We start from the raw sequence: 72089 nt of genomic DNA, 5'->3' as shown, positions 1-72089 counted from the left end.
TATATCAATAAGGGTTTCCATTCAGTATCCCAGACTAGGCATTGACTTAGCTGTAGTGCTGGATTGAATCCTCTTACAAAGTGGGGGCTTGAGCCGGACGTCTGGGTTAGATTTATCATTTGTGCAGATTAATACAGTGTGCCAGCTGACCAGATACACATATCCGGTCGGATCACCACGCTGTGTTACGCTGTAAAGGACTCCTCAAAGGAACGCTCTAAGGAAATGTCTGTTTTGCAAAAATAAAATACAAACTTCTTTAAGTCAGGAAGGAACTCAAATTCCAGAATGACGACCTTGGTAGATATGAAAATAGCCAGAGAACACTTCTTGCATAAGCTATTTGTGAGAGGTGAGTGGACTCATCAGGACCAAACGGTCTGGTTGCAGGCAATCGCGCAACAGGTCACTGAAACAGGGTCAGATATATGGGGAGATCAGGGTCCCCTGCATGTGGCCCTGAGTGAATATATATGGCCCCTAAGGCCAAGGATGAGCACCACAAGATTGCCATGGTAGCGGCATATTTATATTTACATATGGGAGCCATGCAGGACAAATGTTGCGAGTAGGCAACTGGTGGCACTACAGAAGGCCCAATCTGATCTGGACTCTTCTGAGCAGAGGCTGCTCAGGAGCCAGGAGTCAGAAAATGACAGCAGACAGTACATCACTAAAATAAAGGAGGATATGGATGTGCTGCAACAGGAAAAGGCGGACCAGGATACCAGATTTCTGGCCTTGCAGAAGGAGTACCAAGAAGGTTTGGACTCCCTACTGCAGAGCCAGAAAAAGCTGGAGCAACAGTTAGACTTCAATAGGGCATGTGCTGAGCAGGTAGTCACCCTGCAAAGCCACCTAGATAGGGAGAAGGCAGAGAGCAATAAACTGATTTTGAAAGACTGGTGCCTTCCAAAGGCAAAGGGACGACCTGGCGGCACAGATGCAGGCTCTTAGTCAGGAAAGGGATACCTTAGGCCAGGAAGTCTGCCACTTAAAAAGGAAAATGGAAGAAAATCACCTGGCCCTCCAGGGACTGGGTGACCTTCAAAAAGAACACCAGAACTTGTTAGAGCACACCAGGAGGGTGGAGGATGCTCTGGCAAGAAAGGAGCAGGCCAATAGGGACACAGCTCAGGAGGTAACCCTCCTGCAGCAGAGACTGGCCCAGTACTCCAGGACCAATCAGGAGGCACAGAGAGAAAATGAGGCTCTCTGTCAGCACAATGATACGCTCCAACAACAGGTAGTGATGCAGGAGCGACTAATAGAGTCTAGTAAGGCCTTAACTGAGGAACTGAAAGCGCAGGCTCTTGCATTGCAACAGGGAGCAGGGGCGGATAGAGACCAGGTTCGCTGGGAAAGGGAAACTCCTGAGCATAACCTCAGGAGCCCTAGTACCAGAGGCCTTTATCTCTCTCAGTCCCTGGACTCTTCCACCCCCATGTCCCCTGGCGCACATGAGCACAGGGCCACAGGGATGGCAGATTACTATCCAGCCAGAAGCATGGGGCTCATAGGCCAGTACCTCCCAGAAATGGATGGGCGGGCATCCGGGTATGGGCACCCAAGCACAGTGCAATTTAGTGGGGAACCCCAGGAGAATAGGCCCATTAAGGGAATCCTGAAAACTTCTGCCCTGTTAGGTCAGTGGGGGGGTACCCATCAAATCCTGGCAGCAAGGAGGAATCTGAAGACTCCTCTGAACGGCGCAGGACACAGGAGACCAGGTCCCCACATTCTGCCAGCCAATCCCAGGCTCGCAGAATCCGGGAAAACCTGGAAGATCAGACAGGAACCTCTGGGAGCAGTGCCTCTGAGTCAGAGGATGAATGGACAGGGTTACCCGAACCAAAAGGGCCAATAAGGCAAAAAGGGCCTTGCTTAAGGACCCATTGAAGCAAATAAAGGCAATAAGGAGTGTCATCACCCCTTATCACAAGAACGCCAAGTATTCTGTTTGGGAACACTTGGAGCTTTACGAGCAAATGATGAATACTTTCCATTTGAAGGACAGCCAAAGCTGTATTCAATATGTAAAGTGGACCTTCTCACCAGAATACTCCAGTTTCTTTGCGGGGCTGGAGGACCAAAATCATTTAAGATGGTCCACCTATAAGGCGGCCATCTTGAAACATTTTTCTGTTCACAGAAATCCTCAAGAGGCTCGCAAGGCAGCCTACAATTTGCAATGTGGGGAGGATCAGGCCCCACAAGAATTCGTGCAAGAACTGAAACGTGCCTTTGTGCAGACCACCAGAAGGGTGCGCACAGACAGCAGAGAATTTGTCAATACATTCTTCCATGCCTTGCTCAAATATATAATGACCCAGCTCGTGAGAGATTTTCATGAGAAAAGATCTTTAGACTGGGTCATTGAACAGGCTACCCGGATCTATGAGGTCCAGAAGCCCATAGAAAATAAAAGCAATACCCAGAAGAATCCCAAAACCAACAGCACCCCTGCTGCTGCCAAGGTGGCAGAGGTAAAGGTCACCCCCGTTTTGGATTTGGAGATGGGGGGGCCTAAAAACCTACCTGCACCTAATAATTCACAGCCCAGAAGGCCCTCGGGCCAGTCACAGACAGGGAGTCGAGGAGGTAGTCCCACAAATGGGGTCCCCCTCTCCCCTGACTATGTAAGTCCCCGCTATAAGGGAAACCGACCAATACTGGGTTATGTGTGGACTCCTCCAGCCCAAGGGGGGGGATCCAGCCAAGCACCTGACCCGGGGAACTTCCCTCCTAACTTTCCCCAGGAGGGCAGAAATTCTCCAATTCCTGGGCAGAACTTTTTCCCCAGGTATCCACCCAATTTGCAACCCCAAAATCATGCATCCTTCTTTCCCCAATTCCCTGAGCCCAGACAACCTAATCCGGGAGAGGGGAGGCCAAGGGTGGAGGGGTACCCGAATTTTCCCAACCAGGGGTACTACCAGAGAAGGGATAGCTACCCTTCCTGGGATCAGCCCAGGGGAGAAAACAGAACCCCGTACCAGCCTGAGCGGGTTTCACAACTTGAGCGCCAGGTTCAGAACATGGCACGGGATCTGGGTCACATGCTAAGGGCTCAGCAGAACCATCAGATGGGCATGCCGGCACAGAATGCACCAAACTCTGGGCCTGGTGCTCCAGAGCAACGACGGGGCAGCACCCCGATAACCCACCGGTTCCCAGGGAGGATGCACAAGGGGAAGGGGGGTGTAAAGCCTTGGAGGAAGCTTCCTTCCCCGCTTGTAAACAGCCCCTGGAAACCCAGGAACCGGAAAATAAATCCCCTGCCCCTGAAAGTCTGCCTCCAAAGGAGCAGGGGGGGGGTAGGAGAAACAAAGTACCCAAACAGACCCGTTTTGTGGAAGAAATACAGGTCTTCCAATTTGAGGGAGAAGGATCCTCAGAGGATCCTGGGAAAAGGATCTTCTCCTTCAGAGATGGGGGAACTCCTCCCAAAGAAAAATGGGTCCCAAAGGATTCCAATCCAGACTGGGGAGATATGGAGACTGAGCTACCGCCGCCCATCATCTCATCCCAGAACCAACAGAAAGAAAATCCCCTGGTTCAAACCCATCCTGGTGACTGCCTCCAAAAAGGCGGGGGGGGGCAGAACTGGAACCAGGGGAACCCACAATGGCTCTGATCTCCAGTTGCCAAATTTTTCTTTCAGATTCCCAAGGCTCTCCACAGAATTCTGCCCAAATTTCTTCTCTTGCAATGTCCAAAACCAGAAAGTTAGCCCACCAGTTGTCCAAAAATGTGCATTATCTGTGCCCCCTTGAGGAGAAGGAGGGAAGATATTATGCCCCGGTACAAGTACAGGGGCAGGGTACGATTTCAGCGCTGTTGGACACGGGATCTCAAGCTACCCTTCTGTCCAGAAGGGCCTTTGATGAACTGAATGCAGGAAGGGGAGGGAATTACCAAATTCCTCTCACCTCTCTTCCTGGACAACTGCAGAACTTTGACAGGAAGGAAATTCCCGTTGAGGGGACTGCAGACTTGGACATTAAAATTGGGCGACACAAGGTGAGACACCGGGTCATAGTAGTGATTCCAGAGCGCACCCCTTGTTTACTAGGGAATGACCTCCTGAGAAGGTTGTCACCCCTAATAGATTGTGTAAAGAAGGTCCTATGGACCCCGACTAGCCGAACGATAAAATTAAAACAGAGTGTCAACCATGTTAGTTTAAACGGCACCTGCCACATGGTTGAACAAAAATCTGACCAAGTACAATTTCACTTCCAGAACAACCAAATTCCAGACGTGACAGTAATAGCAGTAGGACAACAGACTGGTGATGGGGGGGTCCTCTCTATTTCTGAAAATCAACCTTCCTTCCAGTTTAAAGTGGTATTCCACACTGGAAGGAAACACCCTGAAATTCTTTACTAATCCACAATCAGAAACTCCTACTCCTAAAGTCCAGAAAGATGTGAAATCAGCTCAGAGCCTGGCTGATATTCAGCAAATTGGAGAGCAGTTGTTCATCCCTGTTCAGTTAAATGATGGGAAGGACTCTGTTCTCGCTCGAGTGTGCGTGAACAACGGTAAGAGCTTCATCAGCGAAGCCATGTTCCGCCAACTCCCAAAAGATCCAGCCATTCCCACATTCAAACTGATAGACAAATGGGAAATGGACCTGGAAACACCTAATTCCAAACAGCTCCTGCCAAGCAGGTGTATGCTCAAAATCTCCATTGGCAACCAGAGCATAGTCCATAATTGTTGGGTCGTGCGAGACATCACTGCCGCCTTTTACTTAGGCAGTGACATTCTCAATCGCTTTGCCATTAGTTTGGACCTAATAAACTTCAAAGCTTGGTCCCGATTAGTGGATAATCCCATGGGCTTTGATGATCCAGAAAAAGCATTTAGGTCAGCTGAATTGCTACCTTATGCAGTTGAAATTCAGATTAAAGAGGAAGTCACCATCTCAGAAAGGACCCGACAATTCTCCCTGGAAGTGAAAGTTAAAAGAGGACAACATTTGAAAAACCCTGATGCTTACATACATCTAAACGCTTCTCTCCAACAGAAAGGGTTGGGGGTAAACCCAACTCCATTAGTCAACATAGAACATGACACCATTCTAATAGAGGTGGATAACAGCGACCTAAAGAGTATTACTCTAGCCGCAGGCACCATTATTGGAATGGCGGTTGATGACCGACATTTTTCCATCGATTTAGGAAATGAACTGTTAGGACCAATCCCCAAGGACTGTTTTGACAGTGACAGTGAGGACAATACAACACCAGACAGGATGTTTATCCGGCATGGGGGGAACTTCCTGGTGTACACTTCCTGCCCTTATGGTAAGGAGGATGTGACTTGTGACTTCAGAAGGGATGAGGTGATTTTCCAGGTTCATGAAGGCTGCCTTTCCCACCTGGGGGCTCCAGTCCAAATCAGCGCTCTGACCAGGGACTCTCCACCCAGCTGGAGGAGGCCGCTGAGATAGCCAAACCAGAAGTCTTTGCAGGCTTCAGGCAGATGGTGGAAGAGAGAGTTAACCTAGCTGATGCCTGAGTGACTCTGGAACAAAAGCAAAAGTTGAAACAAGTTTTCTTGGATTTCCAAGATCTCTTTGCAGTAGACTCATATGACTGTGGCTGCACCGACATCCACACAACAACAATCCCCACGGACCCTGGAATGACTCCAGTGTTTGTGAAGCAATAGCGCTTGCCTCTTGCATCCATGGAGTCCCTTACTGAAATAATTAAGAACCTAGAGTCCCGGGGAATAATCCGTCCAGTCCACAGCACTTTCAATAATCCGGTGCTGGGAATATTGAAGCCAAACGGCCAGTGGAGACTCTGCGCCGACCTTAGGGAGCTCAACAAATGGGTCCATACTTCCCGATGGCCTCTGTCCTACATTGACCAAGGGCTGGCCCATATTCAGGGGTCACAGGTATTCATTGCAATAGACCTGAGCAATGGATACTGGACTGTGCCTGTCAGTAGGGAGGACCAATACAAGCTGGCTTTTACCTTTGGGGGCCAGCAGTACACATGGACCCGGACTCCCTTCGGATACCTCAACTCCGGCAATGAATTCAACATTTTCCTACACAAGGCCATGCCCGACCTGGGTGCAAGGGGTAACCTGGCTTATGTAGATGATGTCCTCATCAAAAGTTCATCTGTGGAGGAACACATAGCGGAGATCTGTTATGTTCTGACCCAGTTGAGGGCCGCCGGAGCAAAACTTTCCTTTCAGAAAGTACAGTGGTGTAGAACACGTGTTAATTTCTTGGGGCATGAGATTACTCCTCAGGGCCTCTGTCCCCAGGAAAAGAAAGTGGAAGCACTTCAGAAACTGAAAGACCCCACAACTCTGCGGGAACTAAGGAGCCTCCTTGGACTGACTAATTACAGCAGAAAGTTCATTGAGGGCTACGCAGAGATCACCAGACCCCGGATTCATCTCCTGAAGGGGGGGTCAAGTGGGAATGGGGTCCTGAACAAGCCGAGGCGGTAAAACAACTCAAAAGAAGCCTCTCACAAGCGCCTTGCCTAGCTTACCCTGTCAGAAAGAAGGAGTTCTTCCTGGAGACGGGGTTCACTAATACGTGCTTGACAGCAGTATTATATCAAAAGCATGACAAGGTCAATAAAGTAATCTCCTATGCGAGCAAAACTTTATCCTCTGTGGAGGAAAAATTCAACGAGTGTGAGAAGGCACTCCTGGCAACGGTGTGGGCATTGAAGAATTACCACCCGTTCATCCAGGGGGAACACATCATCGTGGAGACTCCACACCAGCCTCTTCAATATCTCCAAAGTGGTAGAATCCGGGCCGGAAATGTGAGTAATTCCCGAATTACTTCCTGGATTCTGTCAATGCAAGGCTTTCCTGTGGAGGTCAGATATGGCCAAAACAATAAGAGTCCCCTCGCGCAAGGTCTGGCTGACTTGCATGATTGTGCCAGAGAAAACTGTCTCGAGGACGAAAGTCTAAAAATCAAGGACAACATGGAGGCATACCTTAATTCCCCACACAAAGTCTTTGAAGAGGACAAGTGTGAGGGAATGCCCACTGTCTATGTGGATGGATGCTCTTACCATGTTGACAACAACGGGGAGAAAGAACTGGTGGCCGGCGTAGGGAATGCATGGGTGAATGAGTCCCCAGAACCCTCCGCTGGATACAAAATTGGTCCCCGAAGTAGTCAGGTGGCAGAATTGATGGCTGTGCATCAGGCCATCCTCACTGCTGTCGAGCATCAACTCCACGAACTGGTCATAATCACAGATTCTGATTATGTACGGAACGGGTTCGTGGAGCACCTGGTTAATTGGAAAACCAGAGGCATGTTATGTGCTAACAACAAACCCTTGAAACATGGGAAGTTGATCCAAAACATTGATGATCTGGTCACATCGAATGGGATGAACATCTACTGGAAAAAGATCAAGGGTCATTCCAAAGTAGAGGGACCAGGCAAAACTGGAAATGACTTAGCTGATCAGCTGGCCAAAACCGGGGCCATCCAAGGGGATCTAATTGAGATTGAGTCCCTGTTGGGGGAAATCCAGGTCACTGCTATCACTAGGTCCCAGACAAATGCTCACAATGATCTTTCAACTGCCCAATGGAGCCAGGAGACCCCTGATGCTGATTTGATTACAGCTCAGAAGGGGGATCCAATTATTGGTAAGTTTTACCAACACCTTGAGGACCCTGAGAACCTTCCCCTGACGGATACCGATTACATTGGGAAAGAGGACCTAAGAGTGTTAATGAAATGTCCAAAAATGTTCCGAATCCAAGACGGTTTGCTGGTAAGGAAATCCTAAGCCGGCCACGATCAGTGGGTGGTTCCTACCTCATTCCGAAGTCTGATGTTAAGTCACGCCCATGATGCGGCCATCGCCGGTCATAGGGGGTTTCACACAACACTGGAAATCTTAAGAGAGGTTGCATACTGGCCACACATGGGGCAGGACCTTGACCAATACTTGAAGGGGTGTCTTGTGTGTGCACAATTTCAGCCATCATCCCTCATGCACCGTGCACCCCTCCAAAAGAGGGGGATGACACTGCCATGGTCAGATTTGCAAATCGACTTTGTAGGTCCTGTGAATCGCTCGTCTAGAGGAAACAAGTACATGTTGACTGTTACATGCTTGTTTACCAAGTGGGTGGAAAGTCTCCCAGCCCCAAATTGCAAGGCAGAAACAGCAGCTGCCCTGATGATTAACCACATCTTTTCCCGTTTTGGTCTACCTCAAAGGATTGAGTCAGACAGGGGTAGCCACTTCACCAGTGAAGTAATGACAAAGATGTGGGAGATACTGGGGGTCAAGAGAAAGCTACACATTGCTTACAGGCCAGCTTCTTCTGGGGCAGTAGAGAGATATAACCGAACCATTGTGAGCATATTAAAGAAGTTTGTGGCAGATTCTGGGCCAAGTTGGGATATCCGATTACCTCTGATCCTAATGGCCATCAGATCTACCCCTTCATCTGCAACCAAAATGTCACCATTCGAGTTGATTACTGGATGCAAGATGGTGCTTCCGCAGCATTTGCTCTACAGGACCCAAGAGCAGACACTAATAAATGCCTCCACAACTCATGAGTATGTGGAGAATTTAAGGAAACACCTTCAACATGCTTTTGCCTAGGCTCAGCGGAATCTAGAAAGATCAGCTGAGAGTATGAAGACCCACTATGACCTGAAAACTTCCCGGAAGGAATATCAGGTGGGGGACCGGGTCTATTTATACAATTTCCAAAGGAACCAGGCCAAACAGCGAACATTTTTGCCTACATGGAAGGGACCATTTGAGATTATAGACAAGATCTCCCCTGTGGCCTACAAGATCCACATCCCCAAAGGCAGTTTGGCAGAGGGGGAAGACAAGTGGGTCCACATCAACCAGTTGAAGTGTTGCCATCCCAGGCACACTCTGCAACAACTGGAGGAGTCCTCTGCAATCCCAGAGGGTACCGCTCCAGAGTAATTCAATTCCAACCCTAATAGATCCTACATATAGCCTATAAAATTCTGTGTTTCTCAAGTTTATGTGTTCCTGTCTCTTAATTTAAAAAAAATGTGCATGTTCATATCTGTTGAGTTCTAAAATATATATGCCACCCCAATATATCAATGGTGGGGGAGAAATGTCCATGAATAGGTATTGCCGCTCTTCCTTTGTCGTCCTAGGAGAAAGAAAACGTGGAGACTGCCCAACGAGGACGATCCGGAGACCGGGAGCAGAGACACAAGGGGACCAGGGTACCGCCCAATATTCCCATGAGGACCGGCGAGGAGAACCGATCGATCAATACCGGATGGAGGAAAAGATGCTGAACTGTGCCATTTGCAGAATTGGAAGAAGACTATGCGGACATACCAGTGCGTGGGTCATCACCTTTTGTGCACCCGAATCCCCATCGACTCAAATTAAAGTGCAGTCGGGTGGGGGGCTTTGTTGGGTGTCCTGACCCACGTTTGAGCTATCATGCTGCAACATTTGGTGCTGTGGGCTTAGAAAATCCAAGATGGCCAAAAAGCCCACATGTGCGCCAGAATCCAGGAGAACCACGCAGTTTGTGCGCACACCAAAATGGTTACCTAACTTGCCACCCACCAGTGTAAAGAAAGATCTTTGTTAACAAAATCCACTGTTACGGATGTCAAAAAGTTGCTGAAATCGTGGCTCATCAGACCACTTTAAAGATTCAACCCTTTTGTGGGGTTCCACATAACCATTTTACTGTAAGGAGCCCCATCAAAACAATGTTAAGCAAGGATTATTTACTACCATGTAAGAACCATTCCTGTTTGGAATGCATGAATCCAAGAAAGATCCCAAAAATGCATGCAGTACCCGCTTTTGACTGTGGGCGGCGCTAGCGGTCTAAACTCTGACAGGGAAACTGCATGTCAGGAGTTGAAGGAGAAGCCTTTACATCAAAGGCTGGGAGTTAATTAAAATCTTAACCACATGCTGTTCCCAGAAGAAAATCTGATTTAATTAACAGGCCAAAGGCTGGGAAACCTCTCACCTCCAGAGATTCACACCAGGAGTTAGAATCTCACAAGACCTCTTGATTGATAGAAGGCAGACTGGCTGGGAGCCTCCTGGAGACCACACAATAGGCTCTTGCAATTGAATAGAATATGTTGATTTTGACTGTTTCCTGTCAACAAAGGCTTGCCTGCCAGAGGACACATGTGATCACTGACCCACCCAAGTCCTGGAGGCGGACTCCAACACTCTGAGAACTGAATTGAAAGCAAAATATATATTTTACAGAAACACTGATAACTCTTTGTAATCAAATGACAGGAATGTATAACTTTGAGAGCCTTCATTTAAAAAATGTACCTTTGATTCAAGCCCGAACTCCAATTTGTGTGATGTTCTGGGGCAAAACCCTGCTATTTATGTATACTACAGACTCTGTGTTTAAGCTAGAGACATGGGAATTTACTGGAGTATGTATGGACAGGCCGTGTATATGTGTATAACTTTTAATGAAGAACCAAGGTTGCATAACCCACTAAAATCGAAAATAAGTTGCCATTTTTGAATGCAAGCCCTTAGGAAGAGCAGAGTTTGAACAGAGTATACCTCATGTGATAGGTAATATGTACATGCAATGACAAACCACTATGTATTTGAGAAATGTGTATTTTGGGTCAAATATAAATTTGTGTGCAATTTGACAGGGGAGTATCCTTTCTGCAAGCCATTAAATGACATCATTCTGACACACAATCCTGCTCTCCAGTGAGAACGCAAAGAATTCTCCAACCTATCAGAACTCTGAAGGGGTTGGGCCTAGAAAGCTAGCCTCTCCACCCACTTTCAAAACACATAAAAAGAGACTGCTGGGACAGGTAGAGACATTCAAATCCATTTGCTGCAACGCGCTCTGCCGGACCACACAACATCCAGAAGATACTAGATCCAACACTTAGACTTTAAAATTCCAAAGAACTTGATTCAGAACTCAAAGCAAGGGCCTAAACCCACAAACTGAGAACTCTTCTCAGTAGGCCTCAGCATCCAGCAAACCTAACAGCGGTGGCAGCATCCAGGAGCCTTTCAGATCAGCGCTGGGCCCAGAGAAAGCTGTGCAGAAAGATCCAGAAGCAGTGCTGTACCCAGGGAAAGCAGAGCAGCATCCAGAACCAGAGGCCAGAGATCCAGAGTGACCCAGACCGCTGTTAGCAGAACCAGAGAGCTGACCCAGATCACTGTGAAGTGCCGAGACCAGAACCGGAGTCCAGTCCAAAACCTGACCAGATCCGTGGCGAGGCCTAATTCAAAAATATATTGTGAGTACCTAGCAGAACTGTGCAGAACCAATCTCTTAGTTAAAATAATATAATTCAATCTATTTTAAATCTAACCAGAACTGCCTCCTAACTGTCACCTGTCATTTTCTAGCTGCAAGCTGTAACCTGTCGCTTTGAACTTTTAAAATTTCAAATCCGAAAAAACTACCTTTATGTAATCGTCCGTATCTCTGGAACCGTTTGGGCTAGGAACTTGGTTTAACTTTCCTCTGAAAGCTTAGACTTGCTACTCCTTCTACTTTTGCCGTAATCGTGATTCACGCATTCGCAAATTTTGCCGCGATTCGCGATTTGGTTAAAAATCCAGCCACGTATGAAAACAGCAGCTTCCTTGCTTTCCTTTGCCAAAAATTTGTTTAACCTGCTAGTTACTCCTAGATCCTTGATAAAGTGAGCCTGAACTCATCCCAAGTATATTTCACTCACCCTGAACCTCCTAAAGGGAATTAAAACCATTTTCAGCATATTCCTCACTTCATTACCAGCACATATAAAAGCATTTTGGGCCTGTGTTTCAAACTTCTGTAGTCTAAGCTTGCTGGGGTGAACTGAACTACATTTGATTGCATTTCTGAGAACTGTGTGCTCTCCCCTTGAAATCATATTGAGTATTTTCTGTATTGCCTTTTCATTCCACCTTGCATCCATTTGAAACCATAAAAGTATTGTTGCTATCTTATCCATCCTATAACCACTCATCATTGATTATAAAGAAGTGTGCTAGTGCCAGGCTATCCATTATTGATTACTGCTCAGATTAAGTGTGATATTCAATTATTAATTTATTATAAAGTGTGATATATACATATTGTTTAAATTCTCAAATAAACCTTTTAAACCTGCAAAACAGAACTACTTCTTGGCTCAGTGGGGTCAGGGGGATTCCAAGAGAGGGGTGTTATATAGGGGTAGTCATCCAGAACTCATGAACTGGACATAAAGATATATCAATAAGGGTTTCCATTCAGTATCCCAGACTAGGCATTGACTTAGCTGTAGTGCTGGATTGAATCCTCTTACACCACCAGAATATGGACACAAATAAGAGTGGCAAAGAACTTGCAACCTCACAACTCAATATAAAAACAGTGAAAGAAGGAAATTTTGATTTCACTCACAAACCGTTGGGTGAGCCTCAGATTCACGCGAATAACTACAACAGTGCTCAAAACGTTGTGGGACACGTTGCACAAAGGCACGGCCACATGCAAAACAACAAATATGAAAAGAGGAGTAGCAACAAACAACAAGCACCTTACAGGCTTAGCCTGAAACACGTGGATAGCAGCAACAATCTTATCCTGAATTGGAACAACATGCTGCGGCTGTTTCATCTTGTACCAAGTCTCAAGACCATTGTATCTGATGATTTGAAAACTGTAGAGTTTGTGGAAGAAGACAAGAATGATAAAGTGGTCTTGCACTTACAGTCCAAAATTTTATTTGACATTATGTTGGAAGCAGCCCCAGTGCTTATGTCACTCGGCTTCGAGATTTTTAAGGCAATAGATAAATCTCTTTGCCTTACTAAAGTTGTGAGAATTGAGCCGACAATAGAGAAGGCCCCAACACAAACACAGAAGCCGGAGAGCACAAACAATGTAAGGAATTGTGACAGTCAAAGAAATGTTGTGCAAGAGGTGAACATCAAAAGAACTGTCTACCACTCAGATACGGAAGAAGAAACAGCACAAAAGGTTCAGCAAAGAGAGCAAATTGAAATAACTATAGAAGGCGCAAATAGTGACACAGCAAACATTACTGACGGTTTAGAAGCACACGAAAATGTGGGAAAGATGAATGAGTGGTACTGATTGGCTGAGGCCTTAAACATAAAATCTCGAAATTAAAGCCAGAAACATGAGGTCCAAACCATGCATACCTTTGGTTCCTGGAATACCTGAGGCGTTTGCATCTTTTTCTGAACAATTGGTTAGACGGGTTAGACTTAGCCTGTCTACAGGAAACCTGTTTGATGGAGTGCCCTATTGCGGACAAATTTGAAATTGTAATAAATCCGGCCATAAAAAACCTAAAAGCAGACCCATGGCCGGTTAACTAACTTTAGTTAAGAAAAAAAAAACAGTATAATATCGATAAAACTAAGAATATATCTCCTTATATTCAGGTAACAACAGTCAAGACTCTGAGTAAAGACAACATGTAAAGTGGGCTAATACATATCAACAATCTATACTGGCATCACTCAGCAGCAGGAACAACAACCTTCATAGATCAAGTAATCTCAGTGTTGGATGAGATATTTGAAGAAGCCAGCTCGCCTGATATAGTAGTCTGTGGAGATCTAAATATTTACTGTGCAAGTAAACAGCACAGGAGAAAGAATGAAATGCGTACCAATGACCAAGTAATGACACAGTGGTGACTAGAGATGGATTTAAGAAACGTATTCATGCTAAATGGAAACACGATCTGAGACATACCAGCTGTCCCGTCGTGGAGAAGATCTGAGCAAAAATCCAAGATTGACTATATTTTTGTGTCAGAAGGTATACACACACAGGTAGAATGCTTACAGGTGTCACCTATAGCTCACAGCAACCATGACATGGTGAAGATGAAGCTAATTATGCCTGGGGAGAAAAATCATACACAATGGAATTATGCAATCACAGTAGAACCAAACAGAGTTAGATTAAAACTCAATGATGAAGGGGGGCGCTGTTGAGCAGCCTGCAAGATGGCCGCTTGATGCTCGAGCTCCACGCCTAGCCGCCTTCTATCCGGCTACATCTGCGGTTCCCTGCCTGATCCTGGTACCCCGCCTCGCACAAACGACGGCTGCTGGTGGGGGCTCTTCCCACACCAACTCCTGAAGGAAATCGGTCTACGGGTGCCCGTAATCCGCCCGCGTACGGCCCGAGTTGGCGCTTGCCGCCGCCCCCATTGCAGCCGGATCGTGCCTGCATCTCTGGCGCGGCTCCTCCACGCCGCTGCGCCGGGGCTCCGGCTGTCCCCGCTTGCCCGCCCCTCCGGGAGGAGGAACATTACTGCGCCGGCCGCCGGGCCGTGGCTGGGGGCGTGGGCTGAGCGGGCCCGCGGGTGACCATTGCCCGCCCGGCGGCGGACTCAGGGTGCCCACAGCGGCCCTGTCCCATCGTACGCCTCCCGTCCTGCGGATTGGGCGCGACTCCTCCACGACTCCTCCACGCCGCTGGGCCGTGGTTCCAGCCATCTCCGCCTGCCCGCCCCTCCAGGAGGAGGAACATTGCCGCGGCTGTGTGTGTGGGCTGTGCGGGCCTGCCGGTGATCGCCGCCCGCCCGGCTGCGGACCTCCCCCTCCGCCCCGGGGGGTTGCTGGAGATCCGACGCGCTGCAGCGGCCCCGCCTGGACCTGATCGGCATACTACGAGGTGAGAGCCGGGGGTGGCTGTGATTTGCGTCGTCCCGGCCTGCTGTGACCTGGACGTATGGATTGCGGCCCTTCCTGTTGGGTCTGCATGGGGGCCTCTCCCCGCTCCTGAGTCTACGCTACACCTTACCTCCTCCGGGGCGGGTGACCTGCTCCACACCTAATGGACTCCCACCTCTCTGGTCCGGCTTGATCCTCGCCACATTAACCGGGCCCGCCACTGGCAGCGAACCTCCCCGCACCGTTCCCTCTGGCTCTGGGGCATCTCCTCTGCGCACCTCGCCTCCTCAGCGCTCCAACTTCATGTGGACTGCGCGCGGCCCGCCTTGGTGGGGTCCGCCGCTGGGTCTGTGCTGGGGGGGCAGCCGGTCCCTCTGCTGAGCCCTGCATTGGCTTAATATTTTCAACTCCCACGCATATGGTATTCTTCCCTCTCGGCTCGGGGACTTCACCGACCTAGGCCTACTAGGCCGCTTCCTGCGTGCCCGTAGCAGCACGTGCCACTGGATTTGGCTACCCTTCGCTCGGCATCTCTCTCTCATTCTCTACCATCGACCATGTCGAATCGCTCCAAGAGCGGCGCTAGAGGGGGTGCCATGGACAAATTTACTAAGGCGGTCCCTCGATCCGAGGGGGGCCACACATCGACTACGCCGGAGGAACCTGATGCCGAGCAGACCCCCGCGGCTCCATCCCCTGATCTTACGGCCATGATGGAATCGATGGCAAAAAACTTCGCCTCCTTTCATGAGAAGCTTGACGACATCAATGCTAATGTGGCTTCGCTCAAAACACGTGTCGATCAGGCTGGCTCCAGAATTACAGAGGCCGAGAATCGGATTTCGACCAACGAGGACGTTATACACACGCTACAGGACACAGTGGCTGCCTTGTCGCGCGACATGAAGAATGTAAGGGCCAAATGTGATGACTTGGAATCCCGCTCCCGTAGGAACAACCTACGCATCATTGGGGTCCCTGAGGCCGCCCTGAAGGGTCGAATGGAGGAGGCAGTCGAGCGCCTGCTTAAGGACTTGCTTGGCGACCCGGACCTCTCCCCTTATTTCACTGTTGAGCGAGCTCACCGGGCCTTGTCCCCGCGACCCAAGCCTGGTGATATCCCCAGGCCCATTATAGCCAGGATCCTCAATTACCGGGACAGAGACCACATTCTCCGCCTGGCGCGCGAGAAGGGTGAGCTGCGCTTGGAGTCTAACACTATTCGAATTTTCCCAGACTTCTCAGTTGCGGTGCAGCACGAAAGGCGACAGTTCCTTGGCGTCAAGAAGATGCTCCGGGAGCGCAAAGTCCCATATGCCATTTTATTTCCTGCCAGACTCAAAATCACCCACAGGGGCAAACTTTTTTTCTTTACCATCCCTGAAGAGGCGGCGAAGTTTATTGAAATGGAGATACCGCTCCAGGACCTTGCTGATGAGAATTGAAGGAATGTTGGGGAGAGGGTTTATTCGCTACATTTGCTGTCTTTGTAATTACGATACCTCATTGTGATGGTCCATGCTTCCGTTATTGCCCGGGTTGTGATGCCCGAGCCCTGCTCCTCCTCGGGTCTGGGTTGCCACTTTGCATAAGGCCAACATTGCAATGTTTTGCTGCCCAACTGTCATGTGTTCCTCCCTAAACGGCACCATTGCGAGACCCCCACTTCATTAAGACCGCTCCAGTTTCCCACTCATTGGACACATGGGGTAGATGCTATTCGTTTGTTGACACTGGTCTGAGGGCTGCGGAGCCGCAGGGGCTTGCGCGCGGTCCCCGCATTTCCGCTTGCGGGCGGGGACTTGCGTTGGGAGCCTGCTGATATTGTTTGTTTGGTAACAGAGCCGCTGGCTCTAGGCGTGCTAGTGCGTGGCAACGGCGCACCCCACTGCGATTGCACTGTTTTTCTCTGTTCTGTTGGTATGGATTGGCCCCTGTTGGGCCCTTGGGTGGTTTAGGCCAGGTTGGGGTTGGCCTATTTTTGGGCGGCTTAGGGTGGGTGATGGGTACACTGCTGATTCACGGTTAGCGGTGCGGGTGGGGGGTGGGAAGGGGGTTGTTTTTTCAAAAGGCACACGAGGTTCCACTGGGCGCAGGCTGAAGGGGCACAAGCGCGCATGCTGTTTTGACTACGGGGGCCCACACTGCCACTTGGGTTGGGATGTTCACTGAGGATGAATATTGCGGTTGAATATGGCTACAATTGAAATGTCTACTGTCATAATGTCCTGGAATGTTAGAGGATTGAGCAACCATACTAAAGCGCGCAAGATCATGGCGTATGCCAACAGGCATAACTCTAGGATCCTGCTACTTCAGGAGACACACTCCAATGGTCTGATACCAAGGGCACTCGCCCCATCCTGGGGTCCCGCCAGATTTTTCACTTCCTACTCCACGCAGTCCAGGGGGGTCCTCACGCTTATCCATAAATCAATTAAGTTTGGACTACATAAAAGTTACATCGACTCCGAGGGTCGCTACGTTATATTACACTGCACGTTGGTCAATAGGGAATACCTGCTTATCAACACCTACTGCCCCAATGTTGACTCACCGGAATTCTTTGACGCAATAGCCACCATACTTCTAGGTTATGTGGGAGTGCACATTATATGGGGAGGAGACCTAAACCTTATATTGGACACTGTCTTGGACAGAACATCCACGACTCCTAGGGCAGTCTCTCGCGCTGCGCGCAGGCTACGGGGCCACATGACATCCCTCAACATTTGCGATGCCTGGAGGACTCTCCACCCGCAGAAACGGGAATACACCTATTACTCGTCTGTGCACGACAGCTCGTCCAGGATAGATCTGTTTCTTGTTTCCGGTGGGGTAATGGGCGGGGTGGAGGGCGCGGGCATCCTTGCCCGTACGATCTCGGACCACGCCCCTATTACACTGTCCCTGAAATTGGGCACTCCTGCTCCTACGGTCAGCACTTGGCGTTTTAAGTCTGAGGCCCTAAAGGACATCGTGTTTAAGGCCGAAATACTAGCGGATATCGAGTCATTCTTTGAACTTAACTCTCTCCAGGACACGACCGCAGCGGTTAGGTGGGAGGCCTTCAAGGTATATATAAGGGGCATGTCCATTTCCCGGGAGGCCGGGGTGCTGAAGGCCATTAGAACTGCCCTGGGGCAATCTGAGGCCAAATTGAAACAACTTGAGCAACGCGCCACTACCGGCTCTGACCCCTCCATTCTTGCCCAGATATCTGACGAACTTCAAGTATATAATACACTGGCCACCTCCGAAGTCCGTTATTTCAGTCGCCCACAGGCCGCCAGGAGATATGGGGAGGGCGATAGACCTGGGAAAACGCTTGCAACCCTGGTTAGAGGGGAATTGGGCCGTACACAGATCTCCTCCATCAAAGATCGTAATGGGGACGCACAATGGGCGGACTCGAAAATACTGGAGACATTCACTGAGTTTTATAGCTCCCTCTATTCCCAGCCCGCAGAACACACCGAGCAGCATATGCGTGAACTCCTCGGGCAAATCCCCACTACGGAGATTTCCCAACTGACTAGGGACCAGTTAGACTCCCCGATTACATTAGACGAGATAGTGTCGTCCATCTCCAACTTGCCCAAAGGCAAGGCGCCTGGCCCTGACGGCCTCACCGCCGACTTTTATCAGGAACACATTGCTGTCCTGGCCCCTCGTCTGTTCGAGGTATGGAACGAGGCGCTACAAACCTCCATCCTTCCCCCCTCCATGCGGGAAGCGGTAATCACGGTGTTGCTCAAACCGGGTAAGCCGGAAGACGAATGTGGGTCATACAGACCCCTCTCCCTCATGAACCTGGACACAAAGATCTTCGCTAAAATTATTGCCAACCGTTTCTTGCCAATAATGACGCACCTCGTTCATGAGGACCAGGCGGGCTTCGTTCCGGGCAGGTCCACCTCCCACAATATCAGGAGACTGTTTAATGTCATGTCCCGCATAGACCAGGACGCCCATGCTGTAGCGGTTACGCTAGACGCCCAGAAGGCCTTTGACATGGTCTCTTGGAAATATATATGGCTGGTCCTCGAGACAATGGGTGTTGGCCCCAACATGATAGGATTCATCAGACTTTTGTACACATCCCCCGTGGCGCGGGTTCGCGTTAACTCTCTTACATCTGAGAGCTTCACGCTTTTCAGAGGCACCCGGCAGGGCTGCCCCTTCTCTCCGATTCTCTTCGCACTAGCGATTGAACCGATGGCGGACTATGTGCGTTCGAGACACTCCCGCAAGGGTATAAGATTAATAGAGGAGCCTGAAATCATATCTCTATATGCAGATGATGTCCTACTTTACATCAGGGATCCCGCTACCCACCTCAACCCCATACTGAGAGACATCACTCGCATTGGTACACATTCTGGCTTCACGATTAATTACTCCAAGTCGGAGATCTTCCCGCTTACGAAAATTACCACACACCCCGCTTCTGAATATCCTCTGCGCTGGGCCCCTAACGGTATTAAATACCTGGGAGTACATGTATCCCTCACTAAACCCACCCTACTTACCGATAATTACTCCGCTGTGGCGCGAACTGTTGAGACAAAAATTTCACGCTGGCGCACTCTCCCGTTGTCCTTTGCGGGTCGACTGTCCTTGATCAAAATGATCCTCCTCCCCAAGCTCCTGTACACCTTTAGCAACGTGCCCCTGTGGCCTGGGAAGGCATACTTCACTAATCTTCACACGCTCTGCGCACAGTTCCTCTGGCATTCTGGTGCGGTGCGCAAAAAGTGGACTGACATGGCACTCTCGTACAGACGGGGGGGTATGGCTGCCCCTGACCTGGCTACATACTGGTTCGCGGCCCAAGCCCAGTATGCCACCCACTGGTACCCTGGCGCCCCGGGTCGCCCTCACGTCAAGCTGGAACGGCTGGCATCCTCGGGTATTAATCTGATGACCTTAGTTCTGCACCGACATTACGCACCGGACTCCCCCATTGACCCCTTAGCCGCGACATTATTCGCCTGGTCACACATACTAAACCCATCGCCTGGGACTTCTCCGTATTACAAGTGGCTGCCTGTCTGGGCCTTCCCGGGCCTGGAACCCACGCACGATGCGGCCTTGACCCGCCACTGGGAGGCGTTGGGATATAGGGCACTGTCTGACTTCTACCCAGAGGGCAAATTTATAGATCCCCAGACGTGGAGGCCGGGCCACACCAGATCTCCCTTAGAGACCCTTCAATACTTCAGGCTCCGCGCTTCGTTCCGTACTATGTGGCCCTCCTTCCCGAACGAACCCCCAGACGATCCTGCTTTAGCGTACATTGCCAATTCGGGCGGGGCACGGGGGGTTGTCTCATCACTTTATCACATCCTGCAGGATGCCTCCCCTGCCCCGATCCTTGGGGCGCGCAACAAATGGGCTGGTGAGTTGGGTCTAGAGATACCGGATGGGTTGTGGGAAGGCATGTGCCTACACACCAAAAGAGTTTCCTTCAACTTTCGCTTCCGGGCCATGCAGTATAAACTCCTCAACAGGCTATACTACACACCTCACAGGACTTCTGGGTTTGCTCGCTCCGAGGTGCGCCTCTGCCCGCGCTGCAGGGCCACAGAGGCTGATCACCTCCATATGTTCTGGTCCTGCCACAAGCTGTCCGATTTTTGGAGTGGGGTCATGAACACACTTAGTGCTGTAACTGGAACCACTGTCGATCCCGACCCTCTAGCAGTCCTATTTGGGGTTTGGGGCACCGAGGAAACTAAACGCCAAAAAAAGTTTCTAGACATAAGTTGCATGGTTGCCAAGAAATGTATACTTCAGGCCTGGCGGTGTTCCTCTCCCCCGACCCCTCAGAGATGGTTGGGCATGCTCACATGGTCACGGAACTGCGAGGAAGACTATCTGGCTACACTGCCTGCTCGTTCTCGTCCTAAGAACATTTGGAGTGAATTCACCTCATATCTCAATGACCTGTCTGATGCCACTTCGGAGTCTTCCCCATCCCCGGCACCCACCCATGCATTGTGATGTTACTCAGCCTCCTCTGTTGTTTGTAAAATATTGCAGTCATTATTGTAAAGATGCTATTGTGGCCCGTTGACAGCTCTGCGAGCCACTCGATTCATATGCTTGTTGTCCTGTCGTTTGTACCCTGTGAACCTCTGCCAACAAAAATAAAAGTTTAAAAAAAAAAAATAAAAAAAAACTCAATGATGAAGGTGTGAACCAAATTTCAACAAAATACAGAAAAGAACAAGAGGAGGTTGTGGCAAAGCAGGAGGAGAAGAGCCAGATCAGAGCATTATTCAGAGCCAGTTAGACAATTGTTCAGCAAGCCACGAAGGCTGAGATGATTATGATGTCAGCATGGATAATGAGGGGAGGATCTCTGTAAGAAAGGCATGTCTTTGACCCAATGGTAAATGAAAGAATGAGTTAAAAGGTGCTTTTCTTTAATACTGGTTTGTTATGATTTCGTTTTTTATGAACAGCTGTAGAGAGAGGAGGAGGAAGCGGTTCCCCACGAAGAAGACGCTTTTGAATGGGCCTATTAACCTCTGAGTACAGCAAAGTTAAGCCAGAGTGCTCCTATTGAGCAGCGTTTGAAGAGTTAAAGTAGTTAAGTAAACCCCAAAGATTCAGAGACTTTCGTTGAGTGAAATGCTACCGAGGAAGTCTGAACGCCGAATATAAATAGCGTTCATGTAGCCGCATAGTAGGTGAAGCTCCAGCTGTGAAAGGTGGCCTGACAGCATGCGAGAAATAGCTGTGAAAGGCTGGCATCCTCGCTCCGGACCCCCACTGTCGTGAGGAAGGAGCTAAACTGTGAGCCAGGCAGAGACTGGGTTACCAGTTGACGTGAAGCGCTGTGGCTCCTGGAAGCGGTGAAGCCGTGGGTTGTCAGCCGTCAGCTGCTCCACACCCCAAAGGAAAGCCGGGGAGGCCACAGTACCTCTCTTTAAACAGCTGATCGGAGCTGCGGCACCAGAGAGTGACGGCCGGGCCCTCGAGAAGTGTTGCCCTGAGGAGGGAGCATCGTGAATGAGGTGAGAGGGGAAAGACTTTCTGTACGCCAGCCCACATGAGGAAATAGACCCTATAATCTATGGCCTTTGAAACTAACTGGAACATTTAAAAGGGAAACAGAGAGATGGAGTGGGAGGATCTTAACTATCTCCCGCGAACAAGTATAAAGTTAAACCAACGGAGTAATGAACCTGCCTGTGATAAATATTCTCATTATCAGCCCTTGAAGACCTGATCCTGAACTTATGGGCAACAACTGCTAGCCAGAGTGATATATGAGATGAGCCTGTAATCTAGAGACCACTGACCAAAAAGGGTCTGTTAACCAAAAGACTGGTATCTGAAAGGAAAGGCCAGAATCTGTCCTATCTATAGAAAAACAGACTGTTATAGACTTAAACCTAATAAAATTAATCCCAGTTCAATCTAGACTGTGTCCAGAGTGGTCATTTCCCACCCACTTTATTACAGAGGTAGAATACCAACGTCTGCTAACTCAATTTGTGGAAAAAAATCAAGGTCTAAAACTTCGAGCATTTGCCCCAAAACATAAATTTGATTATGAAATCTCAAAGAGAAAACGGCTGATGCATAGTGAAATTAGAAATTCATCACAAGCAGACAATACATCTTTTCTACTTACAAAAAGAGCTGTAAAAAAAAGTACAAAAACTGGATTAAAGCACACAAAGCACTAATGCTGCAAAACGATGCAGAACTGATAATGTCAAAATCATCAATAGCGAATGTGCACCACAGACTGCTTTACAGACCAACATGGTCTCCGAGGAGGCATGGTTATCATGTTACAGTGAATTGAATCTACCCAATCTTACTCAGTGGGACATCAAGTTCGAAAAAGATGACATTTTGCATACCATCAAAAAAGTAAGCGCATCGAGGGCCCCTGGCCCCGATGGCTTGACAAACTTTACAATCAAGAGAAATCCTGAGAGATGGGATATTTGTAACATTCTATTCAAGAGAATCACTACCAAATGTCTCACCCCAAAATCTTGGAAAAGTGCGGTCATTGTACCGATTGTTTAAAAAGATTACAGAGATAATCGAAAGGACTATTGTCCAATAGCTCTGTTAGACGTTTTGAGGAAAGCCTATGCAACACTCTTAAAACAAAAGCTATTGGAATGGATTGTGGAAAGTAATCACGTCGACATGAGACAATCAGGCTTTGTGAATGGTGTTGGCTGCTGCTTGAACCTCCTAATTTTAAACTTACTGAAAATGGAGGCGTTAAGAACTGAGAATAAAGTTTATCTAGCGTTCATAGACTTTTCCCATGCGTTTGATAGTATCGATCGAGAAAAACTTTGGATCATGGTGAAAAATTGGGACTGTCCCCCCAACTTGTTAGCTGACATCAGAGAACTTCATACGAATACTAACACCAAAATTCGATTGGAGCAAAATGGCACACTATCAGCTGTGATTAACACCTTTCGGGGTGTGAAACAAGGATGCCGTTCGGCATCAATTATATTCAATTTGTTTCTCTTTGATATTGATGATGCAATTGATGGAGTTCCTTCCTTTCCACCAATAATTCACAGGTCGCATGTGAGTTGGCTGTTGGATTACAACGGAAATTAGATGCATTTAAAGCTTACACATCAATAAAAAGAAGTGTGAGGTACTGTCCCTTCAATAACTCAAGATGACGAAAAAGACCAATGGTAAAAATTATGTATGCTTTTTGGAAAAAGAAACTCTGAACACGGTAACCAACACCAGATATTTAGGCATGCGGTTAAGTGCGAACATCAATGATGGTCCTTGGGTTGAAACACCAGAAAGTAAATGTCGGCAGCTCGCATGTCAAGCTGTCATCCTGAATAAAAAATATGGGAAGTTCTCTCTAAGACCTGTGATCAACTTCTATCAGCAAAAAGGAGTACCATTGCTAATTTCCGGAGCAGAAAATGCCTTTGGCTGTTCAAATGAGCTTTGGTTGGCACTTGAAAACATATTTTGGGTAAAGGTTAGCCAGTTACCCCAAGGAACTTCAACGGCGTGCTTACGTTATGAACTAAATTTAATATTGATCAATGCACGAATATATTGGAGTGTTTTGACGCTCTTCCAAAAAAAAAACAACAATGAAAGAGATCATTCCACAGTTTCAAATCTTGCACAATCCTGGCATTGGCAATTCGAACAATTTGTTATCACTGTGGAATAATCAATGTGAAGAAGTCCTGAAGGAGTACGAAATCGACATAAATACGTTGCATGAAAATCCGAACTTGGCAAAAACAAAATTATGGAGAGCTGATTGGATCACAACGGGTGAACAAAGGAGGAGGTGCAGTCTTATGAAAGAGGTGCCCAGCGAAGCAAGGGACATAAAAAAACTGCAGGCCTATGTGACACTTTTTCCTGATCAGTGCCAAACATCTCTGTATATTAACTTTCGGCTTAACGTATTCAAAACAAAAGACAGAATAAGCACCTGGCTAAAATACGCTGAGCTAAAGCAAACATGCCAATTTTGTGCCTTGCAAGAAGAAATGTTAAAACATCTCACGCTGTTTTGCAGTAAGTTACGAACCATAAGGACAAGACATTTGGGCCCACTACTTACAAAACTGTGAATGCTATGTGCCGAGAATTGGTGGCAGTTAATGTTTGATGGGACTGATCGGAAACTCACATTTGCGTTGACATTCTTCCTGCAAGACATAAGAGACCTGTTGGCTGAGAATAGTTGTGATCTGGAAGTGCAGGGGTACAACACTTGCATAGTCAATAATGACCAATAAGATGAAACAGAAAAATGTGTGAACTTTTTTACATGAATTGTGGTTGGAAATACGGAATGTAATAATTTGTTCTTGTTTTAAGGGTTTGAAAACCAATAAAAAAAATAATATTATAATAAACAAAGGCAGAGCAAGTCACCTTGGAGTTCTTTGACTTTATTAAGGAGCAGTCTTTCGCTTTGTTCGATTTCTTCATCACGGAACTCTAACGTGACTTTGCCATAACATTATAAGCTACAGTAGTGGGTAATTTTTTCTTATTTCAGATGCCAGTTTAGAGCCACTGGTGTGATCCACCTCAGAAGAAGGAAGGGCTGAGTTGGCTCTGCTGGAATTTGATCTTGCCAATTGGGGACTTGTCAATGGTGAGTGCTTAACTCGGGAGCTGGACACCTAGCACAGAGAACAGCAAACTATGTCAAAGTAGCAGAGTTTGTTTATAAGTCATTAGATGACATACCAATGTCTATCTTAACAACACAAGCCTAAAGCTGAGTCAGAGTGACAAAAAATACCTGGTCATTTTTCAAGCCAGGATGCATTCATTTGGATTTTAGGGTAAGCACTAAGAGACATATAACCCACTAACCCAATGCTGAAATCTCTACATACCTAACTCACACGAAAATCCACACAACCATCTTCTCGCTCAGCAAACCGCAAGCACTTCACCACGCCGCAAACAACAACAGCCCACGAGGTCTCGCATCGGTCCGATATTCACACCAAAGGTCAGCGCACAGTGAAAACCGAACTGAAGCTGCCAACAGCACACCACTTTCTCACTTTCCTACTCCCTCTTCACCCAACTAACCCATTCCCGCCTTCTTGTTTGCAGATCCGCCTGAGCACATGGGGACCAATTCCGTTGGTGACGGTGCTCGGCACAAATACCTTTAACATTGAACCATTAAAGGACATCTTTTTATGTATAACTGATATATATTTTGCATCAATTTGAAACGAAGTCAGCCGAATATATAAGCAAGCATAATGTGCTGCTACATCTCATCTTGGCCAGCTGGACAAAGAACATGCAACGGTTGTTGCATCGCATTTGTGTGATGATGGAAGCAAAACACGTTCTTTTTCCTGGCATTTTGCCATCAAGCACCTCTTCAATAGAAAAACATCTTGGTTTGAGGTGTAAAACGTGCCGTCCTGCAGATGCAGTGGCATGGAACAGCTTAGCTGAAGGGGCAGGTGTATGTGCATTCTTCTCAGACTCCATTCACATGACACAAATGCTTTGCTAATCTGGCTGTCTTAACGCTAAACACGTACAACATAGTAATATGATGCGAACAACTGTTAGCGCATCAGAGATGTGATGTCTCATTGTCCCATATGCACATCTACCTGACACGCCATGCTCACTTGCTTTGCTGCAAATTGAAGCGTGGCACAGAGTGAGTTACTTATGCCTTGCACACAGGCCCAGCATCGCTGGTACGAAAGATGAGATCACCCTCTAGTGGCAGGAAACGAAAGTCATTTCCAGTTATTTCTACCTGCAGGTTTTAGTGTGGAGCCCATGCACTCGTGGTGCAAAGCTGTGCATTGTGCGTTTGACCACTTTCTTACACAGAGCGAAGCCACTGCCAGTGCTAGCTGGCAGGGCAAAGGGAATGAGGAACGCATATCCGCGCCCTAAAGCGCCTGCGTGAAGAATGAACAAACTCAGCTTGAGTTTAAACTTGAACGATACAAGCATACAATAGTGATCATGTGATTTTAAATTGTATAATGCAGTCAAATAAAACTTTTTACACATATAAAGCAAGTCAGAAAAAGATAATAAAACGAAGGAAGTACATTGTAATACCCCCAAGTTCAAAATGCACATGAATAAAATAGATTAAAAAAGACATTGTGCAAACACTATGGAGTTTCGAGCGTATATCTTTTCTTCAAATACGTCTCTAATACATAGTCAAAGCTCAGTTAAATGAGGAATTACGTTGGGCTCTGTAAAAGCCTTGGCGCGCAGCAGGTCTGCGATGTCGCAGGAATAAAGGGGCCGACACAGAGCTCGTCATACACGTCTCCTTTAATTCCCTATCCATACATGAACTCCCGGATCCCGCCCCCCGTGCGTCACTTCCCTTTCCTTCCCTCAGCCCGCCCCCCAAGGTCCTAGAGACGTCAACGTGACATCTCCCCCCTTTTTAAACAGTTACCAGGCTCTTCGCAACAGGCGGTGGCCTGGTGGGCTTCTAGTCCATTTCCTCTATCCATCTTCGAGGTTTGTTCCGAGCCCTCTGCGGTCGTGCTTGTTCTTGCATTGGTGAAGGTCCACACTCTTCCATTTCATTCCCTTCTTCCTGTTCACACTCAGTCGAGTCCCACTGGTCAGCCTGATACGGATCATCCGATTCATACAGGAGGGGGGCTGAACTCGGCCACTCAGGCGCCGAGCTCCCGTCGGTGGGAGTTCTTTGAAATGAGAGGAATTCCTTGTGATTGTTCCCTCTGCGCCTCGAGCCGTCACCATAGAGCCTTTCTTCTGGGTGACTAATAACGGTTCATCGCGAAATGCCGATGTGTACTTGTGTGTTGACGGTTGGCGTACTGCCACGACATCACCCACCTCTAGGTGTGAGGACCGCGCCTTCCGGCGGGTGTCAGCATATTCTTTCATGCAGGCTTTTGCTGCTCCATCTTGTTCTCGTACCACCTGATCCAGCATCGGTGGCGGAGAGATGTCGTTGGTCTGGGGAATGCGTGTTTGTGTATTTCGGCCGAACATCAGTTCTGCTGGGGTCTTCCCTGTGGTGCTATGAGGAGTCCCTCTGTAATCTCTCATTAGTTGGTTCAGGACTTGTTCGTACGGCTGGCCGGTTAGCCTTGCTATCTGTAGGGCTCGCTTCAGGTTGGCCATAAATCGTTCGATCATTCCATTTGCTTGGGGCCACAAAGGGGTAACCTTTCTATGATGGAATCCCAGATAGTCAGCAAATTGTGCAAATTGATGTCCGCAAAACGGAGCCCCATTGTCTGTCTTTACCACCTTCGGCACCCCATAGGCTGAGAACATCTGGTCTAATGCGGGGATGACATGGTGAGCAGCCATTGACGATACCAGCCTCACGTCGGGGTATCATGAGTACTCGTCCATTACGGCTAGGACATATTTTCCCCCTTCGATGGGCCCGAAGAAATCAGCCGCCACCGCTTCCCATATTCTCTGTGGTAGTTCCGACATGAGTAGTGGCTCTGGGTGGCGGTTTGGTGTGATTACGCAGCACATGGGGCACGCTTTCAGTGCAGCTTCAACTATGTTGTCCATGTGGGGAAACCACACCTTTTGGCGCAGCATACGTTTCGTTGATACTATCCCTCGGTGAGTCTCGTGAGCTAATTCTATGATCTTGGCTCTCATGGATTGGGGAATGACTAGCTTGCAGTCCTTGACAAGCAGGTGATCATCTGACACTGCAAGTTCCTCTTTTACCTGCAGTAGTCTCTCCACTTCCACTTGCACCGTGCCCCCTACGGCCCTTCCCCTTTCCTTTGCCCTTCGCCACAGCCCTGACTCCAGTCCCTCACGAATGATGCTGCAGCTGCATCTTTCTCTGTTTCTGTGGCAAGCGCCTCCATGTTGATTCCTTCTGGCGCGGACTGGTGGATAAGGTACCTTAAGTATCTGTCGGCTACCGATGGTTCCGGAGCGCACTCATCCCGGGGTCTCCTGGACAGGAAATCAGCCGGATTTTCGCCCTTTCCAGGCCTGTGAATGATCTCGAAGGCATAGTCTTGAAGCCTCAGGCCCCATCTTGCAATGCGCGGGGGCATTTTGGCCTGAGGATTGCCGTACAGGAATAAGAGGGCCTGATGGTCCGTAACGACCTGGAATGGTTTGCCATACAGAACCAGGTGGAAGTGCTCGCACGCCCATACCACCGCAAGCCCTTCCTTTTCTGCTTGCGAGTATGCTTGTTCTGTGGTGGACAGGCTGTGACTGGTGTACGCCACAATGTGTTTCTGTGACGGATCTTTCGGATCGAGTTGCGCCAGGATGGCACCTAGGCCCACCGGACTGGCGTCCACAGTAAGCTCAGTCTTCCTATTGGGGTCATAATACGACATGTTTTCTGCCTTTGCAACACGCTCCCTGATCACTTCGAACGATTTCTGGCAGTCACTGGTCCATTCAAACTTTGCATCTTGATGGGTCAGTTTTCGTAACGGTTCGCTGACTGATGCGAAGTCCTGTATGTATCGGTTACAGTAGCTCGCCAGGCCTAGGAAAGACCGGAGTTCCGACACATTGGATGGGGCAGCAGTGTCATTCAGCTCGGCCACTTTATCCGGGTCCGGTGTCATGCCAGATTCAGAGAAGACATGGCTGAAGAATTTCAGTGTCGATTTTCGAAATTCGCACTTGTCGCTGTTCAGGGTAAGGTTGGCATCATGAAGGGCCTTGCATACTTTCATAAGGGTTTCATCGTGCTTATTGACATCAGTCCCGAACACTAGTATGTCGTCCGAGTAGTTGAGGCAGTTTGGAATGTGCTTTATGATGTTATGCACTTCAGCTTGGAATGTTTCCGCTGCCGAGGCTACCCCAAAGCTTAACCTTTTGTACCGGAAAAGACCGACGTGTGTCACGAATGTCGTGATATTTCTGCTTTCTGGGTGTAGAACTAGCTGGTGGTAGCCTTTTTGCAAGTCGAGCTTCGGGAAGACTTTTGCTCCGTTCAGTAGATGTATCATGTCGGCTATGCGTGGTGCAGGGTACCTCTCTCTTCTGATGACCTGATTCGGGCGTCGCATGTCAACACAAAGTCTAATTGCCTCAGAACCCTTTTTGGGGACCGGGACGATCGGGGACACCCACGTGGTGGGGCCGGTGGCCTTCTCGATGATGTCCTGCTCCAACAGTTTTTGAAGCTCATCTTCGACCTTCTTTTGGATGTTTACCGGGATCCCGCGGTATGGCTGTGCCACTAGCCGGATCGAGTTGTCCACATGGAGTTTTATTTGTCTATCCTGAAGTCTTCCAATGCCTCTGAAGATCTTGGGATACAGATTGTTGATCATTTCCACAGGATCAATGTACTTGTGGACCATTATGTTGTACAAGATATGTATCAGTCCCATGTCAGCAGCCACTTTGAAACTGAGGACACAGCCACTGTCCGTCTCTGTGGCCAGAACATGTATGGGTATTCTCATTTCATGCCCTTTGTAGCGGCACAACCCACTGAATTGTCCCAGACACTTGAGCGGTGTTTTGGCTCCATATGCATATATGTCCACCGTCGCCAGGATCAGCTTAGGTTTTGTAGGAGGTCAGTGTAGACTTTTTCACTCACCACGTTGACCGTGGCTCCTGTGTCAATGAGAAACTCCGTCAGTCTTTCTAGCAACTTGATTATTAGTGTTGGGCTATGCGCTACCGCTGTGGGGTTGCCCAGAGCATATACGTAGGCCTTATTCTTTTGGTCACTCCCGGATGAGCTCGGGTCGGAGTCTGTGGGAGATTGTTCCACTAGGTATCGTACATGGCGTCGGGACTTGCGCTCTGGTTTTGCACACATTACAAACCTTCTTCTGTCCTTCCTCCTCTGCCGATCTTCTCCCGAGTCGCGCTCTCGCTGATCCCCTGTGGGTTGAATCGGGGTGGCTGACGTGGTGGGGGTTGGGTTGTTGCTGGATGTTCCCCCATATCGGCTTCTCGGGCGAGCTGTGCTGTCCCTGGGTCGGTCTCTCCCCCGGTCACGGAACAGCCTGCATACTGCTTTGAAGTGTCCTTCTTCACCGCAGGATGTACATCGTTGTCCTATTGCAGGGCAGGTTCCTTCATGTGGGTATTCAAATCCACATTTATAGCAGAAAAGTTCTTCTGACCTTTTCTCTAGCTGTAGTCTGTTTACACTTTCCCTCGCATTTGTGCTTCCAAAGCTCTACCTGGGAGTCTATGGCTCTCTCGACTCTGGCCAGCGCTAGGATTTCCGCCAGCGTGCGCGATTTTTTTGAAGCTTCCGGCGGAAAGCCTGGGATTCGCATCCAGAGATGATTTGTGACCTTAATGCCTCCGTGTTTGAATAGTTTGCAAAATCACAATGTTTCAATTTGGTGCGCAGGCGCATCACATAGGCGTCCATGGTTTCCCCATTGGCCTGCTTGCTGCTATGGAATAGATGCCTTTCGTAGTCTACATTGGTGTGTGGTGCAAAGTACGCAGCGAGCGCATCTTTAAGGTCTTGAATTGTGTCAATCGAGTCTTGGGGCATTTCATCAATTATGTCTCGTGTATCAGATCCCACAGCTAGTTTGAGTAGGCATACCTGTCTTGCATCGGCAATGGGTCCGGTGGCTCCCATGTATAGGTCAAAGTCTCTGATCCATTTAGTCCATCTCGGACCCATGTTGCTGGTGTCCATCACGTCAAATGCCCCCGGCATCTGGGCGGCCAGCGTATCCGGTAGCTGGTAGGGTACGTGGTCCGTCGCGGGTATGCCTGGAACCGGCGGTGCATTTGCCTGCGGTCATCCTCCTTGCCCATCATCTTGGCCTAACATGGCGCTGAATGTATTGGGTGCTGATGATATTTCCTTGCTGGTCTCAGGTGGCAGTTACCCGCCTCCTCCTAGGATTGGTCTCTTCCTTGGTCCGTGGGGGATGGCCGCCAATTTGGCACAAGCACCATCCATTGATCCTACCCCTCCCCGGGGTTCCAGTGCCCCTTGCCGTTGGGGTCTTGGTGAGCTCTTTGATCGCGGTGTTCCCTGGTCCTGCAGGGCACGTGTGACAAGTGTGATGTGAGGGCTTCTGAGGCACCCAGGCGAGTTTGGGCCACAGCTGCATGCACAGCGCACGTGCGTTCATGCCGCCGGTGCCCGTTGCTGTGATTGGGAAAGCACTTGTCCTGTGTGCTTACCTGTCCGCCGTTCTGCGGAGTCTTCTCGCTCCCCACGTGTTTGACCGCCGCGGCCCGAGCCGCGTAGTAATCCGGCGTTCCTGGGCCTCTTTGCGCTGCGCGCGCTCTGCTTGTGGGAGTCCGTGGGTGGGCTACAACGGCTTCGTTGTGCGCTGCCGTGCCCCCGATCCCACCTTCGTCGCCAGTGTAAAAGCCTTGGTGCGCAGCAGGCCTGCGATGTCGCAGGAATAAAGGGGCCGACACAGAGCTCGTCATACACGTCTGCTTTAATCCCCTATCCATACATGAACTCCCGGATCCCGCACCCAAGGTCCTAGAGACGTCAATGTGACAGGTTCAATGCTCGTCCATGAACAAACCCCACATATTTTCTTTACTGGGGAACGGTGCTTCTGCGTTACTGTATCTAGACTCACACATTCCACTAGCAGAAGTCTAGAGGTTTCACATGTATTGTTTCCACATACTGCAAGTTCTGGCCGGTCTAGGAACCTTGTTTTGCTTCCTGTAATTTCAAAACGTTCCACCAAATTGAATAAGATTTTCATATACTCTCAAAAGTTGATTTTTAATAAAAAAAATGTCTAGATACAGTGGCCTATTAGTCCGCTTGCAGACTTGTTCTACGCAGTTTCCAATGTTAACCTTGTTGGTCAAGTTAACCAGGGTTTGCTCTTAATTAAAGTCAGTAATCCTTCTGTTGACCAAAGTTAAAAAATGTATGTGATTAGAGCTAGACCCGACAACCTCCAGTCGTGTCCGACAGGTGTTTACTTTATGGAATGTGTGCCAATGACACTAATTTTCAGAACATGGGTTCGTGTAATATACCCAGATACCACTTTGTTTAACAGTGTGGTTTCCAGGGAGTTGATTCGCTTGCAGTGATAGTTCAGGCTGCGTAACTACTATATGACTAAGCCTGCAGATGTCAACTTCCGTGTACATTTATTACATTGGTGTATTAAAAGGCAATCTACAGATGTTTTTTAGACATGTACTTTCCATGATCTCTGAGAACCTGGGGAGAGTGTGGACCCATATGTCAGCACTGCATGTCATTGGAGAAAGTATTTCTGCCTCATCAACCTTAACGGTTGCGTTCCCGGTGTAGCCACCATGTTTGGGAGCAAAGGTTCTAAATGTACTTAGTTGCTGATTAACCAATAATTGTTTTCTTATTTAAATGGGGCGTCCAATCCAGTTTACTGTCAATGGAAATGCCAGGGTACTGGATCTGGTGTACTGTCTTGCTAGTTTGTCCGTTTAATGGCCAGCGGTACTCCTTACCCTCATGCAGCTTATGCTGGTACAAGATCACAGTCTTGGGTTTATTTATGTTTATCCTAGGACTGCTCTGATCCAAATAGAAGTTAAGGAGGGCGAGCTGCTCTTGTACTCTCCTTGGTGTATAGTCCATCATGGCGAGGTCGTTGGTGTAACCCAGAAATTGTATGGTGGTCTCCCCTAACCTGGGTGGGTAGGCTTTTGCAGTTGTTATAGCCTCAGGTAAGTCTGCAATGTAAAAATGTAATATAGTCAGCGCCAATCTGCACCCTTATTTGAGACAGATGTGTGTGTAAATACAGTCAGTCCCTAAACCCAGTAGCTTTAACCTCACTCGTACTCTGGTGTTATCATGCAGTGCCTTTATCATCTGCAGAAGACCTAGGAGATTTTTCCACATGAGAAGTGTGGCCCAGAGAAATTCCCTGCTCACTGTTTCGAAAGCAGAGCTGTAATCAACAAAGGAGCCATACACTGGTTGGTTTTGTGTTCCCAGGCACTTTATATAATTGTAACAAGTGATCCACTCTGATAGAGGTTTTTTTAAAAACCTCGTTTGATTCAGTGGGATGATGTGAGTGTTGGTGGCCCAGGTATTGAGCTCATCCAGCTAAACACCTATGAAAATGTTTGCTGGGGCATCTTGTAAAGCTAGGATCATATCATTTTTTTTTGATCAGCACGCTGTCTCTTATTGTACACTGGAACAATTATGCAATCAGTCCAGAAAGTAGGTAACATTCCAGTTTTTCAGATCTCAATGAACATTATGTGTAGATCATTAGCCCACCACATATATATATTTTTAATGTCATATATTACAGAGGCCAGTCGGGCCAGGGGCACATGATTGCTTGATGGTAGTACTGTGTTGGAAGCGGCTAGAGTTGTTGAGTGAGAGAGAGAGAGAGAGACTAGTGCTGCTTGACACAGACACGGACTACGAATTACGTTTGCTGAGGTCCTTTTCTCTGATCTGATCAGGCTTACTCTTGGAGCTACTGGAGCTCGTTTGGCTCATTCTGTTCGGGCACAGGGTAGATGTCAGTGTATGTGGTGTACACAGTGTTTGCGGTGGCTGAGGGGAGTAGTAAGCCGCAAGCCATTGGCCAAAGAGTTGAACAGAGCTGAGCAGTAAAGAGCAGTAAGGAGTTTCCGAGCTGCAGATAACGTTGTTGAAGTTACTCAACCGAGCTGCTCTGGAGTCAGAGCCGCGCAGTGCAGTGTCAGAGTCAGTGATGCGCTGAGCCGAGTGGGTGCGGTGCTCGGAGTTCGGTGCTGGGTGATTGGAGTTTTTTTTTCTCGTGACCCAGCTTTTCATTGGAAGAGTTCGCAGTGGATGTTCATTTGTATACACTGCATTTCGTCCCGTCATCCGTGTCCTGCTTTGCCTGGTGGTTGGGCCTGGCAGGCCAGAGTTTTGGTGGGAGTATGCTGCATAAATTGCTTTCCATAAAATCTGTTCAGTCTTTGGGCGGGTTTAAGGATTTTAACTCCTGGGAGGTGTATGGAGATATTGTCCCATTCATACAATCTCCGGAGTGCTGCCCTCATGGATGATCTTTATTTCCCGGAAATTGACATTGTTGCAGGGGGTGGCCTAGTCTGAAAATAGAAGAAAGATCAATTTTCAAGCCCTACCCGGCAAGGGGGGGCATTTTTGTCCACCAGAGAATGCCTATGTGCAAGACTCTCAAATGCCCTCGGGATCAAGAGCAAGTGAACCTGCTAATATAGAGTTAAGGGTGTCAGCTTCCTCTACACCCTCCCACCCTCTAATGAAGGGGGTCTTGGCTGCTAATATGGAATACACCTTTACAGCTATTGCCCTGAAAGACACCATTGCGGAATTCTTTCCGGAAAGTGGTGCAGGAATTTCTTTTCAGACCTCACCACCTTTGAAAGGAAATCCTATAAGGACAAAACACGAGATGTATTCCTCTACTGCACATGATCTTAATGTGGATGTGGTGGAGGTTGGTGGACCCCAGTTATCCCGGGAATCATCCTACAAAATAAATGCGATCTCAGCCATGCTTGAGATATCAAACATGGTTACGGAATGACATAGTGGCTGTACCTCTCAAACATATCAGACCACACAGACCACTGAGTCAATACGAGAATCAACACCAACACTGACAGCTTTAAACTTTGTCTTAAGTTTGCTGGTAAAAGTGTTTGAAGCTTTGAAATCTGAAGTTTACCAGCACTCGGGGCTACGGATGGGAATTACTAAGGACTTAGAAACTAGTGAATCCTCTTTGATGGATCTGAGTTCAGAAATCAATGGTTCGGTGGGCGAAGCCTTGAAAGAGATTCGCTTAGACTCAAAAAAGCAAACCGAAAAATTGGACCACCTGGAAGGGCATTGTGAGGGGCTGAAGGAGGATTTGGGCGGGCTAAATGAGATTTTGGCTGAGGAAAGGAGGATCAAAGATGCTGCACCTAATATGCCCTGCTTAAGTGGGCAAGTCAATGTGTCACAAGATCAGCATTTTAATATGTTGGATGATACTCCTTTATCTATGTATGCTATGGAAACATTTGTGCACTTAGCACAGATGGCTGATGATTTGCAGTCTAGCTCCCCAAAAACAAACTCAAGCGCCCCAAAAGTAGCTGTAGAGGAGAAGGTACGAGTTACTAAATCAACCAAGGCCAACGGTGAAACTAAGAAAAAAAAAGGAAAAAATATCTTTTGGAGTCTTATGTGGAGCATTAAGATCTCCCGGGGGAATCTAAGAAAACAAAACATCAGAAATCTAAAAAGAATAGAAATGCAGCTACTAATCACTTGGTTAAGAAGCTGAAGCTAGCAGAGTCGTCATCTGTGGGGAATCCAAAGTTGAAGTCGCTGACAACCCTTAGCATTGTGGGGGAAAAAAAGCATAAGACGGCCGCAGCTGAAATCTGCATTTCTAATCTTTCTAATAAAATAACAGTTGGGAGTCAGACTGAGATGCCATGTGAGCCTTTGAAAATTTCTCCAATCTTCTTAATAGGCAAAAACAAGAAGGTGAATGCAAAAGCACCTGGAAGTGTAGCATCGGCTCCACCTAATGTGGAAAACTGAACAACTCTACCTAAGGACCATATACAATCTTCCCCAACTACACAGTCCACATTGTTTGTGTTGCCCATAGAGGTAATGCAATCTTCAGCAGCTCAATGTGATAGTGTACATCAACAGCTAACTGGTGGTGGGTTTAAGCCTGCTTTTGCTGAGGTCGGTGCGCATGCGCCCTGTACCCGTGGGCAGGTTTCCTCAGACCGCCCACTTCTGGTGCTTTCTAAAAGACCTCAGGGACCGATTTACAAGAACTCATTGAAGCTTTATATCTCCAGAACAGATGTCTCTAACTCAAGGCACAGCCATTTGAACAAATCCACAATCCTATCAATAATGAGTGAAATCCCAGACCTGTGTTTCTTTACCACTGCTGCTATTGAATGCATCAGATTTCCTGATATACCCTCGTCTGATGTGGTGGAGTTGGGCTTAAAGATTGGGATTTGATGCAATATGGAGAGCCGGCCTGGAATGGAGAAAGAGGGGGTTTTAAGTGTACATGGATTAGCCTGCCAGTGTTATAACTGTGCCAGATGTGGCTCCAAAGTGTGAGGATGGTCCATCTAAGCGCATGATCCCACAAAGTAAAGTGGAACTAACTAATTGTCATGATTACTAACCTCAGGCTCCCATATAAACCTTTCCCATCTTCAGTACAGGCAAGAGGAGGCAGGTGGGGAAATCAGGTAGGGGCCAGGTGGGTGAAAGCCTGGCAGTTAAGACACTCACATCAGTTTCTCAGAACTGACACTTCCATCACATAGGAAGTTGCACACTTGTTTCCTGTTCAACCATGGTTTTACTTCACTTCCTGCCACTCCAATATGGACATTGTGTGAAATCCTGAAGTTACTGTGCATTCATGTCTTTGGGCGTGGCTGCCTTTAAAAGCCACGCCCGGAGATGAGCCCGTGCTTCGTGTACTTCCTGCAAGCTTAAGAGTACACGCTTACCGCTGCTCGGTCTTCAGCCTTCAGTTTCCCGATCCAGCTTCTTTTTTGCGGCCGGAGTCAGCGCTCGCATCATCAGATCCAATCCTGAAACGAGAAGAAGAAGGAGAAAGCAGTTAGTTTTGCAGTGAATTTTGCACGCATGCAAGTCCCTGCTCAATGCGCTTTAAGGCAGAACTGTAAACTTACCTTGTGCATCGCTCGGAGCAGGAACCAGCTTTTACATCATTTCTCGCATCACTCACCCGACTTCGGGAACCCTGCAAGGAAAGAGAAAAGCAATTAGTACTCTTCCGCCATTTCCGCTCACCGCTATTGCTGCAGTCCAGTGCTGCATGCAAGCGCTACCAGAGATCTGAAATACTGCATAGAATAAGCCCAGTGAGGTAACTGGGTAGTCACGGACTTGGTGACTCTACGAATCCAGCACTAGTGGTGTTACAAGGCCACTTACTTGAACTTACCTGAATTTACCTGAACGGACAATCCCAGTGCACCAACTGGGTAACCACAAACTCTTGGATGGAAAGCAGCGACCTGCAGGAGGCAGTTCTCAAGAACAGCAACATCCGAGACATCACCCAGAAAATAGGATGGAGTGCACACCAAAATAAACACACAGGTGAAACACGCACTGTAGTAAATTAGATATCTAAGTGGGTTGGGGGGAAAAGGAGGGTCAGGCAACCCCTTTAAATCAATCCTAACCATTCACTCTTTTGGCAGGCCTGACTTCCCACTAACTGAGGGGTGGTGTAGAACCAGAGAAGGAATCGGAGGACTCGATTTCTCCTGCAGAGAATCAGGTAAGCTTGACACTAATGATGCTTGGTCTTTGGTTACAGAAATGTTTTCACAGGTTTTCCTTAAGATGGGCCTACCTGGGAAGCAGCTCTAGTTAAGGATTCCACAGACTTATTGATCTGGAACACAAGGGGTCATAAATCCTTCAAAGCAGAAAGTAGAGGTGCCTATATTTTTAAGTCTTTTGATTCGTGGTTTTGCAGGAAACGTGGCTTCAAGCTACGTTTGGGGTGGATGGCTATACCCTCTTACAACAATTTGCAATGGGGGTGGGCATTGGCCGTCCATCCAGGGGTTTGTGTATTGACTGCAAGAATTAAATGTTCTCTCAATCTGGTCTTCTGTCGAATGATATTGGGGGCATTTTGGCTATGAGGGTGGTTTCGAATATGGAAAAGGGCAGTTTAAAATGGATTATTGTAAACATCTATTGGAACCACATGACAGAGGATCTCTCATGCTTCCATTGATCTCTGTCAGACCTCTTTCTTCTTTGGTCGGAGCAATTCCAAGATTATAAATTACTGGTAATGGCCAACTTTAATATCCAGTGTATAAAGACTCGAGCACCAGGGTCCTGGAATCTGAAAGTACCATCTAATAAAGGGGTTTTATGGAAGAATTTCCTTTCGGGTTGGGACCTTTGGCTGGCCAATGACTCAATTGAGGGGGGTATCCCTCCAGCACCTACTTGGCGTAGAGAGTCTAGCTTCTCAACCATTGATTATTTGTTTCTGTCTAGGACCTTATTTAGGAGTTGTTCCCACTTTATCATTATAGATGGATCTCCCAGTGACCATGCTATTCTGGAAGCAGTTTTCAGGATAAAACCTCAAGGGGTAGCCCATCGTTATGTTGAAAATTTGGTTGTGAATAAGGGGGAAAATAGAGTGTCGAGATTTAAAAACAATGGTCGGGTCCTGATAGATCGGTTGGGTCGGGTGATTGACTTTATGTCAGAAGGAGAACTGATGAGGAGGTGTCATCCGCATGCATTTGTGGATTTCCTATAGAATATCTATCCCTTGGATAAATCGTCTTTGGCTTTGCAGATTAAACATCCTCATCAATTTGACACTCAAACCTTGGGAAAAAAAAGACATGAGATGAGCAATAAGAAAGTCCATGAATAGGAAAGGGGCCCCGAGCAGAGTAAACAGTCAGATCAAAGCCATAAAAAATAGCTTTAGGAACTGGTCCAGATCTTATCAGATCCAACGTTCTCAACTAGATGGGGAAATTATGCTTAGGGCTATTGGGCATTGAGTTCCCAAAATTTCTGGTTGATAGTGGGATCCAAACGCATTTGTGGATCGAACATTTTAGTGGACTTTATGGTTCTGTCCAAGTAGCGAGTATCCAGATCATTAAGGATAGTGTTTGGTCTTTGCCCTTTACGGAAGAACATATTAAAGGTTTAATAACTAAATTGTCTTTCTCTAAAGCCCCGGGACCAAATGGCCTGAGCAATATGGTACTGAAGTCAGACACTTGGTCCCGGGTGTTGGCGGCCCTATTTAAAGGCATCATAGACACCAAGCAATTTCCGAGTTCTTGGAGGACGCAAAGTTACTAGAGTGGTGTCTCAGATGAAAATAATCTTAAGTAGGTGCTGTACATTTTCTTTGAATCCCTTGATTAAGTATTATAATGGTACGATTGTTCTGATATATGGCTTAGTACCTAATCCCCAATCATATGACATCAATTTTAAGAGGCTGGAGGGTATTCCACGGAGATGGGTTTTGAGTATACCCAACTGTGTGTCCATAGCAGGCCTGAGGTATGAGTTGGGTTTGAAATCACTGAGGGCTTGCATTGAATGGAGTTGAATTTCTCATTATAGGCTGCTCTTGACTCCTCTCCTAGCTCCCTATATGAAGATATTCTAGTAACTTTAAGGGGCTCAACCAACCAATATGTCATGATGCCTCCCTCCAAGGAGCCAGGTCCGACCCAGCAACCCCAGAGGCAGGCATCATTTCCCCCAGAACTCTTACAGCGCCTTACCAGAATAGTCAAGCTTATTTGAACTCCCATCAAACCTCAATCCAGTGAAGTAACTGGGTTTCAACGCGCCCCTGCATCAGAAGCAGGATGGAGAACTCATCCTTCCAGACCCTAAGGTGAGACTTCACGGGGAATCGAGGAAGGGTATCATGGAGGGTTGGAAGGGAGTGGGAGGCTTGAGCATTATTCCGTCAGTAGGTAATACTCCCTTTTCACGCACAGGGGAATATTCCTGCGAGCCAGTGAGTCCATCTTCAGGGTCCTGCGCTTCACCATAGAAGAAGCATCAGCACTCGAAGCCAGACCTGCGCCTCCGTGGGAATCAGGTGAGCGTGACAGAACGCGAAGCCTACCCACAATTTCCCACCCGGGTGCTATGGAGACTTCCGAGACAAATCAGCTGGCCCAGCTTTTGGGGGAATTACGGGCAGAAGTGCACTCAGCCCGCCAGGAGACTAACGCTCTCAAAAGAGAACTGATCCTATCCAAGGAAAGAACAGATGACCTGGCCAAAAGGTTATTGCAGGCCCAGGCAGGGCACACTCCTTTACCTAATTCCGGAGATACTTCTACATCAATGGGTTTGAATAACCCGGTACAAATCAATCTACCTGGACACATGCCTTTGGCCCCGCCTGAACGTTTTGCGGGGATCCCAAGAAATATGCCATCTTTATGAACCAATGTCGTTTACACTTTCTATGCAGACCCGGGGCCTTCCCTAACGACCAGACCAAGGTAGCCTTTATACTATCTTACCTCAGTGGCAGTGCTGCCGATTGGTCTATTCCATTGGTAAATCAGGATGATCCCATTCTCCAGAATTTTCAGGGTTTCCAGGCCAGCATGGAAAGATTGTTTGCTCGACACTCTCAAGGACAGGCCCTTGATAACGAACTGCTATCCTTACGACAAGGTAATCAGGATCTTCTGTCCTACGTTGCCACCTTTAACAGACTGGTTGTGGAAACTGGATGGCCAGAAAACAAAAGGATCACATTGTTTCATCGAGGCCTGCGCGGAGAGCTTAAGGATGTTCCAGCTCAGATAGTAGATCCACCCCAGGTCTGCGCAGACTACATAGACTTGGTGGTTCAACTTGATCACAGACTTCAAAATAGAAAAGCAGATCGGTTCAAGTACGAAACCCGAGTACCGATCAAAACCCACGCTAACTCCAAGAGTACCGACGTATCCGAACCTATGCAAATCGGCGGTGTTAAAGGACCATTAACACAGAAGGAACGAGAGAGAGGGCGGCAAATGCAACTTTGCCTGTATTGCGGGACTTCCGGTCACTTTCTTCGAAATTGTCCGGTTAAACCACCTAAGAAGGTGGTTGGAGCCACTGATAACGATTTATTGACACCTGATTCGGGAAACGACCTAGCCCAACAAGTGTAGGGGTCCGCTTGCCGAGCTTGAAAACAAACTCTTTGACCTCGCATTTTGTCATGCCAATGGTGCTCGTGGACCCAAAACAGCCTCAGCTGTTGCATGCTATAAAAGCATACATCGACAGTGGAGCTATTGGAAATTACATAGACCGTAAATTGGCTTCCAGGATTAAGCTCCCTCTCCGCCCGAAAGTAACCCAAGATGTCATTACTACAGTAGATGGAACCGAAATAGCCTCAGGGCCTGTAACGCATTCCACTGTTGAAATGACACTGGTGGGTCAGGATGGACATCGGGAAGCAATCGTGTTTGATGTGATCAAGGCCCCACAATTTCAAGTAATTCTTGGAATTCCTTGGTTAGAAACACATAATCCCAGAATTGACTGGCGAGCAAAGAAGATACGTTTTCCTGATTGTGAACCAACTTGTTACCCAAGAAATCCAGTTATGGGTCTAGCCTCAGCAACTTCCACCCCTGTACAGCTACCGTCAGAATACCAAGAATTCCAAGATGTTTTTCAGAAGGAACAGGCTAACACGTTACCTCCCCATCGGTCTTATGATTGCCAAATCGATCTGGTACCCAATGCTCAACTACCTTGTAGTAGGATTTATGCTCTTACGGAACCTGAGAACCTACATTTGCGTCAGTATTTAGATCAGTACCTAGCCAATGGTTTTATTCGCCCGTCCAAGTCTCCTGTCTCCTCAACTCTGTTCTTCGTGCCGAAAAAAGAGGGCGACCATTGAACATGTATAGACTATCGTGCCCTTATCCTCTGCCCCTGATCCCTGAGCTTATCGACCAGGTGAAAGACGCTTGTGTGTACACCAAGTTAGATCTCCGAGGAGCTTATCACCTGGTGCGTATAAAAGAAGGCGACAAATGGAAGACTGCATTCCGCACTAAATCTGGGCTCTTCGAATATCAGGTGATGCCCTTCGGTTTGTGCAATGCACCTGCCGCCTTTCAGTACTTTATGAATGATGTTCTTCGGGAACTTATCGACGTCTGTGTCATTGTTTATATTGACGACATCCTGGTGTACTCCTCTTCAGAATCCGATCACAGAAAACATGTTAGGGCAGTTCTTGAGAAATTGCGCCAGCACAGACTATTTGCAAAGCTCGAAAAATGCGTTTTTCATACCACAGAAGTGGAGTTTCTCGGATTCATCCTGACACCTCAAGGAGTCCGAATGGAGTCGCGAAAGGTGGACGCCATCCTCAAATGGCCATCTCCTAGCTCGGTGAAGGGAGTTCAGAGCATGCTCGGCTTCGCCAATTTCTATCGAAGATTCATCCCGGAATTTTCCCGAACAGTCCAACCCATCACAGCTCTACTAAAGAAAAACAAACGCTTTGAATGGACTCTTGAGGCCGAACAAGCCTTTCAGGACCTGAAAACCAAATTCACCTCTGCACCTATATTGAAGCACCCGCACCCAGATCTCCCTTACATTGTGGAAACCGACGCATCCAGTTCGGCCATGGGAGCTGTCCTGTCGCAAAGAGACCCAGAAACTAACCAACTACACCCTGTGGCCTTTTGGTCCAGGAAATTTTCTCCTCCTGAAATCAACTACGCAATACCCGACAAAGAGTTACTGGCTATTAAATCTGCTTTCAAGGCTTGGCGTCACTACCTTCTCGGGGCAACACGCCATCACCGTAATTACGGACCACAGAAATGTACAGTATTTAAAGACGGCCAAGGCTCAATCTTCACGACAACTCCGATGGGCTCTATTCTTTGCGGAATTTGATTTTGTAATTACCTATCGCCCTGGCTGCAAGAATGGTAAAGCGGACGCCTTATCCCGGATTGGCATGGAAGAACCCAATTCGAGTTTAGAACCTGTGCCAATCATACCTGAACAAAGAATCTTAGGCCTAACTTCATTGCAAACTATTGAGGACATCCAAACGCAAGTAAAACAACTTCTAGACTCTTCAGCCTTACTGGAATGGAGTCAAAAGGGTCCTAATTACACCGTTAAGGATGACTTACCCTACTTCCAGGAGCGGTTGTTTCTGCCTAGTAAAGAATTGCAAGAACTTGTTATTGCCCATCATCATGAATCATTAATGGAAGGACACCCTGGTATTGCTAAAACCGAGGAAAAAATCAAGCGCCACTTCTGGTGGCCTTCTTGGAGAAAAGACATAAAGGGCCTCATTACAACTCAGGCGTTAAGGGTTAACGCCACCGTTAACCCTTAACGCCTGATTCTGATTTTAACGCCTGCTTTTAGCAGGCGTTAAAATCCATGGCGCTAACCTGCCATGGTGCTAATTACGCCGCCGTAATTTACGGCGGCGTAATTAGCGCCTTCCCCACTCCCATTATGCCCTATGGGGCAAAAATGGGAATGGGGAAGGGAAAATGGGAAATGGGGATTTACCGCCCCACTCACCTTGGAATGGGGCGGTAAATCCGCCATCCACCATGGTGTAAACGGAGTTTACACCATGGTGGTAAAGTTGGTGCACTTAGCACCAAGGTTGTAATGAGGCCCAAAGTCTTTTGTATTGTCTTGCGGAATTTGCGCCCAAAACAAGGGTCAAAAGAAAAGGCCAGCCGGCCTACTTCAACCCTTGGATATTCCACCGGCACCATGGCACACCTTGTCAATGGACTTTATAACTGACCTGCCTCCTTGTGCTGGTTACAACACTATCCTTGTAATTGTGGATCTATTCTCCAAAATGGCCCACTTTATCCCTTTAAAAGGTTTGCCTTCAGCTTCCACCTTGGCCAAGGAATTTCTGGAGAATATAGTTCGCATACATGGTTTCCCTTCCATATTAGTCTCGGATCGTGGAAGTCAATTTATCTCCCATTTTTGGAAGAAGTGTTGCCAACTAGCACAAATAGATGTGCGGCTATCCACCAGCCACCACCCCCAGACCGACGGAGACCGAGAGAACCAATCAGACTCTCGAGCAATATCTTCGGTGCATGTTACACCAATCCGAGTTAAATTGGAAAGACATCCTTTGGATCGCTGAATATGCATACAACAATTCAGTGCATTCTGGAACCGGACAAACTCCTTTTTATACTTTGTATGGTCACCATCCTCGGACCTCTGATCTAGATCCACCTCTGACCCTGGAAATGCCCGCAGTAAATCATCTGCATTCCACAATAACCCGAGCCTTCAAAGAAGCTGCAACTCATTTACAGCAAGCCAAGAAAAAGTATAAAGAAAACGCTGATTTGCACCGAAGTAAAACTCCTCCTTACCAAGTAGGAGATCAGGTATGGCTAGCAACGAAACATTTACCCCTCAAGGGCCCGCGAACCTTCAATCCCAGATTCATTTGACCTTATCCCATCAAGGCTATAATCAGTGGCCTTTAAACTGGATTTACCGTCTAACATGCGGATTCATCCAGTTTTTCATGCATCACTTTTGAAGCCAGTACAACCAGGGACCCGACTGTCCAAGCCTCCAGACCCAGTTCAAATTGAGGGGGAATTAGAATTCGAAGTTAAAGACATTTTAGACTCCAAGGTGTTAAAGTCCAAACTCTTCTATCTTGTTGACTGGAAGGGATATGGACCTCAGGAGAGATCGTGGGAGCCTAGTAACCATGTTCACGCACCTCGATTAATACAAAGGTTCCACCGGAGATTTCCGAACAAGCCAAAACCCCCAGAGGGAACAACCTTGGGAGGGGCCTTGAGGGGGGGTACTGTCATGATGCCTCCCTCCAAGGAGCCAGGTCCGACCCAGCAACCCCAGAGGCAGGCATCATTTCCCCAAGGGAAGTGCCAGCGGGCCCAAGCTGGGGCTCTTTGGACACAGTCCTGGCGCCTTAGGCGCCAGGCTCATAAAGCTAGACATGTGTTCAAGTGTTTTAAGGTGCACTTACCTGATGCAGACCATGCTGCTACATCCAGGCCCTCTTGAGGCCTGAATGGAACTACTTTACCTGTGGAACTACTTTCCCCTGGGTGTGGTCGGGGAAGGATACATACCTGATCGGTGGAAGGATACATACCTGGAACTTCTTCCAAAGCTATTTAAACCACGCCCGATCAGCAACTCACGCTTCGCGTTGTTCTGCTCCTCGCAGCTGGACGCTCACCGTGTCAGCTCCTGCATCTGGACTTAAGCCACGCCTGCCAGCATCCTGGGTCACCTGCTAAGAGAGAATTGGAGAGAAAGAAGACCTTACCTGCTAAAGCTGCATCACGGAGACTTCACACCGACGATCCTGAAAGGGAAGACATCATTTTAAAAGCTTTTCGCTTCGATCGCTGCAGCGCTGCATTTCACTCACCTTTCCTGGGCACCTCCATCTTCAGCAGCGATCATCCGGATCCGCAGCCTCTTCCCAGAGCCTAGAGAGAAAAAGACAAGAACACAAGGTGAGAGAAGGAAGGGAATAGGAAAAGCTCAGTTTCCTTCTAAGACTTACCTGTTGGGTCATTCCCATTTCATTTCGGGTCCTGCCGCTTCCTGGCATTCCGGACCCCGGCCCCTCTGGGGAAAAAAGACAAAGACATTGAATGAGCGAATGCAAAGACATTACCCGAACGCTCATCCAGAACTTACCTGTCATTTACTGGAACTGCACGTTTCACTTCGGGTCGGCGCCATATCTCCGGCATTCCGAACCCCGGCCCCTAAGGGGAAAAAGACATAAGCGTTAGCGCTTGCTGCAATAAGACGATGAACATTATTATTAAGCTTGAACTTTTGAACTTGCTACAGAACTCTTACAGCGCCTTACCTGAATAGTCAAGCTTATTTGAACTCCCATCAAACCTCAATCCAGTGAAGTAACTGGGTTTCAACGCGCCCCTGCATCAGAAGCAGAATGGAGAACTCATCCTTCCAGACCCTAAGGTGAGACTTCACGGGGAATCGAGGAAGGGTATCGTGGAGGGTTGGAAGGGAGTGGGAGGCTTGAGCATTATTCCGTCAGTAGGTAATACTCCCTTTTCACGCACAGAGGAATATTCCTGCAAGCCAGTGAGTCCATCTTCAGAGTCCTGCGCTTCACCATAGAAGAAGCATCAGCACTCGAAGCCAGACCTGCGCCTCCGTGGGAATCAGGTGAGCGTGACACAATACCTGAACAATCGGGAAAACATCTGCATTAAAATTCTAGCTGAAGCAGATTGTGATGAATCCACTTTGACTCAAAACCCAGACAAGGCCAAAGAGCTTTCAAAACGAATGGACTGGATTAGAACAATTGCACGTATGAGATCTTCCAGGTTGTTTGCTTCATTCACTTTAAATAGGTCTACGATGACAACTTATTTGACCAAATTTCCGGACCCAGGCATTGGAGTAGATTTCCTGAGATTTAGGCTTTATCTTCTCCCAACTGTGGATGTTAAGCATATTAGAGACTCTGTAGGTACGCCTAATTCAGGCTGTTGATGGGGGGTTAGTTACCCAGTCTCTGAAGCATTTTCGGATTGATTTCCCTGGAACATTAGAGTTGAGGATTATAGGGCTGACAAGATGTTCTCCTCAAAATTGGTGGTTGATTATGGATTGCTTCTGGCATAGATTGGCCTCGGGTAACAAAGTCTGTTTAACGTTTGATGTAGTACAACTTCTGAGAGATTGAAATTTACTAACACTCCCAAAATAATAGAGATATGCAAGAGTTCTGTTTCATTTAAATTCTAATCTCTAAGTGGAGTTGTTTTGCTTCTCTGGTTTTTATGTACTTTTATTTTACGTGTTCTCTTTTGGTTTTCTTTGTGGTTCAGTAACTTTTCTTTTAAAAGGAAAATAATGTTTTATAATAAGAAAGTGTTTAAATGATGTAAAGTTTGAATAGTTGCTTTTGGAATATGTCTGTTGGTTTGGATTTTTGTCGCTGTGTGTAATTGTTTATGATGTTTTGTGAAAAGTCAAATTGTATTTGACTACATCACAATAAAAAAATAAAAATACACAGTAATAATTTTAACAATGTCAGAAACCTGGAGTGAATATGCCATCTCGGGTTGCTGATATTGATGTTACTGTGGCCAGATGGTAACATCCCAATAGAACTCCCTATGAATGTGGCCTACTCTTCAGTGGAAGTCCAGTTTAATAAGGGGTTAGTGAGTTTAGTGTAATTTACACTACTCCAAAATATCCAAAAATCCTGAGCGCTATAATATGTGGCTAAGAGCTGCCACTATTCTGTAGTTAATTTCCTCCTATGCCTTCTAAGCAATCTTTAATATTCAGCCTCCCTTTTATGCACTGCTGGCTTTAACTCACTTACAGCTAGTTTTTTGCTGTTGTAAAGAATAAAGGTCTAGTCTAGCAGATTTCTTTGCAGTTGGCATCTCCTTATGTCTATGCTGATTATTTATTTTCAGGTTGACGGAAGATCTATGTGGGTCGTATTTTCTTTCACAAGCTAAATTATTGACTATGTGAGAGATAGTCTCTTCATAGTTTAGAGAGATGGACCTATGTTCACTTTTTGCATGTTATCGTTCCTGTGGGTGATTAAGGTCATGCAGTCAATCCATACTATAGCTACATTAGTTGTACTCCAGATTATTCTGTTCATACTGGCATTAATAGAGGTGTTGCCAGTCATTAAGAATTATTACCTGGCCCCTCTAAATTCAAATATGTAAGTAGATTGAAATGATCACTCTCTTCATGTGTAATACTTTTCATGTCCATTATGTTAGGTGCAAATGACCGGTGAACGAATATGTAGTCAATAGTGGTTGCACAGTTTGTAGAAATCCTTGTATAATGGGCTGGTTTGTCACTTTGGCAGTAGCCGTTTAGCATTATAAAGCCATGAGAATAGATAAGGTTAGCCCAGTTATGGCCTTCCTTATATTTACGTTTCTGTTTAGGATTGTGCATCAGTGCTTGTGTCCCGTACAATTTACTCGCTGTGTATACAAGATGGGATGGGATATTAGAGTTAAAGTCTCCCATGATTGTGTGTGAAATTTCAGAAGCCACAAGTTTTCATAGCCTTTCAATCGATTTCATGACGGACATGTGGACTTTGTTGGCAGGGGCCTCATAGATGTTAGTAATTAGCAGAGTAAGTACCTAATGGGCATCTACAATGTTGTCTGCCAATAAGAACAGAAGTGGAAGTACTTTCAGTTTTGGTGGGATTAAAAATGTTTTCAACAATAAGTAATATTCCTTAGTGGCCAAAGTCTGGATGGTTTGGAGACCATCAATGCCCATAGAATTAACCATACCTGTTTCTTGCAGGGTCACCAAGCTAAAGTTTGTTATATTATTCAGAAGACCATTTTCTCCAGCGTAGTGGGCATGTACTTGTGTGTTCTACGGAAGTAGCAAAAACAGAGAGTCAAGGCCACTGCAAGTTCCTTGGTTAAAGGATTGATAGCAACCATTGCCCGCCTGAATCCATGGGGTCATCCTTTTCTACGTTCAGGCGGGTTTTGCTGTGAGTGCCATCAATCGAGGAGTGGCTATTGTTGTTACTAGTTCTACTTGTTATGCTCCATTTAGTGACATGGCTCCCAGTGGGGTTGCTGTTATAACGGTAAGTCGTGTATGAGTAATGGCCCATGGATTGAGCCAGTTCAGTTCTTCTCATAACAGGATTTGAGTGCTCAATTTGTATTTAATAGCTCGGAGATCTAGATCATAATAGAATGACATTACAGATTCCAGGAATGTGGGGGGAGTGAAATAGACTATATCAGTTGAAAATAGAGAGTCTTCTAACTGGTCAACTAGTAAGAGGTCATCAGGGTTAATCCCCTGAACTAGGAAAATTTGGTGCAACAATTGTAAAAGAGTTGACACGTTAAGCTGATAGTTGTTACTATGGCAAAATAGGCTCCTCACTTTAAGCACTTGGACAGCTATATCTAAGGGCATACTCCTCTGCCCACTGTCTCTCTTCATGCCACCTAATGTCACTTCAGAGGTTTTACTGTTCAAGCGTATGAAGAACTTTTCTCTAGACCTCTTGGCAGCCTTGGTTATAGGTGCTGAGGTTGGGCTAGGTTCAACATTTCCCAGAGTGAATAGCTTCTCCATTTCTTCTAGGATACCCATTTTGTCATGTGTGGAAGTTTCATTGTTCTGTCAAGTATGAGTATCAAGCTTATGATGACCCCCAGTCAAATAGTTGTGTATGTCTTTTGTGCCTGCTGCCACATCATTGTCATTTCCTGTTGGGTTTACTGTAATAGATTTCTGAGTCAGGTATGTTTCTTGTTTTATTCCTTATGGTACTCTTATCATGTGGAGGGTTTTGACCCATGTGGAATCATTAGACGGGGTAAATATGGGGATTAAGCTGTCGCTGCCCATCATTTTACCCCAGAACAAAAATAAATCATTGGAGTGCGTAAAGATGGGGATGCGCTGTCGCCGCCCATCATTTCATCCCAGAATCCAGGAGAGCCTCGCAGTTGTGCGCACACCAAAATGGTTACCTAACTTGCCACCCACCAGTGTAAAGAAAGGTCTTTGTTAACAAAATCCACTGTTACTGATGTCAAAAAGTTGCTGAAATCGTGACTCATTGGACCACTTTAAAGATTCAACCCTTTTGTGGGGTTCCACATAACCATTTTACTGTAAGGAGCCCCATCAAAACAATGTTAAGCAAGGATTTACTACCATGTAAGAACCATTCCTGTTTAGAATGCATTAATCCAAGAAAATCCCAAAATTGCATGCAGTACCAACAAAATCCTCAAGGGGGAGCTAGCAGTCTAAACTCTGACAGGAGAATTGAGTGCAGTTGCTGACAAAGGGATTTGACTCAGGTGACTTCAAAGGCTGCATTTTAATTAAAAATTAGCCACATGCTGTTCCCAGAGGCCTGAAGCCTGGGAAACCCTATCACCTCAAGAGCTTCACACCAGGAGTTAGAATCTCACATGACCTCTTGATTGATAGAAGGCAGACTGGCTGGGAGCTTCCCAGAGACCACACAATGGCCCCTTTCCTCTGAAAGGAATATGTTGATTTTGACTGTGTAATGTCAACAAAGCCCTGCCTGCCCAGAGGACTGACCCACCCAAGTCTTGGAGGCGGACCTCAACACTCTGAGGACTGAATTGGAAGTAAAATATATATTTTACAAAAACACTGATAACTCTTTGTAATCAAATGACAGAAATGTATAACTTTGAGAGCTTTAATTTAAAAAATGTACCTTTAATTCAAGACTAAACTCGAATTTGTGTGATGTTCTGGGGCAAAACCCCATTGTTTATTAATATTACAGACTCCCTGTTTCAGCTAGACAAACGAAAATGCATTGGTATGTGGGTAGATATGTGAGGAACAGTTGTATAAAATTTAATGAAGATCCAATGTTGTTTAGCACATTAAAAAGTGCTAGAAGTTGCCATTTATGAATGCAAGCTCCCAGGAAGAGCAGAGTTTGAACAGGGGATACCTCCTGTAATGCATGATGGGTGCATATGATTTTAAAACAATATGTACCTCTGCAAATATGTATTTGTTTCAAATCTAGATTTGTGTGTAAGTTGACAGGAGGAGTGGACTTTCTGCAGGCTGTAAAATGACATCCCTCTGACTCACAGTTCATTCTCCAATCAAATGAGAAATGGAAGTTTGACCAATTAGAAGCTGAGAGAGAGGTAGGGTCAGTGATGCTAGAACACACCCACATTCTAAAACACATAAAAGCAGACAGACAGGACAGATAGAGACCTTCAACTCCATTTGCTGCAACGCACTCTGCCGGACCATACAACATCCAGAGATCCATACTTTACCTCCATCAAACCTCCAAAGAGACCAGACCAGAGAGAAAGCAGTGCTTTACTAAGAGACCAGACCAGAGAGACCCAGACCAGCAGAGAGAGTGACCAGAGCCCAGTCTAAAACCCTGACCAGATCCGTGATGAGGCCCATTTAATTCAAGAATATAGTGTGAGTACCCAGCAGAACTGTGTAGAACCAATCTCTTAGTTTAAATTCATCTAATTCAATCTATTTAACCTAAGTAGAACTGCCTCCTAGCTGTCACCTGTCATTTCTAGTTGCAAGCTGCACTTGTCATTTTGAGCTTTTGAAATTTGCAAACCCAAAAACGACCTTTATTAAATCGCTCATATCTCCGCGACCGTTTGGGCTTAGAATAGTAGCTTTGAATCGTACCAAGAACCGCATTCCTACCCCTTATAGTTTTACCGCAATCGCGGAACACGCATCCGCGAATTTTACCGCGATTTGCAATTTCTTCACATGTAAAAACTGATGCTGCTTGCCTTCCATTTGCCAGAAATTCGTTTAACCTGCTAACTATCCCTGCCTCATTGCTAGTGTGAGCCTGGACTGATATTAACTAGATACCACTCACCCTGAACCTCTGAAAGGGAATTAAAAAGCATTTCCAGCATATTTCTCATCCATTGCTAGCACCTATCAAAGCAATTTGGGCCTGTGATTTCAAAACTCCTATCTGTTTTCTGTTGTCTAAGCTTGCTGGATTGAACTGATTACATTGATTGCATTTCTGAGAACTGTGTGTTTTCCTCCCATTTCCTTGCATTGCATAAAGAGGGGGGGGAGTGAATAGCCAGAGAAGAGTGATTACATTGTTTGGTTGAAATCATATTGAGTATTTTCTGTACTGCATTCATTGAATATTGCATCCACCTGAGCTTACATAAAGCATCCTCTACCACATTGTACTTTTGTTCCTAATTACCAGTGTGCTACCTTATCCATTTCATCTCAACTCCTTAGTAATTATAAAGAAGTGTGCTAGTGCCAGATTCTCTGTTGTCAATCTTTATCATATCAGATTAAGTGTGCTATTCAATTATTAATTTATTATAAAGTGTCATATATATATCTATTGTTTAAATCATCAAATAAACCCTTTTAACTTGCAAAACAGAACTACTTCTTGGCTCAGTGGGGTCAGGGGGATTCCAAGAGAGGGGTGTTATATAGGGGTAGTCATCCAGAACGCATGAACTGGACCTAAAGATATATCAATAAGGGTTTTCATTCAGTATTATAGACTAGGCGTTGACTTAGCTGTAGTGTTGAATTGCATCCTCTTACAAAGTGGGGGCTCGAGCCGAGACGTTGGGTTAGATTTACCACTTGTGCAGCTTAATACAGTGTGCTAACTGACGGGATACATACATCCGGTCGGATCACCACGCTGCATTACGCTGTGAAGCATTCCTCAAAAGGGACACTCCAAGAAAAGTTCTGTTCTGCAAAACTAAAATACTAACTTCTGTAAGTCAGGACAGAGACCAATCTCTAGAATGACGACCTTGGTAGATATGAAAATAGCCAGAGAGCACTTCTTACACAAACTATTTGTGAGAGGTGAATGGACTCACCAGGACCAAACAGTCTGGTTGCAGGCCATCACGCAACAGGTCACTGAAACAGGGTCAGATATATATAGAGATCAGGGTCCATTACACGTGGCCCTGAGTGAACTATATATGGCTCCTAAAGCCAAAGATGAACACAATAAGATTGCCAGGGTAGCGGCGTATTTATATTTACATATGGGAGCCGTGCAGGACAAATGTGCTGAAGGCCAAGATCTGGCGAGTAGGCAACTGCTGGCATTACAGAAGGTCCAATCTGACCTGGTCTCTTCTGAGCAGAGGCTGCAGAGGAGCCAGGAGTCAGAAAATGACAGCAGACTGTACATCACTAAAATGAGGGAGGATATGGATGTGCTGCAAAAGGAAAAGTCAGAACAGGATACCAGATTTCTGGCCCTGCAGAAGGAGCACCAAGATAGTTTGGACTCCTTACTGCAGAGCCAGAAAAAGCTGGAGCAACAATTAGACTTTAACAGGGCATGCACGGAGCAGGTAGCCACCCTGCAAAGTCATCTAGATAGAGTGAAGGTAGAGAGCAACAAGCTGATCTTGAAAGACCTGGATACCCAGGCAGAGTTTGATGAGGAGCGCCAAAAAGCTGGTGCCCTTCAACGGCAAAGGGACGACCTGGCGGCACAAATGCAGGCTCTTAGTCAGGAAAGAGACGCCTTAGGCCAGGAAGTCTGCCATTTAAAAAGAAAAATGGAAGAAAATCACCTGGCCCACCAGGGACTGGGTGATCTCCAAAAAGAACACCAGAACTTGTTAGAGCACACCAGGAGGGTGGAGGATGCTCTAGCAAGAAAGGAGCAGGCCAATAGGGACACAGCTCAGGAGGTAACCCTCCTGCAGCAAAGACTGGCCCAGTTCTCCAGGACCAACCAGGAAGCACAGAGGGAAAACGAGGCCCTCTGTGAACACAATGATAGGCTCCAACAACAGGTAGCGATGCAGGAGAGACTGATAGAGTCCAGTAAGGCCTTAACTGAAGAACTGAAGGCACAAATGCAGGCTCTTGCATTGCAACAGGGAGCAGGGGCGGATAGAGATGAGGTTCGCTGGGAAAGGGAAACTCCGGAGCATAACCTCAGGAGCCCTAGTACCAGAGGCCCTCATACCTCTCAGTCCCTGGACTCTGCCACCCCCATGTTCCCTGGCGCACATGAGCACAGGGCCACAGAGATGGCAGATTACTATCCAGCTAAGAGTATGGGGCTCATAGGCCAGAACCACTCAGGAATGGAGGGGTGGGCATCCGGGTATGGGCACCCAAGTACAGTACAGTTCAATGGGGAACCCCAGGAGAGTAGGCCCATTAAGGGCATCCTGAAAACCTCTGCCCAGTTAGGTCAGTGGAGGGGGTACCCATCAAATCCTGGCAGCAAGGAGGAATCTGAAGACCCCTCTGAACTGCGCAGGACACAGGAGACCAGGTCCCCACATTCTGCCAGCCATTCCCAGGCTCGCAGAATCCGGGAAAACCTGGAAGAACAGACGGGAACCTCTGGGAGCAGTGCCTCTGAGTCCGAGGAAGAATGGACAAGGGTTACCCGAACCAAAAAGGCCAATAAGGCAAAAAGGGCCTTGCTTAAGGACCCTTTAAAGCAGATTAAGGCGATCAGGAGCGTCATCACGCCTTACCATAAGAACGCTAAGTATTCTGTTTGGGAGCACTTAGAGTTGTTTGAACAAATGATGGAGACTTTCCATTTGAAGGACAGCCAAAGCTGTATTCAATATGTAAAGTGGACATTCTCCCCGGAATACTCCAGTTTCTTTGCGGGGCTGGAGGACCAAAATCATTTAAGATGGTCCACATATAAGGCGGCCATCCTGAAACATTTTTCTGTTCACAGAAATCCTCAAGAGGCTCGCAAGGCGGCCTACAATTTGCAATGTGGGGAGGATCAGGCCCCACGAGAATTTGTGCAGGAGTTAAAGCGTGCTTTTGCGCAAACCACCAGAAGGGTGCGCACAGATAGTAGAGAGTTTGTCAATACATTTTTCCATGCCTTGCCCAAATATATCATGACCCAGCTCGTGAGGGATTTTCACGAGAAAAGATCTTTAGACTGGGTCATTGAACAGGCTACCCGGATCTATGAGGTGCAGAAGCCCATAGAAAATAAAAGTAATGCCCAGAAAAACCCCAAAGCCAACAGCACCCCTGCTGCTGCCAAGGTGGCAGAGGTAAAGGTTACCCCCGTTTTGGATTTGGAGATGGGGGGGCCTAAAAACCTGCCTGCACCTAATAATGCTAGGCCCAGGAGGTCCTCGGGTCAGTCACAGACAGGGAGCCAAGGAGGCAGCCCCACAAATGGGGTCCCTCGCTCTCCTGATTATGTAAGTCCCCGTTACAAGGGAAATCGACCCATCCTGGGTTATGTGTGGACTCCTCCAGCCCAAGGGGGGGGATCCAGACAAGCACCTAACCCAGGGAACTTCCCTCCAAACTTCCCACAGGAGGGCAGAAATTTACCAAACCCTGGGCAGGACTTTTTCCCCAGATATCCACCCGACTTCCAGCCCCAAAACCATCCATCCTTCTTTCCCCAATTCCCTGAGCCCAGACCACTGAATCCGGGAGAGGGGAGGCCAAGGGTGGAGGGGTACCCAAATCTTCCCAACCCGGGGTATTACCAGAGGAGGGACAGCTACCCTTCCCGGGATCAGCCCAGGGGAGAAAACAGGGCCCCGTATCAGCCTGAGCGGGTTTCCCAGTTAGAGCGCCAGGTTCAAAACATGGCGCGGGACCTGGGTCACATACTGAGGGCTCAGCAGAACCCTCAGATGGGCGTGCCGGCGCAGAACGCACCCAACTCTGGACCTGGTGCTCCAGAACAATGACGGGGGCAGCACCCCGATAACTCACCGGTTCCCAGGGAGGAGGCACAAAGGGAAGGGGGGTGTAAAGCCTTGGAGGAAGCTTCCTTCCTCACTTGTAAACAGCCCCTGGAAACCCAGGAACCGGAAACGAAATCTCTTGCCCCTGAAAGTCTGCCACCTAAGGAGCAGAGGGGGGGTAGGAGAAACAAAAGACCCAAACAGACTCAGTTTGAGGAGGAGGTACAGATCTTCCAATTTGAGGGAGAGGGATCCTCAGAGGATCCTGGGAAAAGGATCTTCTCCTTCAGAGAGGGGGGAACTCCTCCCAAAGAAAAATGGGTCCCTAGGGATGCAAATCCAGACTGGGGAGATGTGGAGACTGAGCTACCGCCGCCCACCATCTCATCCCAGAACCAACAGCAAGAAAATGCCCTGGTTCAAACCCATCCTGGGGACTGCCTCCAAAAACGGGGGGGCAGCCCAGAACCGGAACCAGGGGAACCCACAATGGCTCTGATCTCCAGTTGCCAACTTTTTCTTTCAGATTCCCAAGACTCTCCACAGAATTCTGCCCAAATCTCTTCGCTAGCGATGTCCAAAACCAGAAAGTTAGCCCACCAGTTGTCCAAAAATGTACATTATCTGTGCCCCCTTGAGGAGAAGGAGGGAAGATATTATGCACCGGTACAAGTACAGGGGCAGGGTACAATCTCGGCACTGGTGGACACTGGATCTCAAGCTACCCTTCTGTCCAGAAGGGCCTTTGACGAACTGAATGCAGGAAGGGGAGAGAATTACCAAATTCCTCTCACCTCTCTTCCTGGACAACTGCAGAACTTTGACGGGAAGGAAATTCCCGTTGAGGGGACTGCAGACTTGGACATTAAGATCGGGCGACACAAGTTGAAACACCCGGTCATAGTTGTGACCCCGGAGGGCACCCCTTGTTTACTAGGGAATGACCTCCTGAGAAGGTTGTCACCCCTAATAGATTGTGTAAACAAGGTCCTCTGGACCCAGACTAGCCGACCAATAAAATTGAAACAGAGTGTCAACCATGTTAGTTTAAACGGCACATGCCACATGGTTGAACAAAAATCTGACCAAGTAGAATTTCACTTCCAGAACAACCAGATTCCAGACGTGACAGTAATAGCAGTAGGACAACAGACTGGTGATGGGGGGTCCTCTCTATTTCTGAAAATCAACCTTCCTTCCAGTTTAAGGTGGTATTCCACGCTGGAAGGAAATACTCTGAAATTCTATACCAATCCACAATCTGAAACTCCCACTCCTATAGTCCAGAAAGATGTGAAATCAGCTCAAAGCCTGGCTGATATTCAGCAAATTGGAGAGCAGTTGTTCATCCCTGTTCAGTTAAATGATGGGAAGGACTCTGTTCTCGCTCGAGTGTGTGTGAACAACGGTAAGAGCTTCATCAGCGAAGCCATGTTCCGCCAACTCCCAAAAGATCCAGCCATTCCCACCTTCAAACTGATAGACAAATGGGAAATGGACCTGGAAGCACCTAATTCCAAACATCTCCTGCCAAGCAGGTGTATGCTCAAAATCTCCATTGGCAACAAGAGCATAGTCCACAATTGTTGGGTCGTGCGAGACGTCCCTGCCGCCTTTTACTTAGGCAGTGACATTCTCAATCGCTTTGCCATTAGTTTGGACCTAATAAACTTCAAAGCTTGGTCCCGATTAGCGGATAATCCCATGGGCTTTGATGATCCAGAAAAAGCATTTAGGTCAGCTCAATTGCTACCTTATGCAGTTGAAATTCAGGTTAAAGAGGAAGTCACCATCCCAGAAAGGACCCGACAATTCTCCCTGGAAGTGAAAGTTAAAAGGGGACAAGAGTTGAAAAACCCTGATGCTTACATACATCTAAATGCTTCTCTCCAACAGCAAGGGTTGGGGGTAAACCCAACACCATTAGTCAACATAGGACATGACACCATTCCAATAGAGGTGGATAACAGCGACTTAAAGAGTATTACTCTAGCCGCAGGCACCATTATTGGAATGGCGGTTGATGACCGACATTTCTCCATTGATCTTAGAAATGAACTGTTAGGACCAATCCCCAAGGACTGTTTTGACAGTGACAGTGATGACAATACAACACCAGACAGGATTTTTACCCGGCATGGGGGGAACTTCCTGGTGTACACTTCCTGCCCCTATGGTAAGGAAGATGTGACGTGTGACTTCAGGAGGGATGAGGTGATTTTCCAGGTACATGAGGGCTGCCTTTCCCACCTGAAGCCTCCAGTCCAAATCAGCACTCTGACCAGGGACTTCTCCACCCAGCTGGAGGAGGCCGCGGAGATAGCCAAACCAGAAGTCTTTCCAGGCTTCAGGCAGATGGTGGAAGAGAGAGTCAACCTAGCTGATGCCTGTGTGACTCTGGAACAAAAGCAAAAGTTGAAACAAGTTTTCTTGGATTTCCAAGATCTCTTTGCGGTAGACTCATATGACTGTGGTCGCACTGACATCCACACAACAACAATCCCCACGGACCCTGGCATGACTCCTGTGTTTGTGAAGCAATATCGCTTGCCTCTCGCATCAATGGAGTCCCTTACTGAAATAATTAAGAACCTTGAGTCCCGGGGAATAATCCGTCAAGTCCACAGCACCTTCAATAATCCGGTGCTGGGGATATTGAAGCCAAACGGCCAGTGGAGACTCTGTGCCGACCTCAGGGAGCTCAACAAACGGGTCCATACTTCCCGATGGCCTCTGCCCTACATTGACCAAGGGCTGGCCCAGATCCAGGGGTCACAGGTATTCACTGCAATAGACCTGACCAATGGATACTGGACTGTGCCTGTCAGTAGGGAGGACCAATACAAGCTGGCTTTTACCTTTGGGGGCCAGCAGTACACCTGGACCCAGACTCCCTTCGGATACCTCAACTCCGGCAATGAATTCAACATTTTTCTACACAAGGCCATGCCTGACTTGGGTGCAAGGGGTAACCTGGCTTATGTAGATGATGTCCTCATCAAAAGTTCATCTGTGGAGGAACACATAGCGGAGATCCGTTATGTTCTGACACAGTTGAGGGCCGCCGGAGCAAAACTTTCCTTTCAGAAAGCACAGTGGTGTAGAACCCGTGTTAATTTCTTGGGGCATGAGATTACTCCTCAGGGCCTCTGTCCCCAGGAAAAGAAAGTGGAAGCACTTCAGAAACTGAAAGACCCCACAACTCTGCGGGAACTAAGGAGCCTCCTTGGACTGACTAATTACAGCAGAAAGTTCATTGAGGGCTACGCAGAGATCACTAGACCCCTGATTCATCTCCTGAAGGGGGGGGTCAAGTGGGAATGGGGCCCAGAACAATCCGAGGCAGTAAGACAACTCAAGAGAAGCCTCTCACAAGCGCCTTGCCTAGCTTACCCTGTCAGAAACAAGGAGTTCTTCCTGGAGACAGGGTTCTCTAATACGTGCTTGACGGCAGTATTATACCAGAAGCATGACAAGGTCAATAAAGTAATCTCCTATGCGAGCAAAACTTTATCCTCTGTGGAGGAAAAATTCAACGATTGTGAGAAGGCACTCCTGGCAACGGTGTGGGCATTGAAGAATTACCGCCCGTTTATCCAGGGGGAACACATCATAGTGGAGACTCCACACCAGCCTCTGCAATATCTCCAAAGTGACAGAATCCGGGCCGGAAATGTGAGTAATTCCCGAATTACTTCCTGGATTCTGTCAATGCAAGGCTTTCCTGTGGAGGTCAGATATGGCCAAAACAAGAAGAGTCCCCTCGCGCAAGGTCTGGCTGACTTGCATGATTGTGCCAGAGAAAACTGTCTCGAGGACGAAAGTCTGAAAATCAAGGACAACATGGAGGCATACCTTAATTCCCCCCACAAAGTCTTTGAAGAAGACAAGTGTGAGGGAATGCCCACTGTCTATGTGGATGGATGCTCTTACCATGTTGACAACAACGGGGAGAAAGAACTGGTGGCCGGCGTAGGGAATGCATGGGTGAATGAGTCCCCAGAACCCTCCGCTGGATACAAAATTGGTCCCCGAAGTAGTCAGGTGGCAGAATTGATGGCTGTGCATCAAGCCATCCTCACTGCTGTCCAGCATCAACTCCACGAACTGGTCATAATCACAGATTCGGATTATGTATGGAACGGGTTCGTGGAGCACCTGGTTAATTGGAAAACCAGAGGCATGTTATGTGCTAACAACAAACCCTTGAAACATGGGAAGTTGATCCAAAACATTGATGATCTGGTCACATCGAATGGGATGACCATTTACTGGAAAAAGATTAAGGGTCATTCCAAAGTAGAGGGACCAGACAAAACTGGAAATGACTTAGCTGATCAGCTGGCCAAAACTGGGGCCATCCAAGGGGATCTAATTGAGATTGAGTCCCTGTTGGGGGAAATCCAGGTCACTGCTATCACTAGGTCCCAGACAAATGCTCACAACGACCTTTCAATTGCACAATGGAGTAAGGAGACCCCTGATGCTGATTTGATTACCGCTCAGAAGGGGGATCCAATTATTGGTAAATTTTACCAGCACCTTGAGGACCCTGAGAACTTTCCCCTGACGGATACCGATTACATTGGGAAAGAGGACCTAAGAGTGTTGATGAAATGTCCAAAAATGTTCCGGATCCAAGACGGTTTGTTGCTAAGGAAATCCAAAGCTGGCCACGACCAGTGGGTGGTTCCTACCTCATTCCGAAGCCTGATGTTAAGTCACGCCCATGATGCGGCCACCGCCGGTCATAGGGGGTTTCACACAACATTGGAAATCTTAAGAGAGGTTGCATACTGGCCACACATGGGCCAGGACCTCAACCAATATTTGAAGGGTTGTCTTGTGTGTGCACAATTTCAGCCGACATCCCTCACACACCGGGCGCCTTTACAAAAGAGGGGAATGACACTGCCATGGTCAGATTTACAAATCGACTTTGTAGGCCCTGTGATTCGCTCGGCTAGGGGGAATAAGTACATGTTGACTGTGACATGCTTGTTTACCAAGTGGGTGGAATGTCTCCCAGCCCCAAATTGCAAGGCAGAAACTGCAGCTGCCTTGATGATTAACCACATCTTTTCCCGTTTTGGTCTACCTCAAAGGATTGAGTCAGACAGAGGTAGCCACTTCACCAGTGAGGTAATGACAAAGATGTGGGAGATACTGGGGGTCAAGAGAAAGCTGCATATTGCTTATCGACCAGCTTCTTCTGGGGCAGTAGAGAGATATAACCGAACCATTGTGAGCATATTAAAGAAGTTTGTGGCAGATTCTGGGCCAAGTTGGGATATCCGATTACCTCTGGTCCTAATGGCCATCAGATCTACCCCTTCATCTGCAACCAAAATGTCACCATTTGAGTTGATGACTGGGCGCAAGATGGTGCTTCCTCAGCATTTGCTCTACAGGACCCAAGAGCAGACACTGATAAATGCCTCCACTACTCATGAGTATGTAGAGAATTTAAGGAAACACCTCCAACATGCTTTTGCTTATGCTCAGCGGAATCTAGAAAGATCAGCTGATAGCATGAAGACCCATTATGACCTGAAAACTTCCAGGAAGGAATATCAGGTGGGAGACCGGGTCTATCTATACAACTTCCAAAGGAACCAGGCCAAGCAGCGAAAATTTTTGCCTACATGGAAGGGACCCTTTGAGATCGTCGATAAGATCTCCCCTGTGGCCTACAAGATCCGCATCCCCAAAGGCGGTTCGGCAGAGGGGGAAGACAAGTGGGTCCACATTAACCAGCTAAAGTGTTGCCATCCCAGGCACACTCTGCAACAACTGGAGGAATCCTCTGGAATCCTAGCAGGCACTGTCTCAGACTAATTCAGTTCCAATCATAAAACATACCACATCTAGTCTCTAAAATATTGTGATTGCATGAAACTGTCTCTTAGTTATACTGTTTTTTATCAAAATAAGAATGTAATGTTTCGTTATGATGAAATGCATATGCCGCCCCACTATCTCAACAGTGGTGGAAAGACGTCTATGAGTAGGTATTGCCGCTCTTCCTTTGTCGTCCTAGGAGAAAGAAAACCGGGAGACGGGCCAAGGAGGACGATCCGGAGACCGGGAGCAGAGACGCAATGGGCTCGGGGTACCGCCCAATATTCCCATCAGGACCGGCGAGGAGAACTGATCGATCTGACCGGATGGAGAGGAAGATGCTGAACTGTGCCATCTACAGAATTGGAAGAAGATAATGTGGACATACCAGCGCCAGGGTTCAAAACCTCCCTTGCAACCGACTCCCCCTCTACTCAAGTCAAAGCGCAGTCGGGCGGGGGGGTTTGTGGAGGGTTTTGACCCATGTGGAATCATTAGACGGGGTAAATATGGGGATTAAGCTGTCGCTGCCCATCATTTTACCCCAGAACAAAAATAAATCATTGGAGTGCGTAAAGATGGGGATGCGCTGTCGCCGCCCATCATTTCATCCCAGAATCCAGGAGAGCTGCGCAGTTGTGCGCACACCAAAATGGTTACCTAACTTGCCACCCACCAGTGTAAAGAAAGGTCTTTGTTAACAAAATCCACTGTTACTGATGTCAAAAAGTTGCTGAAATCGTGACTCATTGGACCACTTTAAAGATTCAACCCTTTTGTGGGGTTCCACATAACCATTTTACTGTAAGGAGCCCCATCAAAACAATGTTAAGCAAGGATTTACTACCATGTAAGAACCATTCCTGTTTAGAATGCATTAATCCAAGAAAATCCCAAAATTGCATGCAGTACCAACAAAATCCTCAAGGGGGAGCTGGCGGTCTAAACTCTGACAGGAGAATTGAGTGCAGTTGCTGACAAAGGGATTTGACTCAGGTGACTTCAAAGGCTGCATTTTAATTAAAAATTAGCCACATGCTGTTCCCAGAGGCCTGAAGCCTGGGAAACCCTATCACCTCAAGAGCTTCACACCAGGAGTTAGAATCTCACATGACCTCTTGATTGATAGAAGGCAGACTGGCTGGGAGCTTCCCAGAGACCACACAATGGCCCCTTTCCTCTGAAAGGAATATGTTGATTTTGACTGTGTAATGTCAACAAAGCCCTGCCTGCCCAGAGGACTGACCCACCCAAGTCTTGGAGGCGGACCTCAACACTCTGAGGACTGAATTGGAAGTAAAATATATATTTTACAAAAACACTGATAACTCTTTGTAATCAAATGACAGAAATGTATAACTTTGAGAGCTTTAATTTAAAAAATGTACCTTTAATTCAAGACTAAACTCGAATTTGTGTGATGTTCTGGGGCAAAACCCCATTGTTTATTAATATTACAGACTCCCTGTTTCAGCTAGACAAACGAAAATGCATTGGTATGTGGGTAGATATGTGAGGAACAGTTGTATAAAATTTAATGAAGATCCAATGTTGTTTAGCACATTAAAAAGTGCTAGAAGTTGCCATTTATGAATGCAAGCTCCCAGGAAGAGCAGAGTTTGAACAGGGGATACCTCCTGTAATGCATGATGGGTGCATATGATTTTAAAACAATATGTACCTCTGCAAATATGTATTTGTTTCAAATCTAGATTTGTGTGTAAGTTGACAGGAGGAGTGGACTTTCTGCAGGCTGTAAAATGACATCCCTCTGACTCACAGTTAATTCTCCAATCAAATGAGAAATGGAAGTTTGACCAATTAGAAGCTGAGAGAGAGGTAGGGTCAGTGATGCTAGAACACACCCACATTCTAAAACACATAAAAGCAGACAGACAGGACAGATAGAGACCTTCAACTCCATTTGCTGCAACGCACTCTGCCGGACCATACAACATCCAGAGATCCATACTTTACCTCCATCAAACCTCCAAAGAGACCAGACCAGAGAGAAAGCAGTGCTGTACTAAGAGACCAGACCAGAGAGACCCAGACCAGCAGAGAGAGTGACCAGAGCCCAGTCTAAAACCCTGACCAGATCCGTGATGAGGCCCATTTAATTCAAGAATATAGTGTGAGTACCCAGCAGAACTGTGTAGAACCAATCTCTTAGTTTAAATTCATCTAATTCAATCTATTTAACCTAAGTAGAACTGCCTCCTAGCTGTCACCTGTCATTTCTAGTTGCAAGCTGCACTTGTCATTTTGAGCTTTTGAAATTTGCAAACCCAAAAACGACCTTTATTAAATCGCTCATATCTCCGCGACCGTTTGGGCTAGAGACTTGCAGTAACTTTCCTCTGATAGCTTAGAATAGTAGCTTTGAATCGTACCAAGAACCGCATTCCTACCCCTTATAGTTTTACCGCAATCGCGGAACACGCATCCGCGAATTTTACCGCGATTTGCAATTTCTTCACATGTAAAAACTGATGCTGCTTGCCTTCCATTTGCCAGAAATTAGTTTAACCTGCTAACTATCCCTGCCTCATTGCTAGTGTGAGCCTGGACTGATATTAACTAGATACCACTCACCCTGAACCTCTGAAAGGGAATTAAAAAGCATTTCCAGCATATTTCTCATCCATTGCTAGCACCTATCAAAGCAATTTGGGCCTGTGATTTCAAAACTCCTATCTGTTTTCTGTTGTCTAAGCTTGCTGGATTGAACTGATTACATTGATTGCATTTCTGAGAACTGTGTGTTTTCCTCCCATTTCCTTGCATTGCATAAAGAGGGGGGGGAGTGAATAGCCAGAGAAGAGTGATTACATTGTTTGGTTGAAATCATATTGAGTATTTTCTGTACTGCATTCATTGAATATTGCATCCACCTGAGCTTACATAAAGCATCCTCTACCACATTGTACTTTTGTTCCTAATTACCAGTGTGCTACCTTATCCATTTCATCTCAACTCCTTAGTAATTATAAAGAAGTGTGCTAGTGCCAGATTCTCTGTTGTCAATCTTTATCATATCAGATTAAGTGTGCTATTCAATTATTAATTTATTATAAAGTGTCATATATATATCTATTGTTTAAATCATCAAATAAACCCTTTTAACTTGCAAAACAGAACTACTTCTTGGCTCAGTGGGGTCAGGGGGATTCCAAGAGAGGGGTGTTATATAGGGGTAGTCATCCAGAACGCATGAACTGGACCTAAAGATATATCAATAAGGGTTTTCATTCAGTATTATAGACTAGGCGTTGACTTAGCTGTAGTGTTGAATTGCATCCTCTTACAATCATTGGAAAAGGCCAGATGGTAGAGGCCTTTGTCATCAACATTTGGTGTGACATGTGTAGTTCTGGAGTCAATCAAGGACAATTAGTTGCTATGTTTCTGTGTTTTTTGTTTAATTATTTTCCTCAGGTCTTTTTGGATTGTTTTCTGTTCTTATTTACCATTGTGTTTGCATAAGCTTCAGGATATGAAGTGTTTTGGTTGGCACAGTTAGTAGTGACATTGTTTAAGGCAGGGTCACTAGGGGCTGTCTTCCCAGAGACTAAGCCCACAGTGATATAAGGACGACCATCCTCTTCAACATCCCCCTCTTACCAGGCCACCAAATCTATCAGACCTACGTTGGAACAGTCTATAACTTCAATGATGGAATTGTTGTCTCTACAAGCTACCTTGATGAGCCGTCTTTCTGAAGTAAGTTGCAAAATAGTGCTATTTAGAAGTGTAGTGTGGATCTCAGATGTCTGCTGGATGTTTCCACACTGTTTGACTAAAGAGGTCAATAGGCATTCGAAGGCCTGAAGTTGAGCAAATGAGGGGTTCTCATTGGTGGTATGATTAACTGGATTTAATACATGTGAATACTGTAAGGATATTTGGCATGTTACAGCACAGAGTACAGCACTACTGCACAAGTAGCACATTTTTTTTTGCAGCACCACCACAAGGGTGCGGTGCATTGCTATATGGGTTACCAGATTAACAAGGAAAGACAGGCTATTCAGTCAAAAACGATTTTAACATATAAGATGCAAATCTATTTTTACAGTTAAAAGCACACGTGCTCATTTAAAAATGCACACTATTTTTCACCTGAAATGCCTATGGTGCGAGAGACACATTTGAAAATTAACAGCTAACCTATTAACCATTAACCTGACTAATAAAACCTTATTTAACATAACCCACTAATAAAATGTGTTCTCCACTGCAGAATTAGGCATACTCTGAAAACCATTTAAATGTGTGTGCAGATTTTTTTTTCTTCTCTTCTCTGCCTGATTCTCCGTGTTTTTGTGCACAGTAACTGCAGGAAGAAGGAAGTCAGATTTGCAACAATTGCAAATGTATAAGCGAAGCTATTGTTGAAGAGTAGGAGGATGAGAGATGATGGATTTCATTGGGACACGTCATACAGAGGGCTGAGAGGAAAGTTTTAGTGGGCAGTAACGGGGAAAAAGACAAGAGACATTTTTCTGCACTACTGGGGAGAAGAAGCTGGCTGTGGGGCTCCTGACTGAATGCAGATTCCTGTGTCCTGCTGCAGTCGAGATTGGGGAGAGCTGAAAGAAGGACCTTTCCACTGGCTGAGGCATTCCTATCTGCAAAAGCTGAGAATTCCAGGCAATGACCCCGGTTTGAGAAGGCAAGCGTTCCTTTTTGCTGGAGTTAATCCAAGGGAGCCACATTCACAAAGAGAACAGCCAAAGAGAACAACTAAAAAGATAAGGTAATGAGAAGTGTGGGAGCTGAGTGTGTACGGTAATATGCAGTCAGTGTAGGATTCCTGTGCGTGTCTTAATCAAGTGCTAATGTTGCAATTTGAGTTCTGTTCTCCGCCACTCTCTTTGCAGTGTGTCACAGACAATGCTTTGACTGTACCATTTTATTTCTGTAAAGAATGAGATCGTGTTTAAATACAACTTTTATAATACAGAAAAATATTTGAAAACAGACGGGTGATGTTTATTGTTTACCATTACAATGCTGATGATGTGGGGAGATTTTTAAACAGTGCAATGGTCATTTTAAGACAGATGTGTGCATGTCAGAATCAGTATGAATAATTGTGAGTGACTGTAGCATAGCTCGTTGGAGGTACATGAGCCAACGGGAAGAGAGACTCTCTGAACATAGCTCCCTACCGTATATAAGGTAGTGGAAATTACCACAAGACTACCACATATAGCTCTCTGTCGTAAATAAGTCAGTGAGTTCGCCCATGGTGGCACACCAACACTATCACTGGAAAATGTGGTATTCCTAGAATGCAGGTCTGAGGTCTCTCTAGTGATCACACGAAAAATCTAAGCAAAGATAAGGGATTCTGGACATTGGGGCCACAAATAAAACAAGGGAATTATGCTCACCAAAATACCACCAACCACGCCTACCAACCGCGCATACCAAATATGTATGCTTGGGTGCTGAAATAATGCATGTTCATTGTATTATTGTTGTACATGGCCCAATATGAATACAAGGAGTGATTGTTGCTAAGTTATATTTCGGCGGTAAGAAAATACCGTCAGGCCCCAAATATCCACAAAAATACCCTACATATTTATGGTGCATTGGCCGGGAAAGTGATCATAGAGTACCTACTGGGCGTGGCAAGCGTGTCTCACACTGCCATTTGCACATTAAAGGGAACCCATTTTATAATAGCAGTGTGCCACTAAAAACGAATTTCAGAATGTCACAAAGGGAAACCACATTCTCAGATCTAGTGCAATATTTAGAACCAAAGTTATTTGCACATGGGAATTGGTCTTCGAATAGAACGTTAGAATGGAGTAACCGCATTCAGGGTGAGGTGCAGAAAGAAAAACTAGACAGTATTTTTGCAGAAGGCAGCATAATTCAGGTCTGCCTTACAAGATTATTGAATGCAGCCGATAAAAGTGCAGAGAAAGACTGTTTAATACGGCTATGCGGCAAAATATGGTTTATTTTAAACAAGTCCCTGCGAATGCAAGAGAATGATACTCAGCTAATTAACAGGTTAAAGACTGAATTAGAGGGGGCAAGTAAAAATCAGGAAATGTTGAGAGCAGAATTGGATGTATGCCAAAAAGACATGCAATTAAAATGCAGAGACTTTGATACTCAGTTATCCAAAAGCAAGAAACAATTTGAAGATAGTGAGCAAGAATTGGCACACTTAAAAGCCTTAGTGGATCACATTAGGCAGGATAAAGATGAGGTTGTTTCAGAAATGCAGATTTTACAAAAAGAACATTGTGAAAAAGAAGGTGATCTCCAGAGTGCAGAACAAGAAATGATTAAAATGATTCAAGAAATAGACAAAAGAAATAAAGAGTTCAATGAATGCCAAATGCAAATGTGCGACATGCAGGAGGCGATTAATAAAATGAGCGATGAAAATAATTATTTGCAGAATGAAGCAACCAGACTCCTTAAAAAGTGTAAGGACTTAGAACAGCAAATGTGCATTCCCAGGTCCCAAGAGAGGCGGCAGGGTACCACATTCAATGGAGTGGAGGTGAATTCTAGCTCTGCCCAAAGAGCTAGTGCCCCAGTGACTGGGCCGGTGACTGAACTTGGTTGCAGCGCCCTTGGGGGATTTGATACTCCCATTGGGGGCAGTCACCAATCTCATACACCTGAAAACAGGATTGACTCACAAAATAGTGCAATTCCATGTATTGCAACAAGTAGCCCCATAAAAATAATGAAATCCATTAAAGCCCTGATCAAACCATTTAAAAAGGGAGGTGAATGCTGCATTGAGGATCACTTAGAAGCGGTGCATGACATTTTTAAAGCACTCCAGATACCTAGGGAACAGTACAGACAATATTTTCATTTAACTTTAGATGCCCCGACGGCCAGCATCATAAGGGGATTAAATGAACAGCAGAATATGACATGGCTGGAGTTTGAAAAAGAAATTAGGCGTCATTTTTCTCCTTTTCAGTCATTGCAGGAGGCAAAGAAAGTCGCGTACACAATTACTGCTGGACCTAATACATCCCCTCGCCAATTTTTACAAGACTTAAGAAGAGCATTCTCTCGCTTTGATGTATCTTTTGACTCAAATTCCAATGAGTTTAAAACTGCATACTTCTATGGGCTACAGAAAGACATCATATCCCAATTGGTCCGTGAATTTGACCGTGACAAGTCCCTTGAATGGATTGTACATCAAAGCACAAAGCTATATGAGGTACTCTATTGTCAGGGTAGAGAAAGTGATAAAATGAAAGATACTAGGCCTAAATCTAAAGAACCCTCAGCCACAGTAATGGAAATCAGGTCAGCCAAAATGTCCCTTGAGTCTGCTCAAAGTCAAGGTAAAAATAATGTGACACCTGAACAAAGGGGTAATCAACAAAGATCGCCATTTCCTGTACCAATGTTCCAAACACATGATCCTAGTAATAGAGAGAGCTACATCAGCCCTAGATATTTAGGGGATAGACCCCGGGTAGGGTATCAGCCTGATATGGCAGGTATGAACAATAACCAGAGACAAAATCAAGATCAAAGAAATGATGGTCCCTACCAGTCATTGGGGACACAGAGTAGGTTTGATCCCAACACCATGATATATGGTAATCAGGATAGGCCCCGATATGTGGATCGATTTACTGATAATGGAAATCAACATAGGGGCCAGTACCCACAATCTGAGAGACAGGACATGAGGCAAAACGTGAACTACAGTCCACGCCAGTACAATGATTCCCCACCAGGGGACTATAATCAAAGGATGGGTGCAACCCGCTCCCCTCCACAAATGAATCAAGAGTTCAGAAACCATCCCAACCGGTATCAATCACCTGAGAGGTATCAGAATAGATCCAATCAGGGGGAAAACAACCAATATCGACCTAGGCCACAGAAAGAGGATCCTAGAGAGATGGAAAGGTTCCAGTGCCTTGAGGCCCAAGTGAAAATGTTAGCTGAGCAAATAGGAAAGCTCTATACAGCGCAAAAACAACCTTCCAAAGAGGGGGCTGATGGCCATAGCAATGACCGGGGGGCTTCCGAAAAGTGACTAAGTACTCATGATTACTGGAGTGCCAAAATGACAGATTGCTCTGATATAATTTTGCATAACGACTCTGAGATGCCTAATGGATTAAAAATGAAAGTACCAGTAAATGAAATTGTGATAGAAAGTGCAAATACTTCTAAAAAAGAGGTACGGTTTAACTTAGAGCTAAATAAAACAGTAAAGATTTGCACAAATGAAAAAGAAACATTAGGAATTCCAAAAGAACAAAGGGACAGATTTAAGAAAAATGACTCATGCATGGGGAATACCAGTGAACAGGGAGTAAGTGGGGATGCCATAGCTCCTTCCCTGGGCAAGCAAAACAATGACCAAACACAGACAGAAAAAGGAAATACTCACAAGGAGGGTACAAGTCAATCACCTGAAGAATTCTTTGAGCCACATATTCTTGAAGAGGCTGCAAGGGCTGATATGACACTAAATGATCACAAATGCACAGAATTAAAAAATGACAAATTGCTGAATGATGTTGTTACACATGTTCAGTTGGAAGGTTGTAATGTGGTCTCTGATGTTACCCAGATGGATGGGCGAACAGTGGCCACACTCCAAAAAACCTCTGAACATGGAGAAATGAATAAAATATCTCGCACAGAAATGGGTAAAAAGGAGGAAAAAATGTCTTTTCATTTACCAATGTGCTTAGCCAAAAGTGAAAAAGACCTGAGAAAGGTGAGCCCTGAAATCAGTAAGAATTCACATTTCTTATGTGTATTAGAGGAAGTTGAGGACAGATATTATGCACCCATCACTGTAGAAGAAAAATGCCACACCTTCGCTATGATTGACACTGGCGCACAGGCCACAATTATGTCCAAGGAGCTGGTAAAGAGTATCAATGAAGGGAGGCCTCCACAGAGTCAGATCACAGTGAAGGCAAATCAAGGCCCAGTGCATAACTTTAATGGGGAGGAGGTGCCCATCATAGGTGTAACTGAGGTTGACATAAAAATAGGAAAGCACAGAATGAAACAAGAGGTATTGATCACATCTATTTGTGAAATTCCATTTCTGATGGGGACAGATTGCCTGAAAAGATTGTCTCCTCTCATAGATGGGGTGAATGGAGTGCTGTGGTCCTTAACCAAAAAACCATTGAGGCCTAAGAAACTAAAATCACAAAACAGCAATATAAAAGAATGTCACACCGTTGCCAAAACAAATGATGCTGTGGAGGTATATCTCCAGAATAGCTGCATACCTAGTGTCACTGTTATATTAATGTGTCAAGACAAAGATCAGAGCGACAATGAAAAACTACCTGTACAAATATACTTGGACCCAAGGAAAGATTGGCAGACTGCCATAGATGAGCACACATTACGTTTCTATTTAAAAGAGAAAACATGCAAACAGAATATTGTTCCTAAAACAGATTCAGAAAAACACATTACCACTCTGGCAGAAATACACATGGAAGATGAGCAACCATGGGTTCATGTTGGTATAAATGATTATCTTAAAACAATAAAAGCCTCTTTAGCGCTTGGACATGAAAGGAGTTTCATTAATGAGAAATTGTTGCAAAAAATTATGGAGAGGGAAGAAATCCCGAAATTTAGGATTAAAAACCAATATGTTTCTGGGTTGGACAATCCAGACTTTGAAAACCGAATTGCAGGCAGATGCATGCTTAAAATTAGCATTGGGCAGAAAACAATTTACCATAATGTATGGATAGTGAATGGAGCACAAAATGAATTTTACATGGGCAATGACATCATGCACAGAATGTGTATGGTGTTAGATTTCCTTAATCAAAAAATATGGTCACGCCTAGGTGGGCCGGCACCTGAATTTGAAGACAAAAGAAGGGCTTATCATTGTGCACAACTGGTTCCTTATGCAGTCGAATTACAAATAAGGAAAGATACTATTATTCCTGCATTTACAAAACAGTTTGCAGTAACACTGAAATGCAAAAATGGGCAGCAGATGAAAGGCTCTGATGCATTTGTATGCCTGAATGAATCCATAAAACAGCAAGGCCTGGATTATGAATACATTCCATTGGTAGACATTGGTGAGGGATCTGTAAAAATCATGGTAAATAATAAAGGTTGCCAGGATATTCATTTAGAGGAAAACTCCCCATTAGGAATGGCCATACAAAAATCACATTATACGGCAGATTTAAATAACATGGTGATTGGGAATATTCCTGAAAAATATGTAGATGCCAAGGGCGAGTTGCCAGAACACCTGGACTCTCAGCCCAAAGGAATATTTAAAATTCATTCTGTGTATCCTTATGATTCAAATGAGACAGTGTGCTGCCATCAAGAGGATTGCATAATATTTAATTTAAATGAAAATGAAACAGGAAATCAGCCCATTGAAGTGGAAGCTGATATGCCAAAATATTTAAAAGTGGCAGCTCTACAAAAAGACACAGCCACACAGTTAGAGGAAAGCGCTGAGATTCCTTTACCAGAAGAGTTTCCAGAATTTTCCAGAATGGTAGAAGAGCAGATCTCCTTCGCGGATGCATGTGGCAGCGATGAGGATCGACGCAATCTGAGGGAAATATTTATGGAGTTAAAGGATGTATTTGCAAAAGATGCTTATGATTGTGGTTTAACTGATTTACATGTGGCCACACTACCAGAAGGTTGTAGTAGAAATCCAGTGTTTGTACGCCAGTATAGACTACCGCTGGCATGTTTAGAATCATTGGCAGAGATTATTAAAAATTTGGAATCACGGGGAATAATCAGGCCCATTCATAGCACATCCAATACGCCTATTTTAGGTGTGTTAAAGCCAAATGGTCAATGGCGGCTGTGTGCAGACTTAAGAGAGTTAAATAAAAGAGTACCAGTATCTAGATGGCCACTACCATTCATTGATCAGGGCCTAGCTCAGATACATGGTTCAAATGTATTTACCACATTAGATCTCACATCTGGATATTGGTGTGTGCCATTGGCAGAGGAGATACAACACTTATTTTCCTTTACATTTGACAGGACTCAATATGCCTGGCTTAGAGCTCCGTTCGGGTACATCAATAGTGGGAGTGAATTTGGCATATTTTTGAGAAAGGCCATGCCGGATGCAGCGGAAAGAGGAACAATAGTTTATGTGGATGATGTCCTGATAAAAAATGA

This window comes from Ambystoma mexicanum, chromosome 4p (assembly GCF_040938575.1).
Source record: "Ambystoma mexicanum isolate Mex_15411 chromosome 4p, UKY_AmexF1_1, whole genome shotgun sequence".
Taxonomy (NCBI): domain Eukaryota; kingdom Metazoa; phylum Chordata; class Amphibia; order Caudata; family Ambystomatidae; genus Ambystoma; species Ambystoma mexicanum.
Note: the sequence above shows the minus strand (reverse complement) of the source record.